At 39.8% G+C, this 72089-nt stretch overlaps 2 pseudogenes across 2 annotated transcripts; both read right to left on the reverse strand.

Moving 5' to 3' along the window:
- Positions 1–5122: 5122 nt before the first annotated feature.
- LOC311589793 (ubiquitin-like modifier-activating enzyme 1 Y) lies at positions 5123–14274 on the reverse strand (annotated as a pseudogene). Its single transcript has 2 exons — positions 14185–14274; positions 5123–8060 (listed from the first exon to the last, which is right to left on the reverse strand). The product of its transcript is annotated as a ubiquitin-like modifier-activating enzyme 1 Y (transcript).
- Positions 14275–15849: 1575 nt separating this feature from the next.
- On the reverse strand, positions 15850–51138 carry LOC311589794 (L-lactate dehydrogenase A chain-like; annotated as a pseudogene). Its single transcript has 2 exons — positions 51021–51138; positions 15850–16896 (listed from the first exon to the last, which is right to left on the reverse strand). The product of its transcript is annotated as an L-lactate dehydrogenase A chain-like (transcript).
- Between the last annotated feature and the right edge of the window lie 20951 nt (positions 51139–72089).

Raw genomic sequence — 72089 nt, forward strand, 5'->3', positions numbered from 1 at the left:
TTGCCCCATGGACAGCCAGTTCAAGACTGCAATATGAGTTCTTACCTACATGCCCACCCAGCTGGCCTTCTTGCCCTCATTATAGTAAGAGCTGGTTCCTTACAATGAGGAAGTTGATGCAGGATATCTAGAGGAGACCTGATAGGCTGTGGTCAGATGATGGGGAACTAGGACCATCCATGTCCAGAGGTCTAGGGGAGGGAAATAGGGCATAAGAGGGAGAGAGGGTGGGAACGGGAAGGTACAAGTGAGGGGATAACAATGGGGATGTAAGATGAATAAGTTATAATAAATAAATAGGGTGACAGCAAAGCAATTCAGATAAAAAGTAAAAAACAAAACAAAACAAAAGTCCCTTTCACATGGGTAAATTATCACATTTGTCCGTATTCCTATCTTAGTTTTTAATATCTTTGACTCCATCTGTGACCTGCAGCCCTCTGCTTATGAGGCCATTGTTGGAGGTGAGGCTGGCTAGTGAATGTTCTAAACTCTTTCATGCCTCAAACCTCTTATTACAGGTACACTCTATCGGCACTCTGTACTTTAGCTTGGCAAAGATTCTGCAGCTCCTTGGTGGCTCAGAGTTGGAAAGGAATGATTCTGGGGAACCTGGGTGTGGGGTCTTTTTTTTTTCTGCTAAAAAGCATAGTGGTGCCTGGGTCAGGCAGGCATAGAGTTGGATTTCTAATTCATAAAATGGCATTTTGATCCATGCCTTCAGACCAGGGCAGAGGCTGTGTGGCTCTGCAGTTAATACTGTCATAATTCTGTAAGCGTCATAGGTAGTTTCTTTCTTGGCAGCAGAATTTGACCTTGTAAATGACTCTTGATAACTCATTTCAGATGCTGTCGCTGTAGCTCTTTCATAGAACGTAAAACTAAATGTATGTCACTTCCTTAAATGAACTGAAGTGACCTTTGTTCCATTTGGTAAAATCCTGATCTATGGAAGGCAGTTTGGAATGAGGTGGGGTTTTTTGTTTTGTTTTATGTTTTTTTTTTAAGTGGCAGATGATGATCTGTATAGACTCTTCATACTTAGGGGGATATTTCTCAAAATTGAAGAGTGAAAGTGAAAAAGGAAGATTTTGTCTTTCTTTTTAAAGATTTGGCAGAAATAACATGAATCGAATGTACTGTATGTAATTACTTTTTACGCTAACACATTGACATGACATTTTGTGTCAAAAGAAGTAAAAAGAAAGCAACATGAGCAGAGCTAAATAACAACACTAGGATATATATATGTATATATATGTAACATATATGTTACATATGTAGATGCAGAGATGATGTATGAAGTTCTTAAAAAATTATTAAATGAAAAAATATAATTATCACAAGTGAAAAAATTTCACTTGTTTTAATTGATAAAATTATTTTCTTAAAATCTGAGAGCAGCAATTTTCTGTGTGCCTAAAAGATTAGGGTGAATATGTTAGTTTTGAAGCAGGTGCAGATTCTAAAGTGGGGAAGGCACTAAGATTAAGGCGTTTCACGCACACATGGACTGTGAGCCTGTATCCCAGGCTTCTGATGATGACTCTGTCCAGCACCTTCAGCATGAACACCAGAAACAGGTCATGGCTGCTTGCTTGCACCGATGATGATCTCAGGCAGCCCCAGATCACTAATGGGTATATGTGGTGGAAAATGTGTGTGCATGATTGGTGCATTTGCAATGAGCTTTGCCTGTTGCTCTCTTTCTGCTGTCTGTGCCAGCATTGTACAGTGGCCATCCAGGGGGCAGCATAGCTCAAGCACTAAGCTCTCTAGGTGCAAGGTTAGAACTCAGTAGGTATGCCATATCTGTAACACTTTACCAGTTCTCTCTGCATATGGCCACATTTACCTTTCATGTATTATTGCCATAGATTTGGCATCGGGTAGATTCCTATTTGCACCTTCTGCTTCCATCTTTGAAGAAACTTTGCTAAAGCTCTGCTTCCATGGAGTTACAATCATGGCGAGATCTTCAATCGTCCCTATTTCTCTAGTTGGTGACTAAACACTGAAGTGTGTATTTGATGTTGGCTTCCCTTTAAGCAGCAGATTATGCCTCTTTATTCAGTCAATTTTATCTTTTGTAAAATGGCTATAGGTGTGTGTTGTCTTTCGATTGCTCTGAAGAGGATCCACGATGAAGGAAACTTATTGAACAGAGTTTCCTGAGAGCTTGTGTACTGTTTCAGAGCGTGGGCTCACAGCCATTAGCATGGAGAGACTGACAGGAGGCGCACAGGTGTGGTGCTGGGCAGTAGCTGAGAGGTCCCATGTTGAAACAGTAACTCCAGGGGGGGATGAGTAGGGAGAAGAACATCAGCAAGCTAACTGGGAGTGACATGAGATTTTCAAACCTCAGAGCATATGCCCAACAACACACCTCTTTCAACAAGGCTCCACCCTACTCAAACAGTTCCACCAACTGGGGATCAAACATGCAAAGATCTGAGCCTGGGAAGGCCATGACCACTCAAACCAACACAGCTGTGATTCTTCAGAGATTGTGTGTGTATGTATATATATATATATTAAAGTTTGGAGTTTGCTCAATTAAAAATTGTCTTTAGGTCTGGCTCTTATCTCATGGTCATCAGGGCATGACTGGTGTTTAAAATGGAGAGAAGTTCTTCTTGATTTGCTCTGGGGGACTGTCTGGACCTGTCATTCTACATCTTCCCAGACAGACTGAGAACGGTTGGCAGTTGATCAGACTCATCTGATGCATTTGTTCAAGGCTGTGTTTTATAGCGTTTAATGTCAATGGTGTTCTATTGCTTCCTAAAAGAACTACATGTGCCCACTACTCTGGAGGCTGAGGCTGAAAATGCAAGTCTGGGGGTTAGAGGGCAGCCTGGGCAACATGAGGCCTGGTTTTTTAAAAAGCTTAAAACTAGAACAAAAGACTTTTTTATATCTCCCCAGTGCAACTGATATTCATTTCTATGATAGAAAAAAAATGACACGGTTTGGTTATTTTGTGGATGAATAACCATTTGTTCCTAACAGTTTGCTATACAATCCCTCCTTCCTCACCAATTTTAGTGCCACTTTTCCTATGGTCCAAGCATGGATATTCTTTGTGTGCATAGATCGCTCTTCAATTTATTAATATTTTATCTAAGATGTCGCAGAAGTTCATAAGTGGCGTATATTGTTTTTATTGTATTGTTTTTGCCTCATTCTGTTAGTTTTTCTCTGCTGGCTCAGGTCTATTCCGCATCTTAGAGCATGGAGACCAAGGCAAGTTTTGAAGATGTCAGAGTGCAGAGTTGAGGCAGCCCTACCCTCAGCAGGACAATTCTGGCTTGCTTGAGCCCTCAATGGGAGAGCTGTTCTATTCCTAGCTATAAGTCAGACCCTAAGGAGTCATGCTCATAGAGCCCTCTTCATCTGTCTTCCTCTTCCTCCTTTCTTTCTTTCTTGGGCTTCCCTTCCTTCCCCCTCCCCCTCTTCCTTTCTTTTCTCCTCTCTCCCTAACCCTGTCCCCTCAGCCTTGCAAGAGTGTGGGTTATATGGAAAATGCTCTAATTGGGGGCGGGGGCTAGCCTTTGTACTTGTGTGCGTGAGTGTGTGCGTGTGTGTGTGTGTGTGTGTGTGTGTGTGTGAGCGTGCGCGCACGCACGCACGCTTATTTATATTTTGGGTTTTTACCTATTTACAATGAAATTTCTTATAAGATTCTATTGTAACAAAAAGTCATTTATATTCATGCAATTTTGAGAACTTGATTTTGTTTTTTACTTTGGATCTTTTGTCTTAATTTTGAGAGTTTTTATTTGTGTTCATTATTTTCACTAATTCTTTGGTTTTCATGCTATTAGTTTGCATTCAGACTTAATATCCTCATCTGTTTACTGCTAGTTTGTTTTTTTCAGAATTTTAATATCTTATACTCCATTTAGCTCATTAATTTTAAACTATTTTATTAAATGATTTACTTAACCGTGTTAGTTTCTCTGCCAATACAATTTAACTAGAGTCTTTAGGGTTAGCATTGAACATCATCATTTTCTCACATATTCTACCAAGTAAAGCTTGTTCAGAACATCTTGCTAGAGGGTATTCAGGGTTTATAGCCCCCTAATTTCACCCTAAAATTCTAGACATGAGCAGTTGAGTCACTTTCAGCTCCCTACTGTTGAAATGCCTGAGATCAAGCTTTCTAATTCCAAGTGGGTATCAGTACTAACTCCACCCCAAGGCTCCAATAATATCTAGATTTTAACCACATCTTTTGGCACCTCACATCTACTTCCCCAAGGCACCCTCAATGTGATGATATTTGAGCTTATTGCTTCATTTGTAATTTCTTTTCATTTTTTTCTGTTATGCCAGATGTGTATTTCTCCACAATTTTTGCACTTTTATTTACAAAGAAGGCTGCTTCTTATTCAGTTACATTATTTTAAATAAATACTAACTATAATATATGATAAATACATTTCATCATGTTTCTCTATAAACATTTTAAATTGTCAACTAATATGAATTATAAGTAATATTTTTCAAAATTCTTCAAGATACTCATGACTTTTCCTTCTCTCTACTTACTAAGATAAACAAATAAACAGGTAGCATAACATTAACTAAATTTTTATTTGGGGGGTAAAATCCAAACTCATTAAGACAGTGGTCTGATTGGATGATTTTAGAGTTTCCAATCTTATACTTTAGTAAGCAAGATTGCCTGGGGTTTTAACATAAAGGTAAATTTGGTAACTATTGGTAACTTCTATTCTCAAGCATTTTCAGTAGCATAGAAAAAGTTTTAAATATTTTATTTAGTAATTATTACTATAGGTATTGATTTCGTATTATAAAATTTTCACATTTATAGACCCCTTGTTTCCAGTTTTGTCCATATTATTACTGTGTTCACATATTATTATTTGTGTGCTTCTCCTCACAGTATAACCTTTGTCATCTATTTCTTTTTTTTTCAGCCTAAAAATTATTATTATGAATTTAAGTTGTAGACCATGTAAAAATCATCACTAAAACAAAGGTCTTAGGAACAAGGAAGTCTGGACTCAGGTTTCATCATAACTAGAAGGGGTTTGATGTAGCCTGAGGGAACTGAAAGAACTGAGTCAGTAAGAGACCATCGGAGGGCGTGTCATACATAAGGAACTTCCACTTCCTCTCCACTCTCACTGTTGCAGCACAGCTCAAACACAAGGGTCTTTACATGATGGCTCAGTTGGTGCTTCGACACATGGCTCACAATCTCTGTCATTGACCAATCCAACTTTTCCTAGAGCTTGGTGGCTACCATCAAGGAGTAAAACATGAACATACTCTGGGACAGGTGATCTCCAGCTTGTGCTCTGTCTTATAGTCGTCTAGGAACTGCTTGAGAGTCATCTTCCCATCACTTGCTTGCAGTCCCTGTACATCAAAGCGATCCCATAATGCCCACTCTTGATCATAGTACTGGCGATAAGTTGAATCCAGGGGCGCAGAGAAGCCAAAGGAAAGCAGAGCCAAGTTGATTAAAAAAACCATTTTTGTAAGACTCCAGTTGTGAATGTCCCTGAACCACCTTGTATGGCTCCAGACACACAAGGCCAACTACAGGTGCTGTGGTCCTGGCAATGGCTGGGATGATCTTCCCTGCAATCAGCATGCTCTTAGGCCAGTCTGCAGAGGAAATGCCGTAGTTTTCACCCCGAAAGGTTGCATGCTGCCACAATGAAATCCATGTGGAAGTTGCTGTCAGCATCCTTCTCAAAGTCAATGGGGTACATCTTGAATCCTAGTAGCTTGTCTGGAGTAGGAAGTGAAGTCTTGAGTTCCTGTAGGTGGCTGTCATCAACTGTGGTACTGATGCTCTGCAGCTCCTGCTCAGAAACATGAATCCTGATGCCAGATTTGGGAGCAAACTTGGGGATGGGCAGAGACTGAGGAGTTTGGCCACAGTAGCAGAGTCCTGTGACTATCTTAGTCCATATATCTGGGAAAATAGGTTGGCAGCATTCATCGCATAATTCCTGTGGAGGGGATTGTTTGTGTCAAAGGTGAGCGGATGTGGACAGAATTTTGGTTCTAACGAAAAACAGCTCCAGAGCTCGTAAGTTGGTCTGGAGAGAAGTTGTGCAGTAACTGTTGGATATTGTAAGAATACTGGGTGTGCCAGTGCTGGTGGGCCCAAGTCACACTGTTGGCCCAAGTACATGGTCTCCTCAGGACCAGGCTGTGCTGTAACAGCCTCAAGTACTACCAAAGGCTGGGTACCACCTAGCCACAGTGTCTGCTCCATGAACTTGGGGTCTATAAGGTATGGGTTAACATTTTCTGCTGACTGCTTAAAGAGTCCTTTAAACTCATCATGAGTCCAATGCAGAGTGTGCTCAATGGCATTGGAGAAGTTCTTCAGTGTGCAGATGGGGATGGATTTCTTAGGTTCTGGCATGCCTGATTCCAGCAGAGGCTTACAGTAGTACACACAATGGATGTCCATGCACAAATGAGCATCATTTGTCCAGGGCATTGGCCACACCATCCAAGTTTTGAGAGAAGTCATCATCATAGACATGTTCTGTCTCAGGGCCTGCTCGATTCTGGTGGGCTGAACACCTTGATGTGTGGACTTATGTCACACACTGTAGCAGCAACAGTCTCAAACCTTAATTTTGTGACATCCCAGGGATGGAAGAGAAAATGGTGGTTCAGGTTTGACTTCTCAATGGTGTCCATATCTCTAATTGTGATCTCTCCATCTCCCCAAAGCTGAGGCCAGCTCCAGTTCATAGCCAATGGCACCTGTATCTACGAGGAAGTACTTTTGCTTGTCAAGCCTCTCTTGTAGGTTTGACCCAAATGCAGACACTTCCCCGTCATTACAGTTCTGGAGAGACATGCGCTTTTCTTCCATGAAGGCCACTTTGTGCTCTGGGAGACATTCAGGGGCATCAAAGTACAGCCACTGCCTAATAGGCATAAACTTTCCAGAACAAGCCTTTATGACCTCCTGGGCATCCACACCAATGAAGGCATTCATGGGTGCCAGAGCCCCATCAGCTAGATAGGCCAACTTCCTCTCCGTATGAGGTCTACATCCTAGCAATCCTGCTGAACTGCTGGCAAAGCTTGAGCATTCACAGCTTGTGCTAAGGTCACCATTTCTGCAGCATCCTCCTCATTATGGGGTTGAGGAGGCCTACTGTGTTGAGTACAAAACTGACGCAGAGCCTGAAAGCCAATGTGCAGCTGAGCAAGGAAACATCACTTCACAAAATTTGTTACTGCAAAATCTGGCTCTGCCAAGGAGGCGGGTAGGGGATTAAAACTGATCTTCTGAGTGACTTTCACTTGACTGACAGTGCCTCCAAGGATGTAGTCAGAGAAGCTGCAGGCAGCACAGATACTAAATATATAGGAATTCAGAACTTTGATATCTATGGGACCAATACCATTGAGTTCACTCATGCCCTGAACTTTTGTGAAAGAGACAAAGTTGCCACTCTGAAATTCATGCCTGGATTCCTCCAAGCAGGTAACAAGCCCTGGATTCCCCTTGGTGATCATTGAAACCATGGCACTGAGTGGCTGTTCCCCTATTTAAATCTCTGAGAATAATTTCCTCTCTGAAGCAACAGAAGAGTTGTCCAACTAGGCCCCGAGTGTCTGCTACCACTAGCTTGATTGTGGCTATGGAAGAAATGACCCATTTGCAGCTGATATTCCAAAGGAGTGTTGGTAAAAACCACCACCTGAAAACCATTAAGGAAGTCCTCAAGAAGGGGTCCAGTGTAGGTGTGCACAGGAACATAACTATTGAGTTCGGCAAGGAGTGGCTGGGATATCTCAGCTTGGTTTTTGCCAATATCTTCTTCTTGAAGGTAGAACTGGAAAGACAGATCAGCCAATTGGGCAGTGCCCTGGTCATGGAGAATGACACCCTTCACCTCATTGAGGATGATGTTCTTGGCAATTTCCACACCTAGGCCCTGTAGGCCTAATTTCAGTGCCCTGGAAGTCTGGAGATGCTTCATTGCCTCACGCCCTAGTACTTACATCTGACGAGAGTAAAGGCCTTCATCTATGTCTATTTCCTTGGGTTGTGGTTTTTTTGTTTGTTTGTTTTGTTTTTTGTTTGTTTATTTTTTGTTTTGACATTCTGTTGGTTGGCCTTTGGGATATTTTAAACATAGTAGGATAGGTAGTAGGAGACCAATTAACATCCAGCTTAGAGTCAGGTCTAGACACTCTGTGTTTCTTGGACAGAACTGAATGGACAGCAACACTGGTACCTGTTTGTGCTGCCTTCCACTCTCTCTGTCCTTCCTCTTCTTGAAGACCCAGCTGCAAACCAGTGTAGCCTGACCTTCAGTTCCCTGGCCCTGCAAGGCCTTCTCCTCAGCCAGGAAACAAGATCCCTTTCTTCTATTTCTAAACCTTATTTTTAATATGTATGTAGGATATTTAATTATTAAGTGTTTACTCATAGATGTTAATCAATATATGATTGACTTATTTTTATTCTCACTATTGTACATATTTAGGGGGACAGGATAATAGTTAATACATGTATGTGGTGCATGACAGATTATAGACATGACTCCTTTAGTTTCTAAGTATTTAAAAATAACATACAATAATGTGTACATTTATGGAGTGCTATATTCTCATTGTACTGATAAAACCTCCTTATGATTATATATTTGAATCCTTCATTTCCTTTCTTCCAGTTATTCACAGAATCTAGGTTATTGTGAATTGACACCACTCTCCCCGACTATAAAGTCTTGTTTATCTTTGGAGTTTAGATATTCTGCATCAGGTTAATACATAGTTGAATAATGTCATGTTCTACTAGGAAAACATAGGTGATAAAAGAGTAGAGCCATGAAAGCCATTGCTAGTCATCCCAACACAAAAGGGAGTGTAAAATGCCCATGAAGACACTATCAGTGATTTTCTTCCTTTGTGGCAGGATTGAATCTCATTTCCTTATCGGAAAAAATTTTGAAGTTTCTGCATTTCACATTCTGTGGTGGTACCACAGGTGAGTATAATGCAGAACACAGCAGAGTTCTTTTGCACACATCACATGGCTTCTCCAGTCCCAGTTGCTCTGCCTCTCTTTTTAGACAATGTGTGACAATTCTTACAGGGTCAGCAGTGTGTTTATCTGTGGCCACTAAATCCGTCTCTTGGCCGCATTTAATGCTTTAAACTATTACCTGTGATTCCTTGAGGCTAATCTGAGGCCATATCTTCCCAGAAAAGGATCATAATAAACACACACTAATATTGCACACTGGAACCATTAAGACTAATTTTATACAGCCCTTTAAAGACTACTAAAGACATTTTCTCAAGCTTTTTAATTATTAGAGGTGCGTAGATGCAAGTTCAGGAAAGGGCAATGTTTTATGCAGATTTTCCCAGGCATATACAATTTTATTATATCTTTAATTTTAGTAAGATATTTAAGTGGCTTTTAGGAACACTTGAATCTTATTTCTTTACCAGCTTTCCCATTATATATTTCATATGAGAAAGATGTCACATGGTTTTAAAAAGGTCTGCTGTGGATGGATTGTGATAATATCCATTTACTGATGAAGGCATTAGATGTGTTGGATACCTGAGCCCATGAGCTGTAATTAAAAAATCAGTGTGGTACAGTGGATTTCTGAGTCTGAATTTAGCTTATTTCCCTAGGTCATTCCACACAGAGCCATATTTCCTTCTTATTGCCTTGAAACAGCAAATCACCTTGCTGTTCCTAATCATATGCAAACTAGGGCTTTGGAATTTTGCTTTAATTGAAAGCATTCAATGGAGTCCTAAATGTTCAGCTTTTTCATCACTGTATCATCTGGTAATTAGTGTTATAAAGCCCTTATCTGGAGATTGGTTTGATTAATTTACAAATATCATATAACCCATGAAGATGATGTTTCTTTTGTGATATAGTTGGTGAATTTTAAAATATCTTTGCTATTAAATTTTTCTTTAAAATGTTTTGGGTTTTGTCAGCAATGTAGGAATTGTAAGATAGTTCAAAATTTAAGTGAAGGCTCTTAGGATGTGTTTCAGTGATAAAGTAGTTTGCTATCCTATATTAAACCATGAATTCAAGCCTCATCACCACTAACAGGTGCGCGCACCGATGCACACACACACACATGCACACACATACACACACACACATACACACACATACACACAGATACACACCTGCTAGTGCGTATGCATTTGCACTGCAAATTGATCCATCCATGAGGCGCACTGTTACTCTTGTTTTTACTAGAATTCTGTGATGCTGGAACAAAGACAACATTTTTCAGTTCTTTTTTTTTTTTTTTATGTTGTACTTGGTAACTATGGAAACTATGTTATATATAACTCATTCAGTGTTATATTGACATTTTAAAATCCTGTGGGGTCATTTACTTTTTGTGGTTTTTTTTTTTTTGTGGCATAGTGTAAATTAATCCTATGATACATAGTTCCTTGTGCTCCAGTTAGAAAATGGAGAGCCTCTCCTCAGCCTTCCTACTGGCTGGTTAGATGAATTTGGCTTAGCCAATGAGAATGTTGTGAGACGTTTGATTGGAAGTGGGGTTAGTGAAGTACATCTCTTGGTGTTGTGTGGCAAAGTTTGAACAGCTTCATAGCCAAGTTCAAAGCTGTCCACAGCAGTGATGGTGATTGTGGCTCTTGCTGTGCAAGCCCTAGTGCTTGCAGCTCTGACTGATGTTCCTCCCCAACCCCTGACCTCTCTTCCACACTCATTCTTTTGAGTGGGGTTTAGCATGAACTATCACCCCTACACTAAACTCTGACACTTTTACTCTAAGAGTTTTGAAACAGGATTAGCTAAGCTTAACATCACAACAGGCCTTGAACATTTGATTCTCTTGCCTCATCTTCTCAAATACCTGGAATTATAGGCCTGGACCACCTTTCTGCACCTTGCTCTTCTTCACTTTTGCATTTCTGATCAAAACTCACTTTTGTAAAGGAACAATGTGTACTATTTGAGCACCAGGAGCCTTGCTTAGCTCTTGTATTCTTACTGGATGAACTTCGGTGCTAGAGGAAGATGGTCCTCACAGTGGCACTAAGCCAGAGACTTCTGAATTTATCATCTTATTGTCTAAAGGGGGAAAAAGAAATGTATTCAAAGAGTAAGCAAAGCCAAAGTTAGATTTATTAAAGAAAAGTGAGAAAAACTCCCAAGTGGGATAGAATATCTGAGAGAGGGATACTGCTGTGCATCCTAGTTTAGTGATCTTAATGAGACTAACGATGGACACCAAGGCAATCTTTGAGATTGGACATTCACAGAGTACATTACAGGCAGGATCATGGAGTGGCCTCTGCTTACCCTTTGCTTGAATTTCTTATCTAATCAGGAAATGCTCATACATGATGGTCACATTTGTCCACTCTTTCCCTCTACTCATTTTTTTTTTTTATTTTCTAGGCTATTGATCTAGCCATTTCTCCCTCCCTCTCTCTCTGTCTCTGTCTCTCTCTGTCTCTCTGTCTCTCTCTGTCTCTGTGTCTGTCTGTCTGTCTGTCTGCCTGCCTGTCTGTCTGTCTGTCTGTCTGTCTCTCTCTCTGGATGGAATGCATGATTAACTTATAATTTGCATGAACTTCCTATAGGACATTGATTCTTAACAGACAAACTGAAATACCCCAAAAAAGAATTGTATTATACTTGGAAAGGGAGGATGTGAAGAGTTTTCCAAAGGAACACGAAAGTGAACCAGCAGAAGGACGTAGGTAAAGTGTAGTGTTTGAGGATATCACACACCCATTTGTCAGCCCATGTACCCAGCGCCTCATAGGAACATCAAGAGATTAGCGAAAAACCTAAAATCCCATCCCTACTGTACCAGTGCTCCAGAGATCAGGGAAGACAGAAGGTTCATTGAAAGGGAGAGAAGGAAAAGTAGGGACCTCTGAGGGCAGCTTTTGTACTTCCTGCAAGGAGTTTCCTCATTGCTTCCCATCACTCAGAGGCAAACACCAGTAGCCATGTTTCAGGTGAGTCCCTTGTAAACAGACACAGTTGCTTTATATATGTGCTCTAAAATTTAATCCCATGATACAGATGATGAGATCCTAATAGATTTTTTTCTTTTTTTTTTTAAACAGAAATGATCCATAACCTTCAATATTGAAGAGCAAAACACTAGTTAACTCTGACTCCTAGCACACTTGCAAATTGTGCCTCTTCAATCACTTTTCTAATTAGCGAGCAGACATCTCGAAGCACCGTGATCATTCAGATTTTAATTGTCAGGCAGCGCCGTCTACAATCACTCCATATGTTCCTACAAAAAATATGAACAGTTAACGCCAAGATAGCAACTAGAGTTTTGATGGTTGTGGCTAATTAGGTAGCTAGGCATGATCCAGTCTATTGCTTATCCACTTGGAACATAATTATGATTACGTTTTCCACTATCCTATAAGCATATATCTCTTTTCCCTAAAAATTGTATTGTGTGATATAAATACGCAAATGAGGTTTCTCTCTGGGGGAAGTGCACATTGCCATTTAATTCACTTAAAAGATATTCAGAAATTACAATATACTAAGTGAAAACATACACACAAGCAAAATAAGATTCGCTCAGTGTCATGCTAATAACGGTGGATATACGCTGAGCTTGTTGTGTATGTGTTTGGAATTTTTGTTAGAGTTTTAAATGTTTTGAAACTTTCAACTCTCACATCTCTGTTATGGATAATTTTGGGAGGAGAAGGATGCGATGAATGACTTTTTCATGTTTAATACAAGTGATTCACATAGGACTCCTGACCTCAAACTATGCCTTTTAGCCTGTAGGCAATAACACCTTTGGTAGTGAGTAGTTCAAAGTTCAAGGTTTAGTTAACTAGAAACTGACTCAAAATTCAGTGCTGGTTGTGAATATGACTTCTTGATTTTTAATTCCTCAATTTTTTGTAGTTTATTTATTTTTTGAATGAATGGGAATTATAAAACTAATTCATAGTAATACCTATTGAAAACAGTTATTGTACTATTTCAAGATATGTGACATACGTGACACATGTGAAAGCGTTTAGAAAATTGATAACAGTAGAGTCTGATCTCAGTTATCTGTTGTATTTCTCTCTTTGTATTTCAAAATTGTTTCTTATTTTTTTTCTTCCTTTTTGTAATGAGATGATTCTCTCCTCTCTCTGCCAGACCTCCAAGTGGATAAAAGTTTTGGCCTGCTACATGTATGGGTATGCTATTTTCTTCTAGTCTAAAAGCCTCAACATATTACTCCCACTGCTCACTTTGTCTTTGGCCATGTTTGTTTCCCCTTTGGAGTGGCTTTTCTACTACAGCATTTAAAAAGAAGCATCATGCTTGCTTAGAATACTAGAATAACTGCTTTTTAATCTTCTTTCCCCTTGGATGTAATTGTGTAATTATCTGTTCTTGATAAAGCAGCAATTGGGATCTTTCCCTCCTTCCATTCACCAGTTCCTTCTGTTCCTTTACTCTTCCTTTTCTCTTTATATTTTTCTTTTTCTTTCCTCTTTTATCTGTTTTTAAAAATTTCTTGTGTATTTTTTGCCATACCGATTTATGTTAATTATTATTACATTTAAATCACGATGAATTCTAAATTCTAAAACATTTCTTTCCAAATATAATAAATTTTTAAACATAGAACTATTGGCTCACCTTTGACCATGTCCCCTGGAGGGGGAGACCTGGTGGCACTCAGAGGAAGGACAGCAGGTTACCAAGAAGAGACTTGATACCCTATGAACATATACAGGGGGAGGTAATCCCCCTCAGGAACAGTCATAGGGGAGGGGAATAAGGGGAAAAGAGGAGGGAGGGAAGAATGGGAGGATACAAGGGATGGGATAACCATTGAGATATAACAAGAATAAATTAATAAAGAAAAAATGCAAAAAAAAAAGAACTATTGGCATATACTTTTACAGTCACATTTTTTCTGGTTTGTATTATTGGAACTTGTGGAAGTGAAAATAATTTGCAAAGTGAAGATTTATAACACATCTGTTAATAATCTCAAAGCATTGCATCTGATACTAATGTGGTGCTTTAAGTGATAAGTGTGCCCTCGCTTCTTAAAACTCCTCGGCACCTGGCTGGTGTACTGTTTGGAGGAGATTATGGGTTATTTAAGAGGTGCAGCCTTTCTGCAGGAAGTGTATTACCGGGGTTGAGATTGAAGGGTTCACAGGCTCACCCCACTTCCAGTTTGCTTTTCCAACTTCCTCTTTGTGGTTAAAGATGTGATTCCTCATCCTCCTTCTCAGACTACCTGCTGCAATATATTTTAGTCATTCTTAGACTCTTTCTATGGAATCTCAGGCCAAAAGAAACTCTTCCCGAGTTGCTTTTGGTCATGCTGTTTCATCACAGAAACAGAAGAATAACTAAACACCAACTGCCACATTGGTGCATTCCATGGTAATTACTAAGTACTGGGATTTTGCTAATTTCTAACACTTCAATGGGAATTGTGTAATTTCAATGTATTAACAGATGGCCATATCATTTCATGAAAAAAAAACTATTTGGGTTACTTAAATGTAAAACATTAATAAAAGCTGGGCTATAAAGGGTCTGGTTTGACGTAAAGTAGCATACCTCATACTTCCCAATCATTGATAATGAGGCATGCTGGCTGGCTTTATGTCAGCTTGACACAGGCTAGAATCATTCTAGCTGAGGGGATCGCTAATGAGAGAATATCCTCACTAGACTGGCTTGTGAGCAAGCCTGTGGTGCATTTTCTTGATTGATGATATATGAGAAAGGGCATGGTTCACTGGGAGCATTGCCATCCCTGGGCGGCTGGTTTTGGGTTCTATAAGAAAGCAGGCTGGGCAAGCCATGGGGAGCAAACCCTTAAGCAGTACCCCTCATGGCCTCTGGATCAGCTCCTGCCTCTAGGTTCCTGCCTTTGGGTTCCTGTCCTGACTTCCCTCACCAATAGAGTGTAACCTGAATATTGTAAACTGAAATAAAACCTTTCTGCCCCAGGCTGTTTATAGTCATGGTGTTTTGTCACAGCAGTAGAGACCCTAAATGAGACATGAGGTCCTCAAGGCTTGAACTGTTTTTTCTGTCTTGAACTGTCTTAAAAGGCTGGTGGACTTACGTCAGTCTCCTGTGGGAAGTGGCCTAAGTCATGGTATAGTCAAGTCTTGCCCCATCCTAGTGTTACCTTGCATTCCTGCCATGTTTGATTTTCTTAAGTGATACCCAGTAGCATATTAGTATAATAGACATATTGTCTATCTGTGAGTAGGAATAGGTTGCTAAGCCCATATTTGATATGCTGAATTGTTTTGCTGAGAACATTATCTCTTGATACCCTCATGCTTATCTCTGTGCAAATTCAAATTATTTTTCTTCAGTATTCCATAAGCACATTTTATTTTTTTTCACTGCTCAAGGTTTATTTGGTGTTTTCACTGGCATGACACTGGGTAGTGGGTTGCATCATTCATATGCAGATCTTACTTTTTACATAATATTACAATGCACACTACAGACACATATAACACACAAAATAGTATCCTCTAGACAGTTGTGCACAAGGTATGCATAATGGACTTACACACTGGAGCCAAGTTATGACTAATTGGCAACTCGATGGCCTAGACACGTTTGGTGAGGGTGCATAGCACAGTGACACAGCAGGGTCCCGGGGCAATTGAAATTCTGCACACAATTGGCAGTATGTTTCAGAGACAGTGGGACTATCGCATTAACCAGATTACCACTACACAAGTACCACTTAGCATTAGGGTAAAACTGTGGGAACTGAGGTTTACCTCAGACCACCTCAACACAACTGCACTAACCACAGCTCAGAAGAGAAGGAGGCGGTGTGTGGTCTCCATAGAAACCCTGTGGCAGCCTGGACAGTGAAATGCTAGGGCATCGGGAGACTTTAGAACTATAGCTCTTTCTGGATCCCCCCAGAGGGTATCTGTGTTCTTCTTCAGGCAGGTTTTCTCTTCAAGACTCACAGTCACCTTCACAACATCCAAGGTTCCGTTTGTCCCAAGATACAAGGGACACTGAAGAAGACATCATACATGATCTCATAGAGACCCTTAATCATGGTGGAGATGGATGCAGCTGCCTAAGAGTCTTCATGATGTTCCCAGTCAAGTCTGCCAAAGAGAGGCCAAGGGCACAAGAGGTGTAACCCTTCAGTTTGATCACCTCATAGACACTGTCAATGACCTGCTTGTGGACCACCTTTTACTGCTCCTTGTCGTCATCAGTGCCCAGTACTGAGTTCAGAGTCTTCAGGAAGAGCCCGGCAACATTCAGGCCACTCCACAGAAGCACAATGGTGTCTCCATGCTCCCGTAGGACCCACCTCAGACAGCTTAGCCGGTGAACTCTCAGCCTTTCTCCCATAAGGTAATGGAACCGAGCGGAGTACAGATTACAACCACTTCCAATAACTCGGTTTTCCAAACCACATAGATCAAGATATCCACTAGGTTGGAAACACTGAGCAGTTGCAGTTCGGACTGTATTTTCGTATCACTGGGAATGATGAATTTGAAGATGCTTTCGCTTCTCTGGACCATATTCAGTCGGCTCTCTCCCTTTTGCTGATGGGCTCCCTGTGTGATAATGACCAGCTTGGAGTTTGCAGTCACACTGTAGTCTTTGCCGGGGACGATTTTTGTGTGTGTGTATGTTTTAAGGAAGAGGCTGCCATGCTGGAGAGTCATCATCTCTCCCTTCAGTTTGTCTTCCATGACATCAACAAAGGCAAGCTCATCCGCCAAGTCCTTCATTAAGATGCCGATGGCAGCGCCGTTCTTCCTTAAGTAGATGCCCAATCAGTTGATCCTTGAGGGTTGTCGTCTTAGACTTTGAACCTTTTGGGACCTCTAGTGCAGGATGGTGGGCATTGAGCACTCAGCAGTGTGGTCTGGGCTTGGCAACAGTGGATCCAACACCCACCCACATTTCATTTTTATAAAAAGTAAAACCACTCCCTTTGTAATCTGGAAGACAAGGTTTTACATTATGGAGACAGGCTTTCTTAGAAGAACCCATGTTTCATTCTTCTGTTTATGCATTTTTCTTTCTAGTCTCACAAAAAACTTCCACCGCAGATACATTCAGTCCTTCGTGTAGTATAAGACTGACACCCAAACATCGAGGGGATATCCTTTAACTGTAGAGCTAAGAAATGAGCTCAGCGCTATACAGTGAAAGCAATTTGCTGTCAGAACCTGCACCCTTGAAACCTTCCATCTGCATCTTTCCCGTGTCCCTTCATCCACAGGCTATTGGCTGTCAAACCTACGTTCTTCATTATGTAAACCAATCCCCATTAAACTTTCATTGCTTCAGAAGTGTGGCATATTTTAATCTATAAAAATTAAAAGTATCTTTTGGGACTGGACCAGCTAGGAGAGAATGGGTAAACTTTGTTCTTTATCTTAGGCAGCTATGTTCTAACATGTTAACTCAGCACTTACTACTGTCCTTGAGCTATGACCCCCCTCTCACCCCTGAGAACTCAAATTCCATCCAAAGGGACTCCTTAAGAAATCTCAGGCACCAAACGTTGCCAGAAGTGTGAGAATGGCCCCTCTCTAGTGAAGAAAAAAGAATGTGCTCTGACAACCAGTGACCACAATCTCCGTCTCAACCCGGTTACTTTGATAACATCTCCCACCCACCCCCACTTCTTCTTGGGGGGGGGCACATTCCTAGGTTCTGGAGATTCCAACACGGCTATCTTGACAAGTCACTCTATGCTTATGACATTATGCGAAAATCATCTTGCAGTTTTGTATGCAACGGAGGTTACTGATATTAGAAATCTAACTGTTCGTAAAACGTGTATTTAACACGGAAGATAGTGCTATTTCCTGAAGTAAACTGGTTTTTAGCCCCATTTCCTCCACTGTCTGAGAGGGGAAGAGCAGCCTAGAGGCATTCTCAATTGTCACGGAACAGAAAGTATTGCACAGCATATCTAGATAAAACATCTATTTTATTTTCAGTAATTTTTAATTTTTAAATTAAATTAAATTAAAAAACTTTTTTTTTGAGATAGGGTTTCTTCGTGTAGCCTTGGCTATCCTAGAATCACTCTGTAGACCAGGTTAGCCTCAAACACAAGAGATCCACCTGACTTTGCCTCCCTGGGCCAGTGTTGTAATGGATAGCATGGATTATGGGTCAGAGAACACCTGTTATAGCTCTCTCTTACCTCCTTTCCCTTCCCTATCGCCTCCTTCCTTGTCTATCTGCTCATCCCATCTCTATTACCACCCCCCCCACACACACACAGACAGACAGATACACACACACACACACACACACACACACACACACACACACACAGGAGGTAGGGAGGAGATGCTGGCAAGCTACATCTTGTATACTTATTACTAACCGGAAATGTGCGATGATGAAAACATCTGGCAAAAATAGATTTTTTTCCCTTTGTTTTAAATAGAAAGTGCTCATACAACGAGAAAAACATTCAAATTTTCCAGATTGCTTGAGGGGTGTGAAGCGTCTTTTCCAGGAGAAATAATCTCATGTCTTAAACTGAATTTCCGACAGGCGTGTGATGGGTTGCCTTTAGGGCTCAGTGTAATGTGCTGGACCAGGCAGATGAGTCAGAAGGCAGGAGTTCACAGGGAGCTTTCTTCTAAGGGCAGAAAATTATCCCTCTTAATGGGCACTTTGGAAGAGTTCCCTGAGCTGTAACCTTGGTGGATGTTGACTTCAGGATCATTAGCCACCCAAGATAAATACAGCCCATAGGAGGTGGTGTTCCTTCCAGTGTGAGTTGCAAATGAGACTAGTCATTTACAATAAACTCAGGCAAAGGAACAGAGTTAAGCAGTGATGAGTCACCTATGTTGGCCTCTTTTTTGTAAAAGTTCCATAAGGAAAAAAAAACCCTCCACCAATGTCTAATTTTGACAATTATTCAGAAATACGTATTTTTAGAATACAGAAAACTGCCGGCTCACAGAGAGAAAGCTGGAATTAGGTTTCCTAATCTTCTACTTAGAAGCTGGGTTACCTTGCACAAGTGACATAATCTTACAATAATTAGGTTAATTTTTTACTTTTTAAAGTGATAATAAGAGCATTTACATAGGCTACATTTAAACGTCCTTTGAGGGTTATAACCACCCTGAAATAGGCTTGGGAATCACTTGGTATAGTATCAAGTAATATAGTTCTCTATTGCCATTTAACAGTGTTTATAATTATAAGTGACTTATTACTATTCCTAGCATAGAGTTTATTATTACCAGGTATTAGTATAAAGTATGAAATAAGCTCTAACAAATATTTTCAGTCTTTTTTGTCGGTATTAAAGTAATCAATATCCATTTTCAGAGAGCAGTTTGTTGACTTTTAAAATATGTGTACACTTAAAAAAAACGACCCTCAGAATCAAGATAAATAACATTTTCAGTATTTGCCTTTCAGCAATAACTGTAGAAATTAGTTCAAACATTCGATATTTTATATGATAGAATCTTAAAATATGCATTCTTTGTGCCTGGCTCCTTTCACTTGGTATATTTCTGGTTCTTTTTCTACTTAGAGTAATGCATGGATAATGAATTTGTTTTTTTCCTATAGCTGAGAAAAGTACCATCGTACCGTGTTTCACGTTGTGCTTGCTCATTTCTCTCTCATGATCATTCGTGTTGCTTTCAGTTTGGGGCTAAATAAATAAAACTGTTACGTATTTTAGTGGAAATCTTTTTCATTTGCATTTATAGTAAAGCTTATAATCGGATTTCCAAATTATAAAAATGCTTCTGGAATAGGTCACTTGTTTTGCGTTGAACTCATATATCACCTGTGGATATCTCAATGTCTTAATTATGTTGCATTATTATTCATGACTATGACCCATTTTGGAATTGGCTAAGATGTTCCTTTGTTTCTTTCAGCAAAGTTCCATGGATCTGTACATGCTTTGTAAAAGTATATGCAGTCAAAGTTTTGCATAAAACTTTAAGATACAATGGGTTCATTCCACTTAAAATTTCATTTTGCTATCATATATATATATGTGATATGTATACATATATATGATATGTATCCATCTTGTTCTCTGTGACCTGGTTAAACTCACTTATTTCTACTACTGCTTTCATAGGCATCTTACGTTTTTCCACACAACAACCATGTTGCATTTGGAGGAGTAAAATATTCTACTTCCTCCTTTCAGTCTAAGTGTCTAACAATACAATGTTGCTTGTCATGCTGCATTGCCTAGTTTTTGTAGTACAGTGATGAACAGATCCTGGAAACCATGAGCCAGGGAATCTTCTCAGCAATGATGAATAAAGCAAGCAAACTGCACTTGCATCATATGAAATCACCATATGACGAAAAGTTTATATGTGCCTTTCCCAGGACATCTAAACTGCCCTCTACTACAATCTTTTAGCCACTCTACAGCTTAGATGAATGACTTGTTATTGTATTCTTGCACTGCCATTTTAGGTAATTGTTTAGAAAATATAAACAGGCTCACCTGCTCCCTTACTAACCCACCATAGCACTTCCAGTAGCATCAAGACTGAGCACGTCCTGGTAAGGCCTTCCCCCCCCCCCCCATGCCCCCGGGAGAACTGATTGAAAAGCATGCAACAGAGATCATGTCAGAGATAGCCCCGCTCCCCAAACCTTTCTAATTATTCATTTGAATGCCTCTAAGTTCTGTTTTGGCAGAGAATATGACTTAGAGAGATGCTACTTTTGTAGACCTGGCTGCACAATGAGGCAGGAAACTGATTTTTGACTTCTAAACCACAGCAGAACTGCTCCAGATGACAGACTGTACAGAGACTGGCAAAGGAGCAGTCAGGGTTTACTGATATATACCAATGCAATCTTGGCTTTTTTTCCTTCCAGTTTCTAACATTTAGGAAAAAGACATAAAGCATTTACTGATACTTAAGCAAGATTAAGTTTAGAAAAGGAGTTCCTACTTATGGTTATATCTGAGATATCTGAGCAGTTATTAACAGACAAACCTTCCGATAGATGACTACTATAAACTCTATTGACTGAGTAGGAGAAACCAGGCATAAACAAGGAGAGATGGAGGCTTATAAGAGCACACACTGAATGAAGTAATATAATATAATAAATTATCTGAGGTAATTTTTTATTGAAAAAAATTGTGTGAAAAATTTCATACAATACATTCTTTTTCTTTCCTTATTGGGTAAAGGCTTTTATTATTTTATTTATTTATTATGATTTTTTTCCTACAGCAAATTCTGATCAATGTTTCCCCCTCAACCACTTCAAGATCCTCCCCGCCTATCCAACGCCAAATCTTCTTTCTCTCTCTTTTTATTAGCAGGCAAATAAAAGAGGAAAGAAACAAGAGTAAAACAAAAACAAACAAATAAATAGAAAAAACAAGTAAAAGACACAAGAAACACACACACACACACACACACACACACACACACACACACATACACACACACACCATACAAACCCAAGATCAGAAACTATATAAGCAAAAGATAAGTAAGGTAAACACACCCCAACAAACTAGTATGAGACAAAAATATATCTAAAAATATCAGTGAGTTCATTTTGTGTTGGCTGTCTATTTCTGGGCATAGGCCTGCCCTTACATGTGGTTTATATAACCAATGAGACTTCACTGGAAAACATGATTTTTTTTCCAATACAGGAAGTTATCAGTTGGAGACAGCATTTTAGTTAGGAAGAAGGGCTAGTGTCTACTTTTCCTTTCATCTTTGTGACCGTACCAGGCCTATATCCATGCAGGCCCTGTGCATACTGCTACAGTCTCCATGAGTTCATATGTACACAAGTCCTGTTCTGTCTTGTTGTTTTCTTGGTGTCTCTCATTCCCACTTGCTCTTATGACATTTCTGCCACCTCTTAAATGTAGCTCCCCGAGCCCTAGGGGAAGGCATTTGCTGAAAACATCCATTTAGTACTGTGTTCCTCTCTCTCTCTCTCTCTCTCTCTCTCTCTCTCTCTCTCCACTTTGTCCACTTGTGAATCTCTCTATTTATTCCCATCTACTTCAGGAAGAGGTTTCTTTGATGATGGCTGAATAAGACACTGATCTACAAGTATAAGAAAGAATATTATTAGGCATCATTTTGTTGCTAAGTTCCTTTAGCAGAGAAGTAGTGTTTGATTTTCCCCTATCTCCATAGTCTATCTAAGGTCAGGTTCCTGGCCACATGAGCAATGCCATATATGGATTTTATCTCAAGGAATACACTTGAAATTCAATAATGTATTGGTTAGTTACTACCACAATTTTTGTGCCACCATTGCACTAGCATATCTTTTTTTCTTTTTTATTCATTTACTCATATAACATCTCAGTGGTTATCCCATCCCTTGTATTCTCCCATTCCTCCCTCCTTCCCATTTTCCCCTTACTCCTCTCCCCTATGTCTGTGACTGAGGGGGACCACCTCCCCCTGTATATGCTCATAGGGTATCAAGTCTCTTCTTGATAGCCTGCTATCCATCCTCTGAGCGCCATCAGGTCTCCCCATCCAGGGGATCTGGTCAAAAATGGGGCACCAGAGTTCGTGTGAAAGTCAACAATTGAGTGGAGAGTGGGGTCTGACTTGCACTAGCATATCTTACAGGCAAGTGGCAACTGTAGACTAAGGAGTTTGTAGCTGGGTCAGTGTTTACTTTTCTCCTCCTGCAGTGTGCAAAGTACCTTCTAGTACCATGAACACTAGTTAGTAAGGGTGGAGGCTCTAGGTAGGAGCCAGCTTGACTTCTCCATGCTCAATAAGTTATGTATACATTGCTTTCAGCAGTAGGGCCTTACCATTAGTTTGTGGAGAGCAATCAATAGCCCTAGCAATTGCTTGAGTTGTTTGGAGGGTTTGCAGAGGCTCCTTTACCTAACAACTCAACTACATGTAACATTTCTGGCACTAGAGATTTCATTTGGTAGCAAGAGATGCCCTGTTGCAGCTTTGTTTACCTTGTTATTTGGTGATTCCATTGAGGTTTCTTTAATATATTTATACATTGTAAGAATCTTCTACCATAGTAGATTTTCATATGACCCCTCATATGGTCATTAGTTTTAGTGGTCTTTCCTGTATTTCCTTCCTTCCCCTCTCTTGGCCATTTTTATGTGCTTGTAAGCCATTTGTTTTTCATCTTTTGAGAACTCCATGCTTAGATCTGTACCACATTCTGAAGTTGTGTAATTTGATTGTCTGTTTTCATGCCAAGGCTTGCTTTAATTCTTTATATATCTTATATACCTGCCCTCTATCTGATGTATAGTTGGTAAGGGTCTTTACTCTGGGTTGGTTGAAGCTTTTTGTCCTGATATTCGACAACTCTGAGATTCAGGTGTGATGAGAATTCAGACACAGAATCACAACATGGTGAGCTGTAGCTAGCACATCTGGAAAATAAGGAGTAGAGAGAGCCAGGTTCTTAGAAACTGAGAACCCCAGTTTCTGTGTACAAACATCATCCATATGTGTTCTCTGAATATAAAGAACATTACATTAAGAGCACACATATAGCAGAAAGATGGATTGAGATTTCAAAGTTTGGAATTTGAGAATAGATAAGTCAAAAACTTACTAAAAATCACTATTGTTCAGAAGAACATAAAGACCTTTCCAAAATGTCTAAAATCTGTTGCTTATAACATCCTGGATAGATTTAAAGGGTGGAACTCACTAAATAAAATAAACTGACAAATATAACCAACACCACCACAAGAGATAATCAATGAAGGCTACCAGTCAAATGTCGTACTTCTCAGAAGGGAGTTGAATATTATAGCTAACTGCCTGCAAGGACTACAAGAAAGTGTGTTTGTTATAAATAAAAAGTTTTTTAAAAAAATCTAGTGAGGAAATAAAACACTTTAAAAATAACTAATTATAAATCTAGATCTTAAAGTCTATGTCATTCCACAAACACACAGAGGCTCAAATTGAAGATAAGCAAATTCTTCAGAGAAAAATGTGAATGCAGTAAAGAGACATAACAAGAGCCTCAGGGACTTGAGGTCACCGTCATGCACATGACCACATGAGCAAGTAAGATTTGAAAACGTGGAGGCTTAATTCTCTAGAGTCACTACAGTCACTGGGTTAACAAGGGCATATCCATTGCTCTTTGGGGACATGCAGGGTTTAAGAACCTACATGTCTCTGATCATTTTAATCAAGCAATCAATATGTTACCTTGGTTTGTGCTTGTTTCTGTTTTAAGTGTCTCTGTTAACATATACTTGACATGAATAATTAATGGAGTGTTTTTGAATTATTTAAAACCAGGCACTCTGGAGGTCATTTTTCTCACATAAGTTCATTGAGAAGTCATTGTTAAACAGGCAAGTTGCTTTTGTGTTGAGCTCTTGCAGTAGTCTTTAACATGATCCCCTTTACATGCAATGGGCAGCTAACACACATTGTTTCAGCCTCTTGGCTTCTAGACTGTATGTTTCTTCCAAGATTAACATTTTCTTTTCAGTATAGTTTGAAACATATGAGACAGAGTTAGGAAAAATGATTTTTTAAAAACATTTTCCAAAGTACGGTTAAGAAAGCTATAAATGTTTATGTTTGCACAATGAAGTTAGAAAAAATGAAATTTTTGATGTTTTTCTGAGTATGAGTAACAGAACTCTAAATTTCTGTGTGTACACCTTCAACTCCATGGTAACACTGTTCCATTGGATTTTTCTCACCTTAGCACATGGATACACACATCTCACTCTTCCCTTCTTTTTCTCTTCTTTTCTTGTGTGTGTATTGTTTGTTTTGTTTAGTGTTTTTGTTTGTTTTTAGACCGAGTCATTGTATGTATCCTACACAGATTTCTTATTCCTGATACCTCTTCCTCAGACTTTTAATTGTTGGGACTACAGGTGTGTGGATGTGCGCAGCTTCACCACTCTTTCAATCCTTCATGTACTCTCTAGCTACTTTCCATACTCTCGAGAGTCCTGACATCCAGGTTGACAGACTTTAAAAAAATCTTCATTTGTCTGATTGTAGTAAATTTTTAATTCATTAATACTTAGCTCATGTCCCAAAGCATCATTACAGAATAAAGCTTGTCTGCTAGGTATTTTCCTGAAGAGGTATATCACAGCCTTCCTGTACATATCACAGCCTGCTTGTACATAGCATAGCCTTTCTGTACTTGGGAACACTGGTCCTCATTCCTAGTTGCAGTGGTGTAAGATGACATATGATCATAGCCTTTTATCTAAATCAAAAATATACTTGCTTATAGTTCTCAAAACTGAAAATCAAGGTTTCTGTATTCTCAATTGTGATAAGGACTGGTCTTGTATTTCAAGTGATTAGTGTGAGTGAGAGACCAGAAGACAGGAAAAGGAGTGGAGAGAGACAGAAAGAGAGAGAGAGAGAGAGAGAGAGAGAGAGAGAGAGAGAGAGAGAGAGAGAGAGAGAGGCAGAGACAGAGACAGAGACAGAGACAGAGACAGAGACAGAGACAGAGACAGAGACAGAGAGGGAAAGTGTCAGCCCGTATTATTAGACAGATCTGAGTATTGGCCTCATGACCTCATATCCTGTCTAAGTTTGGCTACATTAATCATAAAAGCTTTCATAGTAAATTCTGTAGTCACTTTATTTGGGAGATAGTCTTTTTTTCTAGATTTAATTTTTTTTATTTACATATACATTTATATTATTACACACATATACAATAAACTACATATAGCAAGAAGAACCATGACACAATCAGGCATTATATAAATGTTACATTCTAAGTGTTTTGGCTTTTTGTATTTGACAGCCTCGAAGAAAACATCTTTCCTATCTTGGTGCATCTAAAATTCTGAATGTAAATCAATCTCCATCACATCTTGTTACTATCAACTTACAACATCTATCTAGACCTAAAAACATCTTAACCCCTAAACAAAGAGGCTTCAGTGTAAAACTAAGCTACCTGATCTTCAACTCCATCAGAGACTTGAGAAGGAATAAATCTGGTTATCTAAGTATAAAGGGAGTTCAGATTAGCAGCTTTCCAAATGAAACGATGACAGAGACAGTTTGCTACCTGGGAGATAGTTTAGTGAAATTGTTAATGAAAAGCATAAAGTGATCTGGGAGGAGTTACAGGTGTCTTTAACCTGGGCACTGAGGTGACTGTGTAGAAGTTGCAGGTTTGAAGCTAGCTAGTGAGAAAACAAAACAAGCAAAAATGAGAAATTAACATGGTGAAAATGACCATTAAGAGAAAAACTATTTTGAAGAGCTGAAACAAGAAGGCAGAATATCACCACTTCTTAGTTGAGGATATCAGCATATCTGTTTCACATTTTTTTCCCCTGCTCTGCACATCTACAAATAACTTGCTCTGTGTACCAACTGGGAGTTTCAAGCACATTTGAGTATGTAGGCAAATTTATGATTACTGAATCCAAAAAAATGATTAAGAAGTCCAACTATATTTGTATTTGCATCCAAGAAACATGTGTCCTTGTTGTCAAATCTAGATTGGAGGGTGATATAAAGTATGAATCAGTGAGGATACACAGGGTGGGTTGTTTAGATAAACTTGCGTTTTGTGCTGTGGTGAATATATTATTTCAGTTCAGTCTTTTTACCTGAGGGCTTTAGATAGAGAGGAAACTCACATCAATGATGGCAAACAGTTGCTGAACATGGGTTCCATAGGAGCCACTGTTCTGAGTACTATACTGACCTAAGAACTCTTGCAGGTATGTGTAACCTTATAGTTACTTTATATGCCTGTCAGCACACAGAATGTCCAGTACCATTACATTTTAAAAATAGCAATGGATATTTTCTCTTTCAGTTATCACAAAGGGAAAACATCATATGTGTTATTCTATTTCTTCAACATTCTCAAGTTAAAAGCAACTTACCACCTCTTCAACATGGTTGCTATTACAAAATAGGAGAAAGTGACAGTGCATGTATTATAGATGTTCATGTATATGAATGTGGATATTAAGATTCCAGTTTATTGTTTTTAAAATTCAGTTTTATGATCCTCCTTTTATTTCCCATAAGTTTTAAACCAAAAATGTTTATGTGAAGTGTACCTGGGAGAAATTGGGGAAGCAGAAAGCCCTGGGCACCTCTGAATGAGCGCAGCTGGGTCGAGAATCCAAGAGTAAGATAAAAATTTGTTAGAAGTAGTTATGGGAAAACTTGGGAAATGAAACTCAGATCTCTTGCAATGAAATGAAGTTCTAGTCCATGACTGGGCTTGCCTTTGCTAGTGACCACCCTGCCACACAGTACATATGATTTTAAAAATATTTTGAGTTGGGCTAGGCATTGCTTGGACACCCACCCCATGGGAGACAGCCAATCCCTGACATTATTAATGATACTCTGTTATGCTTGCAGGAAGGAGCCTAGCAGAGTTGTCCTCTAGAGGCTCCACCCATCAGTGGTTCAAAACAGATGTTGAAATTCTCAGCCAAACATTGGATGATGACTAGGGAGTCTTGTGGGAAAGTGGGGAGGTGGTGGGTGTAAAGGACGTGGAGGAGACAGGAGCTCCATAAGAAGACCAGCAGAAGTAACTAACCAGGACCCAGAGGGGCTTGCTGAGACTGGTCATGCATGGACTGGAACTAGGCCCTCTACACAAATGTAGCCAATAAGCAGTTCAGGCTTCATGTGTGTCCTCTGGTAAGAGGAGTGGGGGCTGTCTCTGACATGGACTCTGATACCAGCTTTTTGGTCACTTCCCCCTGGTGAGACTGCCTTGCCAGGCCACAGGGGAAGAAGACTTGTGCAGTCCTGGGGTAGCTTGATGGGCTGGAGTGAATGGGAAGGGAGGCTCCCCTTTTCTGAAGAGTAGGGGAGGGGGAGGGGAGAGAGAGGGAAGGTAGGACCGAGAGGAGAGATGGGGCTATGACCAGTATGTAAAGTGAATAAAAACATAAATTAAAAAGAAAAGACTTTCACAGTCGGCTAGTAGGTGTATGTAAACCCAAAGAGCTACAGGGACTGATAAAATTTCAGTCACAGACAGTCTTTCATTTGTTAAACACACTGTGCATGCTTAGGACCTCAAGACCTTTGCATTTTGGTCTAGAACACCACTTATTTTATTTGGGTCTATTCAAATATATTCATTCCTTAGTAAAATATTTTTTATTTACAGATAAAATTAAACTAGTTTTGAGACTAGTGACATTATATTAAGTGTGAAAAATCTTAAATATAATGATGCAAATAATTTTGGAAGTTTCATACATTAAAGTAACTTATTTTATTTAATATTAATTAATAGGGGTTGGACTCAGTGCTTAAGCGTACTTGATCCTCTTGCAGAGGATTTGTTTCTCAGTACCCACACTGGGCAGCTCATAACTGCTTGTACCTCTATCTCCATGGAGATCTGACCTCTCCATGTAGCTGCACATGTGTGGGAAACACACAGATCCATAAATAAAATAAAAATCTGTGAATCAATTGATTCCTAGGAAAGGGAGCTTTTAAGAAACATGTGCTTGATTGCAATTTGTGTAAAAATCTTTAATAAATTGCCCTTATAAATACATAATACAGAGGTCAGGCTTACAGATGGAACATTATGGAGATGTTTGATACCTTCTAGATTAAAAGTACACTCATATATGCTTTAATATGCTTATGTCGTTTTGTGTACTTAGTGGGTTACCTAGAATGAAGTTGAAGCAGGGCTCTACACCAGTACTTCTCAAATAGAATGGATATACCATGCATTTAAGAAAATTTTTAATAAATAATGTCACCAGATTCCATCTTCAAAGAGTCCAGCATGTGACCTTGTCATTAGCTAAAAGACTCTGCAAATACTGTGAACATTGCTCATAACTCAACAGTAATCTATAGCCAAGTGAGAGAATTTAGTTGTCATACTTTAGGATGATCTTCAATAATCCCTTGATCTTCATTGTGCCATGCATCTCAAAGCAGTGACAAAATTGTCACCTGTGCTGTAACTAATATATGAAACCAAGTCCTTTGTTGACATTTTAGACTCTGATTCTTTCTGTGATAGGTGTGGATAGAGCATCTATAGAAAGACACACACACACACACACACACACACACACACACACACACACACACACACACACACACACTTTACTATAGATCCAGCATGAGTCCCTTTAGTGCACAGAGCTATTCTTCGTTGGTCTCAAAGTCACAGAGGTATAATGAAGCAATGGAGCATGTTGGGAGCTCAGAGAAAGCTGTAACACACATCTGAGATCTCTGTGAATTAGGACTTAAGACTTGACTTCTCATCTTTGTTGAACTTGTGGTAAGTCCATAGCTTGCCTTTTCAATCTCAGTGCAATGCCTTAAGTATCCTATTATTAAAATCCAACAGTTCTTTGCCATAATTTCAGGGCTTAGATTGCTTCCTCCTTTTTTTACTGGCACACAGAGTTTGCAAGTAACTCCTAGAATAACTTCATAACACCGGAAACAGACAATTAAGCTACATTCAAAGTGGAACTGTGTACTTTCAGTTTGTAGGTGTGACTTGCTTCTCAGGGGAAAGTAGTACATTTTGCCTCCTTCATCCATTATTCAACCACAGCACTGTCACCAGGAGTCTAATTAGGTCCTGGTGTGGGGTTCTGATCCTGAGAGATGGACTGGTTTATCTTCTTTCCTTAAGTATTCTGAATGCATATGAAGAATGATTATCCCCTCATTCTCCAAACCTACTTTCCTTCTGTATCTTTAGAAAATACTTTTGTTTCTGCCATTAATGGCCTATTCCCTTCATTGGTAATTATGCATTCTTGGCTGTGTTTTCACCAAGGAATGTGGGTTTCTCTCAATTCTCGTTGTGTTATTAGTGCTGCTAAGAATTCCTCTTAAATAAAGAAAACAATTTTTACTACTACATAGTAAAATTTGTTTATTTGTCAAATGGAAAAAATGTTCATTAACTAGGTACTCTGGGTGTGTTCGATAAGAGCCTGGACCTTATGGCTAAGTTTCATAGGAACATAAGTTGTACTCTCAGAGGCTTCCATGTGTATGTAACAATGCTGAGTTTACTCCTGTCCAAACTATGCACAGATGAATAACAGAAGAACCACTGACATAGTGTCGTGCAATTATATGACGTCTAAAGATACCCAAGGTCCCCAGTTACAACGAAAAGTTCAGTTTCCATCCTTAATGCATGCTGTGTCATTGAGAAGGAAGTTTTGAAATGTATAGTATGTAAACAGAATAATTCATTAGCAGTGTTTTCTCTAAGGTAATAAATGACATGGTTTATTATTAAAAGGCCAGGTTCATAATCCACTTATAATCTCTCACCAGCACAATGAAACCGGGAACAAAGGGAGTCATTAGGTCCCCAATATTTGAAGGCACTTTCCACACAATGGGGGTCAGAATACATGTTAAGATTGGAAATTCTCACTCAGAAGGGCAAATAGAATAGACACCGGAAGCAACTGAAGTGAAGGAACAGGACAAGGGGAGCTTGCCATAGAGGTTCTCTGAAAGACTCCCCCCAGGAGGTGATCTAAGCAGATGCTGAGACTCACAGCAAAACTCTGGGGTGGAATTCAGGGAGTCTTATGGAAGAGTTGGGGGACAGAAAAACCTGAAAGAAACAGGAGCTCCACAAAGAGACCAATGGAGCCAACAAATCCGGGTGGAGGAGGGGGTTGCCGCAGAGACTGATGCGCCAACCAAGAAACATGCATGGTGAGGATGTAGTAGGTAGGCAGCACTGTCTTCTTGTGAGTCCCATAATATGGGGAATATGGACTACTACTGACGTGTTTCTGAGGTCATTATTTTATGTTTGATTTAGAATATATTTCTGTATATGAATTCCCTGTTTATTAATTTATATATATATATATATATATATATATATATATATATATATATATATATATATATATCAGTATCATATTAGCTCTGCATTGCTACAGTAGCTTTATGGAGAAACAAAGGTTATTTTACTTAAAAATTTGGAGGTTCAGGAACACAATAGAGCACCCTCTTTGCTCTAGTCTTTCCTGGGGCTAATAAGTTGCAGTGAAAGTAGTGCTTGCGAGACCATGCAGATGCTTGCTTCTCAAACCACAGCTGAGAGAGATTTTTTGTAGGGAACCACAGTGCACTTCAACAACAAGCCCAGTGGTCTACTTTCACACATCCCCAGAGTTCTACCTCCCCAATATTGACACCTTAGGGATCATGCCTTCAGTTACAGACCTTTGCATGTAACCAAAATGACTTCTAAACCATAGTAGGTAGTTATCATCAAAGTGATCTGGGATGCATCCTGATGTAGAGACCAGAGGAGTGGACACTTTAGTACTTGCTGCTACCTTTTTGCTTTCAGAACAGCTAATTATGAATCATTTGTAACAATTAATACAAAACAGTTTGTTTCAAAGGTAAGACAAAAGAAAAACATGGTCACTTCTTAATCTTTATTTTTTTTATTACTTCCCATTCCTTGCTTTGGAGAGTTCCTTTGCAAACTATTTTTATAATCTTCCATCTTTGAAAACATGTGATCTGTCTGCTGTCAAAATGTCTAACTCCTGGGGTTATAATTTCTGCAATATTCAGGAATTAATGAAAATTTCCTGACAAATATGTCCCAAGATGAATCCTGAAAATGGCTGATCTTAAAACAAGAACTTTTAGAGAATTTGAACATAATACTGAGCAATGTCTCTCAGCTTCTCGCTCCTCAACAAGGTTATAGTGTCAGAAATACCTAAAGAGTGGAGCTTTTAAAATCGGAAGGTCTAGGAACTTGGTGGAGCTTATATGTTGGATCCTAATATATTTCATAAGCAAGACTTCGAATGTGTTAATAACTGTTTAACTAGATTACATGATACTATCCAAAATGAGCTGGTAGGATGCTATTTTACTTTAAGGATCTCGAACTGACACACAGGTAATGGTTCTAATTTATCCAGCTGCTCAGCATTTGAGTCACAGTAGGGAGGTTTTTTTTCTTCTTCCTGGGTTTACTGTTGGTTTGCTCCCATATGTTTTAAGAATCCCACAACTAGGTATCAAGTAGATCAAAGAAGCAGGGACAAGGGGGTATTGACTGCTCCTTCAGCAATGAGAAATGGCCTTGACCTCTTAGGTATTCTTTTGAAATTTGAAACTAAAATAGCACTGCCTTGCAAGAAAATGATGACAACTTTAAAAATCTAGTAGAGGTGAATGGATAAGAATAGGCTTGAATGCAAATATCTCACTGATTCACTTAATGTAGCCTCCTAAAACAACAAAACGTGTGGATCTAGACACCTCCCATCTGCTGGCAATACCACTCCAAAGTTAAGCCATTGCTTCATCAGCTAAAAATATTTGCATTATGTTTTCCTCCCACAGATGTGGTATTATATCACTGCAATTATCAAGCTAGTGGGATATTCCTTACTATCAGAAATGGACAGAGTCCCAATTAGCAGTAACATTGCAGCTCCTGTAGCTAAAAGGTAAATGATGAAGTACATCAAACGGATGGGTTTTACAAGCAGGAGTTGCCTGTACCTTCAGCAAGTTCTTAGGTTCCACACATTCAGATGGAGTATTTCCTAAGAGTGGCCATACACTGACAGTAATTAAAAAAGCAGCTATGGTGCAAGTGAAACAGAGGACCATAAGATTTACAAATCTAATATTACTTTGGGGACATAATAGGCTTGAACAACTGTTATGTTCTTAGGGACACAGGTAAAGATCTGGGAACAGTTTATGCAGGGCATGAAGATCGTCACAGTGAATTGTGTGACACACTCAAACAAGCGACAAAACATTTTTTAAAAGAATAAATGTTTTGTGAAACTGGGGTGTTGAATTTGTTTTTCATGGTTCTAACACCATATAATAGGAATTGCCAAATTATGTATGAAAGGCTACCGCTCTATTAAATTATTTAAATAGATTGTTACACTTAAGCCTCTGAACAATTCTGACCCATCTTAGTGCCTAGAGCATAGCCTGTCACCAAGAATTCAGTGGTGAACAGGCAGGCCTTTGGAGGAGGCATTAGACTGCCCACCTTACAGGTCATCACATGGAGGCTGACGAGACAGGTACTGATGGCAACAAACAGAAGTAGGATCTACCTAATCAAGTCCAAAACTTGTGTTTCCATCCTTCACAATGCGACCCTCTAAGGTCTTTTCAAAACAAAACCTCTGCGCAATCTCTGGAGCCACATCAAATTCAGACTTAAAGAGTTGGTGTGAGAGCCAAGAGGAGGTAGTCATTTTCATCTTGGGAAAGCTGGCAATTGGCTGCAGATAGTGCTCAGTGTGAACGGTGAGCCATGGCCCTTTCTTGTCATAGATGCATGTAATCTCTCAGCTGTTTTTGAAATCCTAACAGCCCACCTTTTAGATTCACACGGATACAAAAATCTTCTCTGACTTAAACTGATTGAAGTGCAGAACTCATCCTGAACAGACCAAAACCATCTCCAGTCTGCGTTTATCACACTTGTATGACTGTGTTTTGTTGCTGAAATTGTAACTTGCCAGGCCACAAACGATTACATCTACAGCTTGGTGAAACAAAAGGGATAGATTGTTAGTGGATAATAAACTTAATGCCCTATTTACTTTTCCCTAGCTCTAAATACCTGTAAGGTATAAAATAGGTCTGTTCAAAGACTGCAGAGAAAGCACAGTAAGCTTGCTTTTGTTCCAGTTACTGAAGCTGCAGTTACCAGAGGGAAACAGAGCTGAACACACACACACACACACACACACACACACACACACACACACACACACACACACACAGAGAGAGAGAGAGAGAGAGAGAGAGAGAGAGAGAGAGAGAGAGAGAGAGAGTTTTAAGGGTACAGATTTCAGATACCAAGGCATCTGCTGTAGAATCAGATTTTCTTGTTTTTAAACAAGTGGGAATGGGACCACTAGAGGTCATGGAGAATTGCCCCCTGCTGGGATACTGTGTGTGTCCTTCACAGTGCAGCCCAGCATCCTGGCAGAAGAGACACAAGGCAGGCCATGAGAGCGACAAGTTCACTCCAGCTAGCTCTAGAACACACGAGAAAGATAGCCATCCCGAACTATTCAGCACACTTCCATCTCTTCTTGACCCACTTGCATCCCGTTGTTTTTACCTGCACTTGCCCGTTTCTTCATGGGGCTTGGAAATCGTGGTACCCTGAGGTAATGTAAAGTAAGAAGGAAGAGAGAGAACAACTTGCAATTCCATCACACGTCCTATCGTGTTTTAGTGCATCTAATTGAAATTATTCAGTCAAGTATTCATGTAAGATAAGTAGAAAAAACAAACGGATTGTCATGGTCCCACTGAACAGCTGGGAACAGACGAATGATGTTTGGGTTAGATGACCAGCCCTCATCGTACAACCGTGGAGCAACAGCTGAGATACTAGAATCTGGAGCCTAGATTGTTAGCTGGGTAAATTTCTCATTATATAGGATGAATTTGTAACTTAACTTTCAACGTTTGACATGTGCTGCATTTAGGATATTCCATTTTTTAAAATAGATGTTATGTAAAACCCATGCCCAGTCTTCCATAAATATTGCAGAGACAAATAATAGAAAAATTATATAAAATGAGAGAGGGAGGGCTGAGTCAGACTTCCTGCCTGCTTCCCAAATGATTTTCCTTGTCTATTCAAGACACAGGACAGAGTCCTAAACTGTTATTGTCCAAACCCTTGTTCCCTTCCCCTGAGAACCTGGAGGCAGGCCAACACTCATTTTGACACTGCTGGGACTACAGTCGTGCTTTATAAAGTGGGTCACAGCACGTTCCTGAGATGTCTTAAGGATGCTGTAGGCTTTGGCCAGGGAGACTGGAGTTAAATGTTGCACACTACCTGATTTCAGTGCCCTTGCTAGACTTCACATGGGCATTCACACAGCAGGCAGACTCCTAGTTAGTTCCACAAATACAAGGAAGCATCCTTCATAATTAACCCTTTTCTTTCTTTCCCCTCATGTATAAATTGTTATCTTTCTTCTCTGTTGGTTTTGCTGATAATACAGAAGAACAATAATTTTGGCTTTTGTTTTGCTTTGTTTTGATTATGGGAATTCTATATACTTAATTGACTCCCTTTCAAATGTGTGTACTGAATCCCTAACGCAGCCATTCCCAAGTGATAGTGTTTAGAGATGGGCCCTTCGGTAAGATCAGGTTTAGATGAGGTTATAAAGGTTGTGATGTCACAGTAGGCTTCTGCTTCTTAAAGGAAAAGATGTGAGGTAGACTTTTCATCCTTTTCTCTCCTTGTGAGAATCCAGTGAGCAGAGATCGCCCATGAGCCAGAACAGCAGCACGATGTAGCTCACAGTCTTCATCGCTTCAGGCTCCTTTGCAACTGTAAAAATATAAGTTCATGTTACTGAATCCATATCCAGTACATATGGATTTTGCTATAGATGACTAAGCTATAAAGATAAGGTGTTATGTCAGCATCTCCCTGGAGACATCGGTGTTAATTAATGAATGTGCACCTCTTGAAACTGCAAATGGATTAAATTAGTTCTTTGCTCAGAATTCACTTCTAGTATACTGGTATATATTTCCAACCTAGAATAAGAAAATAAGAAGAGTCATGGCTGAAACTAAACAGACTACTAATTGGATGTAAGGAATTTTGCAGAGAGCTCTCCATTGTTTATTTAAAGCTATATAGTAGAGGAAGGATGGCTGCTTTACTGCATCCCCACTGTCCAAATCCAGGAGGGAGTCCACGGGTCTGTGCCGGAGGAGACGAATGTGCCGTGTCACTGGGTGCCATGTACACTTCTACTGCTAATATTCATGGGGGTAGATTTATGCCTTTGCTGTTAATGTGGTCTTGGTTGGTTGGTGACTTCTTGTTCTCTTATTCCTACATCCATTTTTCCTGAGTTTTTTTTTTTTTTACTGTAGTTCACACAGTCTTCTGTAGTAACATTATAGACAGCTGGGTCTCAGTTTCACAATGGGGCCTCCTGGGAAGCATCAGCACACAAAGGTAGGCGAAGTATGGAGATCACCTGATATAGTGGTGTTTTATATATATATATACACACATATGTATTCATAACAATATCTATAAACACATGAATGTGTGTGTGTGTGTGTGTGTGTGTGTGTGTGTGTGTGTGTGTGTGTATTCATGGCAGTGTTCTCAGAATTGAAATATTACATCTTGGAGAGAGGCTCCTAAGACTAAAAAAATAATAAATCTCAGGATTCTCAGAGATTTCCTGAAATTTAGAAGACTCACAAGATGCTTTCCAAAGGCTGTACAAGCAGAGAACAATTGTTCGGGGAGAAGGCTGAAATCAGCAGAGCTTCCTGCAGGTAGTGAAGGAAGTATCCACGGATGAAGCTGGCTGGAGTCATCATCACTCTGGGTGAGGTGATGTAGCTATGTTTAAGTTCTCATCTTCCTTTAAGTGATCTAAGCAAACAAACTGACTGATTTATGAGGCTAGACATGAGTGGAATTACTTCTTCAGTCTGTGGTTGATGCTGTCTTAGATGAATGGATGTTTGGCTATGTAGCTTTTGTGATATTAAAATACTCAGTGGAAATGCTAATGCAGTGCAATATTTGATAAATGTGTAAAATTCAGGACTTCCGCGAACTCGTTTTATTAGATGTCATAAGCATGTTTCATTTTTCTATCTAGCAGTTACATCACTGAAAAGATAAAACATTACACTGTGTCTGTCTTTGTAATGTCTTACAACTGTGTTTAGTAATCCCCAAGCAATTCTGAAGAACCTAAATTTTCCATTACCTGTAGGAAATATATTTTCTTTAAAATTTTTTTCATCTCTCTCTCTCTCTCTCTCTCTCTCTCTCTCTCTCTCTCTCTCTCTCTGTGTGTGTGTGTGTGTGTGTGTGTGTTTTAGGATGCACATACCATGTTGATCATTTGGAGGTCAAAGGGCAACTTTGTGGAGTTGGTTCTCTCCTACCACCCTTTTGTGGGTTCTGGAGTTGGGCTACGTTGACTGACTTGCACAGCAAGAACTTTTACCTGCTGAGGCATTTCAGTGGTCATGGAAGGCTTTTATTTCTTAACCAACTTGTTCTAGTAGGTCAGTGTACTCCTGGTCTTAAAATAAGAGTTGGCTTATGTGATTTTTTCCTTGAGTAACTTTACACTCATAATTGAAATGTTTCCTTGGCCTCACTGTAAGGTCAATGTCTATAACTCTTTCTTCATTTCATTTTTTACGAATATACATCAGGATGTTACATATCATATAATATAGAAGGTGGGTGTTGTTGTTATTACTAATTGTCAAGTTGACAATATAGAATCACCTGGAAGACAGGCCTCTGGGCACATCTGAGGAGATTGTCTTAATTGTGGCTGGGCTCTGGTCTCAGTGGAGTCAAGAAGCCCAGTACCAGCAAACATTCCAGCTTCGCTCTCCGCGTCTTTACTGAGGATGCAACATGACCACTGCCTCAAGATCCTGCTGCCTTGTCTTTTCTGCCTTGAACTGCACCCTGAACTGTGAGCAAAAGTAAATCCGCTCTCTCTTATATTGCTTTTGCCAGAGCATTTTATCACAGAGAAGGGAAAGAAACGAAGAGAATGAACTTCAAGTTTCCTGTTTCAAACACTTTGAGCCGTCTGCATTTTTCTTAGTTTTTAGTCTAATTCTGACCCACATTACATCTGTGGATAGAATTGAACAGGGTTACAGACCATTAAGTTAAAGGGAATAAAGCAGGCACAGACAGAATCAAACCACATGATCTCATTCATATATGGAATCTAAACATGTTGGGTAGTATAGATAGGTGAGAGACGATGGTGGTTTCCAGAGCCCGTGTAGCGTGTTGGCAGTGGGATGTGATGAAAGGCTAATTAGTAAGTTCTCACAGACAGACAACAAGTTGTGCCTTTTGTTCGACAGAAGGACCACAGATAGTTATATTGAATAACAAGATACTCTAACTTTTAAAAAGCTGGGGGAAAAGAGAATTCTGGAAGTTTCATCATAAAGAAATGAAAATTATTTGAGAGAGCATATCTAACTTGATATAAACATAAAATACATGGATGAATAAATATGTCACATGGTATTTTCTTCCTATATGCAAGACTTGTAAAATAAACTTAGAGAGCACAAATAATGATAATTTCAGAAAACGCTAGAATCAGTCTGCTTATCGGTCTTGATCTCTGCGTTCAGCTGCTAAGAACAGCCCAGCTCTGGCCTTGTTGCCTATTTTGTAACCCACATTACCCTGGTAAGAGGGAATTCCCAAAGCCTAACTTTCAGGTAAAAACATTAATTTTCTAGTTGGATCTGACCCCTGAGAATTACTCTGAAATTGTGACTATCAAGCTGTTTGTGGCACAGTATTTTCCCAAATGCTCCTGGGCCAGGACTGCTAATGGTTTCAACATGTGTGACTTTACTCTTTGTATGCAAGACCAGTGTCCTATTGTATAGTCTAAACATGCAGTCAGTGTGTCAGAACAGCACCAAGGTGAAAAGTCAGCTGCATTCTCTCACTGATTAGAACTAGGTGCTGTGTTTGGAAGCCTGTGTTGTTAGTAAATCCCGATTCGGTTATTAATAATAGTAAGTGAGCTAAGCTGAACTATGAGAGTCAGTGCTTAAATGGACTCTGTCATGACTTCGCTGCCTCCCTGGGATTTGCAGATGGAAATGCTCACATATTTTACATACCTCGACCTTTTAGTATTCCAAAGTGGAATATTAAACAACAAAAAGCCTGCTGCACAACACAGAATGACTGTGTTTGAATCCTGTCTACGCTGGGAGTTACTGAATTCTCTGCTAAATGTGGAGCGAGCAGACAGCTGCTTTGTTGTTTCTCTTTCCACAGCACAGTGATGAATTTTAAAATGGTGGTGGCATTTGAATACTGCAACACATCCATTCCTCTTCTGGTGAAAATTAAAACACAAGCAAACAGCTAGTGTTTGGATGACTTAGTCAATTTAAAGTGAGTTAACATACCGCTATTCAAACTACAATCACGTGTTTGTGAAGATAGTCTCAAACTATCTCATAAATAATTTTTAAATAAACTTTGGGCTAAAATAGTGTTTTCATACACAAAAGTCCTCGAATTGTAGGGTTTAGATGTGATTTGGGTTTAAATAGCTTAATAACTAACACTAACAAAAACATTAGTGTCTAATAAATTCTGCTGCAGTTCTGAATCCATCCCTAAGTTTTAAAGATACATCCATTGTTCAAACAAATCTCTTAATGGGGAATTAAGTGGAAAAAAATTTTCATTAAGAATTTCTTATTCATCTTGGTGAGGATTTTTTTTTCATTTTGAAATCTAGATAGCTGGAAAAATGTATATCATAACATCCCATTTTCCTCTAGGTCTGATAAATTATTAAAAATTCAGTTCAGTTTAAGGTAATTTCTAAGTAGCATGTAAACATGCTACCAGAGATTTCCTTTTAGGCATGGCTGCTAACCCAATGAGCTCCAGCTATTCTCTTCCCCCCAAGGAGCTGTGTTTGGTCCCAGAGCTGGGGCACCCTGACCTCCTGCTTCTCTGTGTTAGAGCCTTACATTCTTCTCCATGTTGTGTCCTCTTCCCTAAAGCACGAGATTAACAACAAGATTTAATTAACCTGACCTAAAGACCAAGATGGCTTGTAGAGACAGACAGCTGCCTGCTGGGATAACATAGGGAAGTGTTTGGGGAGCCAAGAGATGGAGTTTGAGGGATTCCCAACCCTTAGCCAGTTAAACTCAGACAGCTCCCTGCTCAAGATGGTTCTGGCTGTAGCATCCTTCTGGAGAATTTCTGGGAGGAACTGATTAGTTTTTCCACACTTAGGCTACTGTGCAAGTCAGGTTATTTTCTAAGTGACCTGTGAACCTATGGAAGCTCTGGAACTTTTCAGTAGATGGGGTTGCAAGCATCCCGACTAGGCATGCGTGCTGGGGGCCTTTCTCCTTCAACCCTGCAGATGAGAAGAGCAAGCACCTCCCGGCCTATGTAGGCAGGTGGCAGGTAGCTTTTCTCTCTCAGTCTTAACAAGTTCCATTGTCTCTCTTGCTGGTTTGCAGTGTTCTTCCAAGGTCACAGTTCTTCAGATGTGGTTGTTAATTTAAGTTTGCTCTTCCTTTGTGGTAAGAGGTGAGTGCTAGGCACATCTATTCAGCCACACAGAATCTCCATTAAAACATGATCTTGAGAGAAATAAAGTAAACACAAATGAGTATATACTTTATGGTTTCAATCTGAGAAATTCTATATTGTAGAAGCTAACCCAAAGGGCAGAAAGCCCAATCCTTCTTTCCACCCCAGACTGCAAATTTGGAATTTTTACCATAGAAGGACAGAGGCAAGTGCTCTGTGTCTTGGTTGTGGTGCACCAAGTGTCGAAACTCATTAATCTGCACTTCAAATGTATGCATTATACATTTGATATACATATGGATATTAACCCACCTTGGCAATTTAATTTGGCAATTTACTTTTTTAAATGATAGGATTAAAAAGAAAGAGTCCATCTGGTGCTTTCTCAGAAAAATGGGAATAGGACTTCCCCAGCTATTCCACTCCTTAGAATATACCCAGAAAATGCTTTCCCACACAACAGGGTCATATGCTCAACCATGCTCATAGCTGCCTTATTCATAATAGCCAGAACATGGAAACAGCTTAAGTGTCCCTCAGTAGAAGAATGGATAAAGAAACTGTGGTACATTTACACTATGGAATACTATTCAGCTATTAAAAACAAAGAATTCCTGAAATTCATAGACAAATGGATTGAACTAGAAATTATCATAATGAGTGAGTTCACCCAGAAGCAAACAGAAACAAATGGCATATACTCACTTATATCGAGACACTAGCCCAAGGGGCATGTCCCATGAAAGACTTTACTTACCAGGAAAGTAGGATGGAAGGGAGGACATCCTATTGGGACTTTAGGTGAGAGAAGCATGGGAGAATGGGGAAATAGAAGGATCCTGAGGGTCCTGGAAACCTACAAGAAGAACATTATGACAGGCTGATTTGGGTCCTGGGGTCCTGCTCAAACTATGGCACCAGCCAAGAAAAATATAGGCAGTAAACTTCGAACTCCTACCCAGACCTAGCCGATGGACAGAACATTCTCCACCAGTGAGTGGAGAGTGAGGTCTGACTTTCATACAACTCTGGTGCCCCATTTTTGACCACGTCCCCTTGATGGAGAGACCTGGTGGCACTCAGAGGAAGGATAACAGGTCACCAAAAAGAGACTTGATACCCTATGAGCATATACAGGGGGAAGAGGACCCCTCAGTCACCGACATAGGGGAGGGGAGTAGAGGGGAAGTTGGAGGGAGGGAGGAATGGAAGGATATAAAGGATGGGCTAACAATTGAGTAGTAATATGAATAAATTAATAAATATTTTAAAAAAGCAAAGAAAGACTCCATCTCTTCACTTTATTTACCTAGATCCTGCAGTCTTTTCCTGTGACAACATGGCAGTGTCTCTGAGGAATCTGAAAGGGATACACATGAGTTTCTGCAGCCCCAGAAAGAAGAGAGGATGTGCCTTTCAGGGCATAGGCTTTCTTTAGCAGAGTTCTCACTCAAACAGGAGCCTGCAAGGCAGGAGTGCAGGGTAAGGAATCTGAGTGCATTCATGTCCAAAGTTGTGGCTGAAACAACTGCACAATTTGAGAGGTCAACAGAGGGAGTCTACTGCACCCTCGGCCTTGGAAAGGACTACTCTGAAGGGGAGTCAGTCCCTTGAGGAAAAGGACTGGGGTGTGCACAGCTTACTCACCAGGAAGTGAGTCGAATGAGCTTAGTGTCTGGAATTGGGAACATTTCTCAAAGTATAAGGTGAGTCCAAAAAATGTATTTAAAGCATTTCAGGTAATTATTAATTTTTTCTCCTTTATTAATTTATTCTTGTTACATCTCAATGGTTATCCCATCCCTTGTATCCTCCCATTCTTCCCTCCCTCCCACTTTCCCCTTATTCCCCTCCCCTATGACTGTTCCTGAGGGGGATTACCTCCCCCTGTATATGTTCATAGGGTATCAAGTCTCTTCTTGGTAACCTGCTGTCCTTCCTCTGAGTGCCACCAGGTCTCCCCCTCCAGGGGGCATGGTCAAAGGTGAGGTACCAGAGTATGTGAGAAAGTAATATCCCACTCTCCACTCTACTGTGGAGAGTGTTCTGTCCATTGTCTAGATCTGGGTAGGGGTTTAAGGTTTACCGCCTGTATTGTCCTTGGCTGGTGCCTTAGTTTGAGCGGGACCCCTGTGCCCAAATCTGCCTATCATAATGTTCTACTTGTAGGCTTCTAGGACCCTCTGGATCCTTCTACTTTGCCATTCTCCCATGATTCTCTCATCTAGAGTCCCACTAGAATGTCCTCCCCTCTGTCTCAGTTTCCTGGTAAGTGAAGGCTTTCGTGAGACATGCCCCTTGGGCTAATATGCAGATATAAGTGAGTATATACCATTTGAGTTTTTCTGCTTCTGGGTTAACTCACTCATTATGATCATTTCTAGCTCAATCCATTTATCCACAAATTTCGGGAATTCCTTGTTTTTAATAGTGGAATAGTATTCCATAGTGTATATGTACCACAGTTTCTTTATCCATTCTTCTATTGAGGGAAACTTAGGCTGTTTCCATGTTCTGGCTATTTTGAATAAGGCTGCTATGAACATGGTTGAGCAAATTTTCTTGTTGTGTGCTGGAGCATCTTCTGGGAATATTCCAAGGAGTGGAATAGCTGGGTCTTGAGGAAGCCCTATTCCCATTTTTCTGAGATAGCACCAGATAGATTTCCAAAGTGGTTGTACTAGTTTGCATTCCCACCAGCAATGAAGGAGTGTTCCTCTCTCCCCACATCCTTGCCAGCATGTGGTGTCGCTTGAATTTTTGATCTTAGCCATTCTGATGGGTGTAAAATGGAGTTGTTTTGATTTGCATTTCCCTGATGATTAAGGAGGTTGAGCATTTCTTTAAGTGTTTCTCAGCCATTTGATATTCCTCTGTTGAGAATTCTCTGTTTAGTTCCAAGCCCCATTTCTCAATTGGTTTATTTGGTTTGTTGGTGTTTAATTTCTTGAGTTCTTTATATATTTTGGATATCAGACCTTTGTCAGATGTAGGGTTGGTGAAGATCTTTTCCCAGTCTGTAGGCTGTCGCTTTGTTCTCTTGACAGTGTCTCCTGCCTTACAGAAGCTTCTCAGCCTCATTAGGTCCCATTTATTAATTGTTGGCATTAATGTCTAGGCTGTTGGTGTTCTGTTCAGGAAGTTGTCTCCTGTGCCAATATGTTCCAGGCTCTTCCCCACTTTTTCTTCAAAGTGACTTAGTGTCTCTGGTTTTATGTTGAGGTCTTTGATCCACTTGGATTTGAGTTTTGTACAAGATGACAAATATGGGTCCAGTTGCATTTTTTTTACCCATAGGCATCCAGTTAGACCAGCACCATTTGTTGAAGATGCTATCCCTTTTCCATCGAATGGATTTGGCTTCTTTGTCGAAAATCAAGTGACCATATGTGTGTGGATTCATATCTGGGTCTTCGATTCGATTCCACTGATCAACCAGCCTGTTGCTGTGCCAGTACCATGCTGTTTTAATTACTATTGCTTTATAGTACAGTTTGAGATCAGGTATGGAGACTCCTCCGGAGCACCTTTTATTGTACAAAATTGTTTTAGCTATTCTGGGTTTTTTGTTTTTCCATATGAAGTTCAGAATTGAACTTTCAATGTCTTTAAAAAATTGTGTAGGTGTTTTGATAGGGATTGCATTGAATCTGTAGATTGCTTTTGGTAGGATGGCCATTTTTATTATGTTAATTCTCCCTATCCATGAGCAAGGAAGATCCTTCCATCTTCTCATGTCATCTTCAATCTCTTTCTTTAGGGTTTTGAAATTTTTTTCAAACAAGTCCTTCACTTGCTTAGTTAGAGTAACTCCTAACTACTTTATATTGCTTGTGGCTAATGTGAAGGGTGTAGTTTTCCTAATTTCTTCCTCTGCAAGCTTGTCATTTGTGTATAGGAAGGCTACAGACTTTTTTGAGTTAATTTTGCATCCAGCCAATTTGCTGAAGGTGTTTATCAGCTGTAGGAGTTCTCTGGTGGAATTTTGAGGGTCACTTATGTAGACTATCATATCATCTGCAAATAGGGATAATTTGACTTCCTCCTTTCCCATTTGAATACCCTTGATCTCCTTTTGTTGTCTTATTGCTCTGGTTAGAACTTCGAGTAATATTTTGAAGAGATATGGAGAGCCTTGAGTATCTCACCATTTACTTTGATTTTGGCTATTGGCTTCCTATATATAGCCTTTATTATGTTGAGGAAAATGCCTTGTATTCCTGATCTCTCTAAAACTTTAAACATGAATGGGTTTTGGGTTTTATCAAATGCTTTCTCTGCGTCTAAAGAGATGATCATGTGGTTTTTTATTTTCAGTTTGTTTATATGGTGGATTCCATTGATAGATTTCCGTATATTAAACCATCCCTGCATGCCTGGAATGAAGCCTACTTGGTCATGATGAATGATATCTTTGATGTGCTCTTGTATTCGTTTTGCAAGTATTTTATTTAGTATTTTTGCATCGATGTTCATAAGAGAAATTGGTCTGAAATTCTCTTTCTTTGTTGAGTCTTTGTGAGGTTTAGGTATCAATGAGACTATGGCCTCATAGAATGAATTTGGTAATGTTCCATCCCTTTCTATCTTTTGGAGTAGCTTGAAGAGTATCGGTATCAGCTCGCCCTTGAAGGTCTGGTAGAATTCTGCACTGAAACCATCTGGTCCTGGGCTTTTTTTGGTTGGGAGACTATCAATGATTGCTTCAATTTCTGTAGGGGAAATGGGACTATTTAGCTTGTTTATCTGTTCTTCACTCAACTTTGGCAAGTGAAATTGATCAAGAAAATCGTCCATTTCCCTTAGATTTTCAAATTTTGTGGCATATATGCCTTCAAAGTAGGATCTTATGATTCTTTGTATTTCTTCAGTGTCTGTTGTTACGTCTCCCTTTTCATTTCTGATTTTGTTGATTTCAATACTGTCTCTCAGCCTTTTAGTTAGTTTGGCTAATGGTCTGTCTATCTTGTTGATTTTCTCAAAGAACCAGCTCTTGGTTTTGTTGATTCTTTGGACTGTTTTCTTAGTTTCTAATTTGTTAATTTCACCCCTGAGTTTGATTATTTCCAGATGTCTACTCCTTTTGGGTGTTTCTGCTTCTTTTTTTCCTAGAGCTTCCAGTTGTGTCGTTAAGGTGCTTATGTGCGATGCTTCCAATTTCTTTTTAAAGGCACTTAGTGCTATGAATTTTCCTCTTAGCACTGCTTTCAATGTAACCTACAAATTTGGGTATGTTGTTCCTTCATTTTCATTGAATTTCAGAAACTCTGTGATTTCTTTCTTTATTTCTTCCCTGACCCAGGTGTCATTTAGCAGAGAGTTGTTTAGTTTCCACATATGTGTAGGCTTTTTGTTATTTCTGTTGTTGTTGAATTGCAGCCTAAGCCCATGATGATCTGATAGGATACAAGGTATTATTTCAATCCTCTTGTATCTGTTGAGGCTTTCTTTGTGAACTACGATGTGATCAATTTTGGAGAAGGTTCCATGGGGTGCAGAGAAGAAGGTATATTCTTTCTTGTTTGGGTGAAAGGTTCTATAGATATCTGTTAGATCCATTTGACCCATGGCATTGGTTAATGATGTTATTTCTCGGCTTAGTTTCTGTTTCAATGACTTGTCCTTCAGTGAGAGTGGGGTGTTGAAGTCTCCCACTATTATTGTGTGGGGATCGATGTGTGGTTTAAGCCTTTTTAGCAGATCTTTTACAAATGTGGGTGTCCTTGTATTGGGAGCATAGATGTTCAGAATTGTGATGTCATCTTGGTTGACTTTACCTTTGATGAGTATGAGTGTCCGTCCTCATCCCTTTTGATTAATCTTGGTTGAAGGTCTATTTTGTTCGATATTAAAATGGCTACGCCTGCTTGCTTCTTGTGTCCATTTGCTTGGAATATTTTTTTCCAACCTTTTATCCTAAGGTAATGTCTACCATTATGGGTGAGATGTGTTTCTTGAATGCAAAAGAATGTTGGATCCTGTTTATACACCCATTCAGTTAGTCTGTGTCTTTTTATTGGAGAATTGAGACCATTGATGTTGAGAGATATTAATGACCAGTTACTGTTAAGAGTCTTAATTTTGATGTTGGTTCCAGTCGACCGTTTGTGTAGTAGTGTTTTTGCCATGGTATAGTTATCTATTTCCTGAGTAGTTTTGGTTGTAGCTTGACCCTTTGGGATGGAGTTTTCCTTCTAGTACCTTCTGTAAGGAGGATAGGTAATTATTAATTATAATCTAAACAAATATGCACAAAATGCAACTTGCAACCTGCAGTGCTTTGGCTTGCAATCAGTAGTCAATGGCATCCTGGCTTTTAAATTTTCTAGGCAGAAATAATTTAGTGTATTCAAAAAAAATCACATTCCTTCATTCAATAGCTGTTTATATAAATGCATATAGCAGCCTTCAGAAGTGGTTTCCTTCATTGTCTACATTTGCATAATGTTTATTGCCAAGAAGCTTATTTCAAAGCAATGAAGGCTTGAAATTCTGGCGTGCTCTTTAATCAAGGCCATGGTTATGCATCTGGAAACGCTTGGCTATTCAGAAAAGTAGGAGCAAATATTTTGTGAAATCTCTGTTATTTTGATTTTCTGCAATTTTAAACCATTAAATTATTTAAAAAAAAACCTCAAGGAACATGGGTTTTAGGAAATTGCTGCTTTTTACTTTTCAGTGTATTCAGGCTCTTAAGCCACTGTTTATTTGAGTCAATGATAGTGGCATCGTTATAATAATGCCTTCATTGTGTCAAGCAAAGCAAGAAGGAGGCCTGGAACCACAAACACAGGACATTTTATTCTTGGTTCTTAGAATATTCTAGATCTCTGTTTCCCATCTCTAATCCAAAATGCAAACAAGGCAATGCTGCGGTTCTTTAGATATGAAACACAATCTTCAGGCATTTTTAATTCTTTGGCAATGAACGCGACCTAGAGCTTTGAATTAGTCCCTGAAGACTCACGTCTTTGTACTTTAGAGAAACTGACTTTGTTTCCTTTTGGCCTTTTAAAAATTTTACTTTTGTTTTTATTTGCAAAGATTCAAAATCACTTGTACTTTAGTGCAGGAATAATAAAGGTCTAAAATTAAGATTATATACTTGTCCTTAAAATATATGTCATCAAGTTTGTTTCCTAAATCTGGAGGATGGGGTAATTTACCACACAGTTCTCAAAATTGTTCATCAAATCCCCTTCTCTGGTGCAGGGAGAAGAGCCTGAATTTGTTATGCAGCCCTGGAGCTGGTGCCAAGGCTTACAGAGGCTGACAGAAAGGAGCTGATTGACTGGAGGTAGGCTTTTATTTTTACTTCCAGAATCCTCAGGTCTACATCTGATAAGTTTCCTTCAATTTTCCCTCTGAATATGTGCTTCACGAAGTCTCAGTAGATACCGGTCTTGCTCTGTGAGGCTTTTGTTCTACGTGTGTTTGCCGTGTTCAAAATGCACCTACAGTTGTCTTTATTTACAGAGAAGATATTCCAAAAACTCCCCAGTGGATGCTTGAAACTGCTGAGTGCTGAAATATAAATGTCAGGTGTTTTTCCTATACACGTGTAAGGTACAGCTTAACCTATAAATAAGTGAGGCACAGTAAAAGACTGCTAATACTTAAAGATGACTTTAGAATGATAGCTGTTAGAGTTCTGCTTCAGTCTGCGTACCTGTGATGTCATTGCATATCTGCCATGGGGGTGTGGCCATGCCCAGGGTCATATGAAGGGACAAATCCTCCATGTGGTCTCCCTCTCTCTTCTTCTTACTCTTCCTCTGTCTCTCTCTGATGTACACTTTTCCCTTCTCTCATTTAATAAACTCCTTTACAACATAATATCTGTTGCCTAGTATCTCTTATTATCTTATCTTATATCTTATGTTTTATTGTTAAACATAAAAATAACAATATATCGGGTATGGTTTGGTTCTTGAATTTCTTGAATGTCCCCCAAAGCTTATGTGTTGCATATGGTTCCATGGTAGAGATTCATGGTACCTTTAAGAAAGAGTACTTTAGATGATTTGGGCCAGGGTATGTATGTCCTCAAAAGGGATTTTAGTACCCTAGCTCTTTCCCCTACTTTCTCTCCTAAAGTGAATAGTTTTGGTTTTGTGTTGCCATCATGATGTGTTGTCTCATCACAAACATAAAACAACATTTCCAAAAACCATGAGCTGGAATAAACTCCCCCCTCCCCACCTGCTTATAATGTAATTATCTATATGCTCACTAGAACATGGCCAAACTCTCAGTGGCCTACCCCTTAAATAGAACTGTAACAGGATGCCAGATCTTTTTTTAAAATTTAACTTTATTAATTTATTCATATTACATCTCAATTGTTATCCCATCCCTTGTATCCTCCCATTCCTCCCTCCCTCCCATTTTCCCCTTACTCCCCTCCCCTATGACTGTGACTGAGGGGGACCTCCTCCCCCTGTATATGCTCATAGGGTATCAAGTCTCTTCTTGGTAGCCTGCTATCCTTCCTCTGAGTGCCACCAGGTCTCCCCATCCAGGGGATGTGCAAAGGGAGGATGCCAGATCTTGGTAGGCTCCCCGATCTTAGCACAACGAGCTCTACAATGGAAGTACTATTCAAGCTGTAAAACTCAGCATGTAGACAGCACCACCTGCCAAAACTAAAACAAACCCTAATCCATCAAAGATCCATATAGTTCTGGAAAGGTCTCAAAATGTATTAACCTTGCTTTTTATAGCTTCTGTAGTTCTGCTTCTCGCTAACTGTTCTTATTAAGTGAAGTATGTCAACCCAGAACATGGTTTTTGTGCTTAAAAGCTCGCCCTAAGAAAAGGTTCAGGGCTATACAGAATCCTGAGCACCCAGTGTAGTCATTGTTTGGCTAATAAAAACTTTCTATTGGCTTAAAGCCATGTTGGAGCAATCTTCTCTGATGAGTACCCCACAACAGAACTGAGACCTTCCCTTCCCGCACCACACCAGAAGCGATCAATGGTGGAGACCTACATTTCAGCATCTCTATCATACTTTTAAAAAATTAATTTATTCTTTTCACTTTACATCCCAATTGCAGCCCCCTCCCTCCTTTCCTTTTGGTCCTACCCTCCTACCTTCTTCTCACTTTCCCTCTCCTCCTCAGGAAAAGAGAGGCCTCCCCTCGTACCAATTTGCCCCACTATATCCAGACTCATCGGGACTGAACACGTCCTCTTCTACTGAGGTGAAACTAGGCAGCCTAGCTATGGAGAAAGTGATGCAAAAGTAGGTGACAGAGTCCATGTCACAGATTTGTCCCAGTCCAGTTGCTTGAGGACCCATATGCAGGCCACACTGTGCATAAGGCACATATGCAAAGGGGGAAGAGGTCTAGTCCATGCATGCTTTTTTGTTGGTGGTTCAGTCTCTGTGAGGCCCTGTGGGCTTGGGTTAGTTGACTCTGTAGGTTTTCTTGTGGAGTTCGTGTCCCCTCTATGTCCCTCTACCCTTCCACAGCTCTTCCCTGAGCTCCAACCAAGGTTTGGCTGTGGGTCTCAGCCTCTGTTTGGGTCCACTGCTGGGTGGAGCCTCTCAGAAGACAGCTGTGTTAGGCTCCTGTCTGAAAGCATAGCACAGGATCATTAGTATTGTCAGGGGTTGGCTCTCTCCCATGGGGTGGGTCTCAAGTTGGGCCAGTCATTGCTTAGCCATTCCTTCAGTCTCTGCTCCATCTTTATTCCTGAATATCTTAGTCAGGGAAAATGTGGGGTTGAAGGTTTTGTGGGTGGGTTGGTGTCTACTATCTCCCCTAGAAGACCTGCCTGGCTACAGGAGATGACCTCTTCTCTATACCCCTCACTGTTAGGTGTCTCAGCTAAGAGTCACCCTAATGTAATCTAATAAGCCAACCTTGTCCAAGGTCTCCAGCTTGCCACAGAGATGCCCCCCCCCCCGCCCATAGGTTTGTTTCCCTTCTCTTACCAGGTCCTCTCACCTCCCATCCCCCACTCTCCTCATATTTGATCTCCACCTTTTCCTCTGCATTCCCTCTCAGAGCCATTTCCTTCTCCATCCACATGCAATGTCTATTTTATTTCCCCTTCTGAGTGAGATTAAAGCATCCTCCTTTGGGCCTTCCTTGTTACTTAGCGTCTTTGAGTCTGTGGATTGTAGTGTGATTATCTTGTCATATGTGGCTAATATCCACTTATAAGAGAGAAGATACCATGTGTTTTTCTAGGTCTGTTACCTCACTCAGGATGATATTTTCTAGCCAGGAAACTTCATGATTTCTTTGTTTTTAATATCTGAGTTGTATTCCAGTGTGTAAATGTACCACAGTTCTTTAATTGAGTCTTCAGCTGAGGGGCATCTAGGTTGTTTCTAGAATCTGGCTGTTATAAATAAAGCTGCTATGAACATAGTTGACCAAGTGGCCTTGTTGTAAGGTGGAGCCACTTTTGAGTATATGCCAAGGAGTGGTATATCTGGATCTTGAGGTAGAACTATTCACAATTTTCTGAGAAACCACCAGATTATTTTCCAAAGTGGTTGTACAAGTCTGTACTCCCACAAGAAATGAAGGAATGTTCCCTTTTCTCCACATCCTCAACAGCATATGCTGTCACTTGAGTTTCTGCTTTTAGCCATTCTGACACGTGTAAGATGGAGTCCATCACACCTGTTAAGAGTTCTCTTTAATAGCTTCCTGTCTAGACTGTTAGATTTTTTTTGGGGGGGGGATAGAGGTTCTCATAGAAACCTTCCGTGCGCCTTCTTTTCAATCATGAGTCTACAGCCATCAATATCACAACAAAAGTAGCCTCCTTGCTCTTCATAGTCAGTGGGAGCACGTACCATAGCAGAAGCATAGGTCATAGGCCTCCACACAGTTTCTGGGGACAGCATAGACATGGCTCCTGGCTGCAGTAGGACCATGGACACAGAAAAGGCCCTCAGAGACAACCCGGGTCATGGACATCAAGATGGCCTCAGGCTGCAGCACGGATCACAGACCTCCTTCCTGCTGCTTTTCTGCTCTAGAACATAGCATAAAATGATCCCTAATGACATGTTGCTATACCCATAGGTCAGTGCATCACCCAACCTTCCTCAGAGAAAGGATTCCTCGCAGCTAGTGGTAATTCACACAGGGACCCACAACTGGACAGTGTGAAAAAAAAAAAGTGAGAGACTTTGAAGCACTCAGTCCTAAATGGAATATCTTCAGCAAACCCCACCCCTCAGGGCTCAGTGATAAATGAAAATTTAGAGAAAACGTTTTAAAATTATTTGAGAATTTTCTTTTCTTTTCTTTTCTTTTTTTTAACTGGGGGGAAAGTAGCCTCTGGCTGCTGAGGGCTAGGACAAACAGATAAGGAAGAAAGTCTCAATGACAGCTGCCAGTGCACACTCGAGAACCACTGCTGATGTTGCTCTGCCAGTACCTGAATTTCTGCTAGTCCTCACGGCATGCAGGACTCCATGCTTGTCCGTCCTAACATACAGACAGCTTAGCAGTTCCCAGTGAACTGAGAAGGGAAGGGCTTTGTCAATCAGGGGAGAGTGTTCTTGGTAGGCACTGTGTGGGCTGTGTGGGGAAAGTTCCTGAGAGGGTGATCTGTGTTAAAATGTGTACAAACACACACCCTTTCTTCCCTTCAGCCAAAGCTTTGTTCTGACATCCAGATTTTCTGGGACCAAATTATGTGCTTCCTTCCCAGCAGTAACTGTCCTCATGACTTTAGGGACAAAGGCAAAGGAGAAAGAATAAATGAGTATCCTTGAACTTCCTGTGAAAACAACTATGTCTGTTCTTTCCTATACTTGATCCAACCTCATTTTATTTTCTTATATGTTCCTTTGGTGAAAATTCTAGGAGCAAGCGACATTATCTCAGATGGTTTGTAGCATTCTAAGCAATGTTTATCGTTCTCCATTTTAATAAGACTCTCAAAGAGCTTTGAATGGAATAATGAGAGACCTGAGCTATTTTGTTGTCCACAAAACAATCTGGGGTCTAGCAAGAATGGAAGCCAGCAGGAATTAGGTGCAGCAAGGTACCGTATTAACAGTCTTTCTAAACAAAGCAAGGGACCACCGTTTTAATAGTGAACAGAATAGAACACTTTATTCAGATTCTCTGCAAAAAGCCATCAGCGTCACTGTTCTGTGAGTCCAGGAATAGAAGCAATACATGGCCAGATCTGACTGTAGAATGTTCCAGCTACTCACTACATGTGCATGTGTAAGTTAGTTAAAGTTAAATATAATTAAGCAGCAGCCTCACGGTAGCACTAGGCAGATTTCACAAGCTCATTAGGCACATATGGCTAGTGGCTATGTACTGCGCTGTGCAGAGTCTAGAACACTGTCAGTGTTTCAGTCAGTTCTGTTGGATGGTGTGCCTCCTTACAGATTTTAGTTAAGGCAGCAAGTGAAATGAGTAACAGAGTGATGGGAGGGGTCACACTGGAGTTCTAGTAATCCATTTCACACCGTATCACAGGAACAAAGAGGTATGCTAAGTCTTGACCTCTTTGTTTAATATAATATTTTTTTACTAACCATAGAATTTTATATATGCAGGCAATTTTGTCGTCAGATTTCCTCCCAGATTCTCCCAGACCCACCTCCACCCCTGCATTCCTCAAGGCAGTGTGCTCTTTTTAGTTTTTGTTTTTTGTTTTTGTTTTTTGTTTTTGTTTTTTGTTTTATGTTTTTCTGGTCTCCAAATGCTTTGCCCATCTACTCATGGGTGCAGAGCCGTTTCCCAGAGCCAATGGAATTTGTGTAACAGAATTTCTTAGACATATTTTTATTGTCCTACATCACACAGTAGCCACTAAGAAATACAAAGAAGCACATGGTTTAAGTTGTCCTATTCACCGAGACTATACTTGTTAGCGTCAATTCCATTATTTATTTATCTATTTATGTTTGCCAAAAACTTAGTGCAGAACCACAAGTCACAGCTCAGTGGTGACAAATAATCTTTTCTGTGTTTGGACCATAAGACACTACTATAATATTCAAAGTCCACTTATATTGTGTCTGTAGTTTCCATTTAGCCTGCATACCAGCATTTGCTTTGTGGCTTCGGTGACAACAAAAGCAGTGTCCTTGTTTGAGGTCTGGGTCCTTGCCTGACTTCCTGCCAGCACATGGACAGTGGTGAGAACTGGTGCATGTCTGGTAAAGGGGTGAGTCATGGCTGCCCAATCAGAACATCAATAAGTTACTTCCACTCACTTAAATACGTGTGAACGACACATTCATAGACCTTTATCTTATTTGTTCAGCAGAATTTAATAAGGCAAAGTGATGTATGTGGAGAGAGCCAGAATAGACTAAATTTCAGATATAACAAATGTACAGTGACCTCTGCAAAGTGATCTTGCTGGCTAAACTATAGTCGCCCACAGGCGTGTAGGCAGTTGGCTATTAGCACAGGGGCTGATCTAACCTTTCTTAGTCAACTGCCTTCTTGGGAAGCCGCTCACTTTTAGTATAGAAATGTAAGTGCAAGTGATCATTTTTATTCTTAATTCCTGAGATTGTTTTGTCCCATTGAAAAGGCCAAGAGATTAAAAACTAGATGAATCACTCTGTAATAAAAGCATCCGGGCATCCGTGGGCTTAAGTACCATTTATAAGGAAGGAGTAGGAGTGGGAGATGTAATTCCACAGGGGAAGGAGTAGTCCTCGGAACTGCACCTGTCAACAGAATCTGTTGTAAAATGTGCTTGCAGACGGAGTTTAAATGTTTTAGCTGGTACCAAGAGGCATGCTATTAACAGTGGGTAATGGAAAATAATCTCTGAGAAATATTTGCTTTTCTACTTGAATATGCACTTTGTGCAGCAACCCATCAGAATGGGCACATTGTAATTCTCATGCCTTGCTAATTTAATTATGCTCGCTCTTTACAGAGCTTGCTGAAGAATTTTTATAGTGGAGTCTGAATGCTTTCTGGGGAAGGAAATTTTGATCTGGTCTAGTTTATTTGCGGGGGAAAAAAAAGAGTAGCTTACATCACAAATAAATTTCCTTCTGTGCAAAAGGATTAAGCAGATTGAAGCAGGTACAGAGCAGGGCTTGGGTCAGGGGAGACATGCTCCGCCTTGCAGAACAAAATGTGACCCCCAACTCATCTGGCGGATAATGTTGTGCATCAAGTTCCGATGTTTGCAACCCTGTCAGGAGTCCTGGGTGGTGTCTATTACCCAAGCATGTCATCTAAATGATGGGCGCAGCCTCACTGAGTGCCCCGCCAGGCACAAGGGAAAGAGGCCATAAGAAGGCAGGAACACACCTGACAGTGTTTGGCCTGCACATACACTCGTGACAGGGTCCTCTCTCTAAAACTCATCTGGTTACCAAATGTGACCAAAGTCAGGGATGTGGGAAGGGCCCTGTAAGTGGAACAACCAATATTCCGAATAAAGAATAGCACCTTCTACACTCTGGTCCCAAGGGAATGGACTGACTCAGACAAACTTGAATTTGAGCCTCAGGTTAGCAACATCATGATCTTTAAAAAAGATAATGCGCAAAGAAAAATGTTTACTGTGTTGTCTGACACTTACAAACATGGTGTTCAACATCATTTTAGCTAAGGTCTGTTTAAAGTCAGTGGGTTTTTTGTTGGTCTTGGTGCTGTGGCTTTTCTGGGTGTGTGGTAAATGCATTTTGTTTCTTTTATGTGATAATAACATTTCTAGATTGGAGATCCAAATGCTCCCAGAGGCCTGATGGAAACTAACAGAGATAATAGCTTTGCATATTCAGTCACAATCCACACTTTAAAGTCTGTGTGGAAAGAAATAACATGCATTTTCTTTTTTTTTTTTTTTTTTACATAATTGAACCCCCAAATTCTTGTTAACTAATTACAATTAATCTAATTAAAGTAACTTTCAACTGCAAAGTTTTGCTTTAAACTTGAATAAGAATTTGCAAAGTTCTTTCTATGTTGCTATGTCTTTCAGTTTTAGAGAATTTTAGAATCTAAATTTGCATTTTCAGTACAAATCATTCCTCAAAATACCTGGTTAATAATTTTCTTATTAAAATAGTATTAAAATGCCCTTTTCACATTTCACATGAGAACATGTGACAAGGAGCCCAGAGAGCACATCTCTTAAATGCTATAGAATTAATTTAGAAAATAACATTGGTAAAATGATAACATTTCAGTAATCAATACTCATAAGGTTTCTTTGAATTTGCCTAACAAATCACTAGAATGTCTTTTGAATATCAAAGGTTATAGTAAGTAAAGGAGAGAGAGAGAGAGCGCATTTTAAAAGACCAGAGAATATGATCCTCACATGTAAAATTCATAAGCAAAATTTTCAGGAAATACCTGGCATTTCTCTATGCTGACATTTGGGGTTGAATCTGGCCTCATTTCTGGGTCACTGGTTAAATGTCTGAGGTGAAAAAGTTTCACACATCAAAGTCAAGCACCTCTGGTTTCAATGAAAACAATGCTGTTGCTTAAGCACTCTGCTCCTGCCTGCTTCCGGAACAGAGCAGAACTCCAACATACAAAATTAAGTTTGAAGGCTTTTTAAAAATCGGAGTAGAACTCCAACATGCAAAATTAAATTTGAGGACTTTAAAAAAAATGAAATTAGAAAAATTCCAGTCTTAGTATTTCAAAAATGACCTTGTTAACAGGTACCCTTCCCCCACGAAATGACAGGACTCACATCTATGTCACTGTTGTGCTTGAAGCATCACCACTCAGTTCTGCCACCTTCAAGAATCACCACAGTACAGGCTTCTATATTGCTTAACCTTGCTTCTTCTTTGTAGCCTCCTCTAGCAGCCGTTTGCCTATTTCCTGGCACCTCAGCTTGAGGATGCTTCACACTCGAATATCACAGCCGACCCCTACTTCCCAGCAGCACCATGGTCGCATGGTGTCTGTCTTCTCTCTCTTCCTTTCTCTGGTCTCCTTCTTTCCTCTTCACCTGGGCTCTGCTTTTCTATCACATTTCTATCTGCATTGCTCTCTATTTTATCCTTTCTATTTATCTTTGGGTATGAGGAACAAAGCAAAGTTGGCACGATCATCAGTGGGGAAACGGTGAGGAGGAGAATTGCCTATCACAGTCAGACCACGTGTAGGGAGGCAGCAGAAACAATCTCCTCCTCGGCAGGCAGAGTGTGTCGTCAGTCATCACTAAAACCTTGACTTCGCTTAGCTTTCCAGCTCTGTGCAGTTGGTGGGTGTGCTGATAGGTTCCCTTTCAATCCCTGCTTTCTCTCTCAAGTGGTCTAATTCCAATATATATTCCTTATCAATACCAAGTTGTGTGCTAAGATGTGGCCAGAGGAACATGAACATTGTGTGGTCTCACTCAGACACATTAAAACAGGAAAGACATATAATTATATATATATGATATATATCACTCTATTAATGCATTGAGGCTTATAGGCAAGAAGAGGATCACAAGACTTTATAAACAGAATGATTCATACGTTTTTCATAATATTTTGTAGCATTTTATACTAATATAGACAAGTACCTATATTTAAAGCGCCCTCTCTTGGAAGGCCCATGCTTTCGGTAAATGTTAGAATGGTGTCAAGGTGCCCTGTAGAATCTGCATTCAAATGGCAATAAAGCAGACACATACTGGATACATTTTGTGCTGCACAGTACACAAGAGAGCTAGACACTGCGTTACAGACAGCAGTTTCTTATAGATTTATAAGAAAAACGAGGGTATAGAGCAAACATTTGCTCCCAAGCACAAAGAGTGAGGCGGAGACAGGTGTATGCAGGGAACCTCAGCCTACTGCAGCAGAACTGACCACCTTATAGAGGCTCAGTGTAGAGAAATGGAAAGTGAGAAACTCTAGCCGCTGAAGACATCGTGTGTGTGTGTGTGTGTGTGTGTGTGTGTGTGTGTGTGTGTGTTTGTGCGCGCGCACGAGTGTGTGTGTGTGTGTGCTATCACAGGAGTCTGATCCTGTTTTCTAAGTGAGTGTTGGATACAATTTTCCTCCCACTTGCAAGGAAACAAGTAACCACTCTGCCCTTGGCCAGCTTTCTCTCAGTGAAACTACTTAAGCAGAGCCCGACCTTCTAGTGATTCGGAGGCTCACTGATCTGGAGTAAGGGAAGTGTCCAGGTCTCGCCTACAACAGCTGCCCTATCCCATGGAAAGAGTGGAAACACTCAGATCCTTGGAATGTTCACACTCCAGAACTATAGACTCTCAGAACAGCTAAACACTACCTATGGAACCTGAAGGTGTCCTAAAAGTCAAATTGCTAAACGCTTAGTCAGCAGAATGGTGTTAGTGGTGATAGAGTGTCCTAGGAGGGTCAGGTCTTTCAAGTGTGCCTTTGAAGGGGATTTGGAAATGCAAGCCCTTCGCAATTTCTCTCCTTGTTCTATGGCTATCACGAGGTGAGGAGCTTTGCCCTGTCGCGTGCTTCCTGCCTTACCACAGACTCAAAACAATAGGCCCAGCCAACTTGTACTGAAAGCTGTGCACGCACACTAGCCATCATATCTAATTTTAAGTTATCTCGGATATTTTGTCACAGTCTTGGGAAGCCAATGAGAACACTTACCTCCTTGTCTACCTGTTTTTATTTTATTTTATTAATTTATTCATATTACATCTCAATGGTTATCCCATCCCTTGTATCCTCCCATTCCTCCCTCCCTCCCATTTCCCCCTTACTCCCCTCCCCTATGACTGTGACTGAGGGGGACTTCCTCCCCCTTTATATGCTCATAGGGTATCAAGTCTCTTCTTGTTACTAGAGACATTTATAAAAGCTGCTCTCACACAATACTTACCCACCGATCAAAAGAATGAAGTCAGTGTAATAAAGGAGAATTTGGACAAAGAAATTACATTTGATTTGGAATCCTGTCCTTGGATCCATTGGGAGGGGAGGTGACTGAGACTTTCTGTCTAACAGTCTTCTGCCAAGCAGAGGAAGCCAGATTTTGCTAGTGTGTGTTTGTTCCTGAGGGAGAATGAAGAAAGAAGGCCCAAAGCTCGGTTATAACAACCAAGAACACTATGATTGCAAAGGAACTGGTACAGAATTGAAGTAATGATTTGGATGGTCATGAAAATTGCAAAATGTGAAAAGGTGTCGATGTGAAATTCAGGACCTTAGGACTAAAACAGGGAGCCTAGAGAAAGAGCCTGACACTGGAAAACACCGAAGCCTTGAGTCTGGGCTTTGGAAAGCCCCCATAGTAGGGAGCAGCCTCACTTAAGTTTCCTCTTTAAGATTTTTTAAGTTAATTCCTCATTTTAAAGTTTGATTCTTGTTTATAATTTCAGGAAGTTCTTGACTTAAAAGCATGTCCTAAGACATTTAAAATGAATGCTAACTGGAGAAGACAGAAATCAAACTTCAACATAAGGACACATGCTCACCTGCTCAGCACTTCTGTGGCTTGGTGCTCAATGGAATCAAATTGAAGACCCAGATATGAATCCACACACATATAGTCACCTGATTTTTGACAAACAAGCCAAATCTTTTCAATGGAAAAAGGACAGCACAAATGGTGCTGGTCTAACTGGATTTCTACATGTAGAGAAATGCAATGAGACCCATATTTGTCACCATGCACAAAACTCAAGTCCAAGTGGATTAAAGACCTCAACATAAAACCAGAGACACTAAATTAGTTAGAAGAAAAAGTGGGCAAGACCCTGGAACACATTGGCACAGGAGACAACTTCCTGAACAGAACACCAACAGCCCAGGCCTTAGGGTCAACAATTAATAAATGGGACCTCATGAGGCTGAGAAACTTCTGTAAGGCAGGAGATATTGTGAGCGGAACAAAGCAACAGTATACAGACTGGAAAAAGATCTTCATCAACCCTGCATCTGACAAAGGTCTAATATCCAAACTATATAAAGAACTCAAGAAAGTAAACACCACCAAACCAAATAACCCAACTGAGAAATGGGGCTCAGAACTAAACAGAGACTTCACAACAGAGGAATATCAAATGGCTGAGAAACATTTAAAGAAATGTTCAATGTTGTTAGTCATCAGGGAATTGCAAATCAAAACGACTCTGAGATTCCATCTTACACCCATCAGAATGGCTAAAATCAAAAACTCAAGTGACACCACATGCTGGCGAGGATGTGGGGAGAGAGGAACACTCCTTCATTGCTGGTGGGAATGCAAACTAGTACAACAACTTTGGAAATCTATCTGGTGCTATCTCAGAAAAATGGGAATAGGGCTTCCTCAAGACCCAGCTATTCCACTCCTTGGAATATACCCAGAAGATGCTCCAGCACACAGCAAGAAAATTTGCTCAACCATGTTCATAGCAGCCTTATTCATAATAGCCAGAACATGGAAACAGCCTAAGTATCCCTCAATAGAAGAATGGATAAAGAAACTGTGGTACATATACACTATGGAATACTATTCAGCTATTAAAAACAAGGAATTCCCGAAATTTGTGGATAAATGGATTGAGCTAGAAATGATCATAATGAGTGAGTTAACCCAGAAGCAGAAAGACTCAAATGGTATATACTCACTTATATCTGCATATTAGCCCAAGGGGCATGTCCCACGAAAGCCTTCACTTACCAGGAAACTGCGACAGAGGAGAGGACATTCTAATGGGACTCTAGATGAGAGAATCATGGGAGAAAGGCAAAGTAGAAGGACCCAGAGGGTCCTAGAAGCCTACAAGTAGAACATTATGATAGGCAGATTTGGGCACAGGGGTTCCGCTCAAACTAAGGCACCAGCCAAGGACAATACAGGCGGTAAACCTTAAGCCCCTACCCAGATCTAGCCAATGGACAGAACACTTTCCACAGTAGAGTGGAGAGTGGGATATTACTTTCTCACATACTCTGGTGCCTCACCTTTAACCATGTGCCCTGTATGGGGAGACCTGGTGGCAATCAGAGGAAGGACAGCAGGTTACCAAGAAGAGACCTGATACCCTATGATCATATAGAGGGGGAGGTAATCCCCCTCAGGAACAGTCATAGGGGAGGGGAATAAGGGGAAATTGGGAGGGAGGGAAGAATGGGAGGATACAAGGGATGGGATAACCATTGAGATGTAACAAGAATAAATTAATAAAGGAGGAAAAAAAACCTAAGTTGTTTAGGGGTTAGGATGTTTTTACATCTAGATAGAGGTTTTGAGTTGGCAGAGATGAGAGAGGATTGATATTGCTTCTCATTCAGAATTTTAGACTCACCAAGATAGGAAAGATGTTTTCTACAAGGTTGCCAAATGCAATTAACCAAAATACCTTGAATGTAACATTCGTATGATCCCTGATAGTTTCGTGGTTCTTCTTGCTGTATGTAATTTTTCTACTTACATGTAATAATATAAATGTATATGCAAAATAAATAAAATAATAATTTAAAAAGAATCAATAAAAAGTTAAATAAATACATAAATAAATAAATGAAAAAATAATTTCAGAAAAGTGAAAAGTGTGTGTGTGTGTGTATCTGTCACGCTAGCAAAACCTTTAGATTAAGTCTCATGAAAGATACAATCCTTGCTGGGCCTCATTTATCACAGTGTTTATTAATATTATGCCACTACAGCCAGAGTTAATTCTTTGCAGTTTCATGTCCTGGGAACAGGACTGCTCATGGCCCATCTGGATGTGTCTGGTATGTCTAGTCTAATTAGTTTTGGGTAGAGAAGAGGATCGCATAGCAGAAGCTAGTAATTTAATAAAGGACATGGAGAGCATGTCCCTCAGTCAACCAAATAATGCTCCTTATGTGCAGCTAAGACTGTGTGGATGCATGGTGCATGGGAGGGGAAGGAACGGCAATGTCATCCAGGAGAAAGAAGTATTCATGTGGCTGAGGCATGGAAAATGATTAACACTGATTACGGCTGGATTTAGCAATGTTAAAGATCACATATGTAAAGTCAGACATGTTACTGTGTGAGAAAACACCAATAACAGATGTAACATGATAACATCAGTCTTATCAGAAAAAAGCAGAAGGGATATTTGAAGAGCATTGAGCCAAAGGGCTGTTTCCAAAATGGGGGCAGGAATAGGGAAAACCACTTCAGTGGCATGAGATTAGATCCAGATGAGCAGAAGGGGCAACGTGCGTGCCGTCACATGAAGGTAGCTAGATGCTTTGGGGCTGCTCTTCTGAAGTGCTAGAGAAACACAGCTGCCAGAAGCTACAAGCAGTCAAGGATGGTGAGGGCCAGGGGTGCTGTTAAGCTGAGGTCCTCTCACTGTTTAATCCCCTGATGGTCACCCATGGAGAGAGCTCAGACAGAGGCTTGAGAACATCATCACTGATGATGCGTTCAGTCTGGAGAAGTTACCTTGGTGAACACAGGGAAGGAAGAAGAAGGGAGCAAACTGAGTGGCAAAAGGGCAGGCTGGGTAACCCAGCTGAGTGATACAGGAATGCTGTGCAGAGAAATGAAGTCAGAGGCTAAGTGGGTATTTATACGTCTTGGGTAAGAACAAATGAGCTTGCATTAGGTGATGGGAATGGAAAGAGGGAAGAATTTGACAGACACATGGAACTTGCAAGACACAGTTTTGGAAATGGTTTAGTAGCTGACTGAATAGAGCCCAGACAGAGAGCTACCCAGAGATAGAAATGAAGTAGGAAGTTGTAAAATCTGTGTGTAAGTGATTCAGTTCTATGGGTCTCAAAAGCCTGAATAAGTAGGTCAAACTCTTCTGTGATTTTAAAGTTCAGCAAATAATGGAAATGGTACTTGATGATGTTGCTCTGAATTATAGAGAATGTGCAAACCATATACCGAGCAGGAAAGACCCTGGCTTTGATCTGCATGGCCAGGTGCTTTGTGACAACCCTAGCCTGACTCCACGAACTGAAATGTATTATGCTGTTGTCCACAAATGAGAATTATTTTCTTAAAGAATAATATTGTTATTCCTAAGAGACCAAATAATATAAAACCGATGTCTTTACTAATTCTATGGATTTAAGCTACTTTTTTCTTTCTTTCATGACTATTTTAACTACATGATTGGTTTTATGGTGTTTATTTTCTTTATAGGTAATGTTTTATTGGAATATTTAATTATCAATAGTATCAAATTTGATGGTGACATCTTCACACACACAAACACAGCCAGAGAACAGATAGACAGACAGACAGACACACACACACAGACACATTTCCTCTTATTTTCTTATATTGTTACCCTCTATTTTATAAGGCTCTTCTTGGTCTTATATTAAATAACTCTAAAAGATGACACTGTTCGTTGGCAAAAATCATGTCTGTGAGGTGTAGTTTGAAGAAGATCTGGCCAAAATCTAATTCCTTTCTTCTACTGCTGTAAGAAGTTTTAAGGCAGTGCTGCTAGTCGTAAATGTATTCTTTTTCTTACTACAATGATAAGAGAATTGATTTTACTGTATAACTTTTTGTACAGTTAAGTGCACAAGGTGAAGTTATCTTTTAAACCCAGTTAGATCGAAAGTGGGAAGGGAAGGGGTCTGACATACAGCATTGTTGGTGTCACCAGGGCTCTATGGGAAGGAGAATTCTTTTAGTTTTTTTCTCGAACTTGTGAAATGTTACTTACATTTCATTGTATTGTCTTTTGCCATTGTACCAAAATTAAAGGCTCCGTATGTTCTGATAATAGCTAGTTCAAAATAACATAGCTGCTCCTGAAAAGTCTCTAAGTAGCTGTGGCTCTGCTGGAGATCTTGTTCGTCAAGCCCAATAGGTTTATGCTTTAGAGCACATAGACAGTGGCAGCTGCCTGACACGTCCTATTGTGCTCAAGGACTAGAACGTGATGAGGTTAATAAGACTTTGTATTGATGCTGGGCCATTCAGGTCTGTGAACTCTGCCTTGCAGGAGCTGAAGTAATTTCAAAGTGTTAATAAGCTTACCAGAGTGCTTGAGAGGAAAAGGTATAATTTTGATAGAAATAGATCTCAAGAAAAAACCGATAATGTATTTAGACACTTAATATTATCAATTATTAACGTATTTATATAAGATGACTGTGTTGTCTTGTTGGCCAACATGAAGAATTGAAAGAAAATCTACTGAGTGGAGAACTTTCTTTCCTTCTTTCTTCCTTCCTTCTTTCCTTCCTTCCATTTTACTTTTCTTTCTATAGGTTAAGGTGCCACTGTTTGTAAGATGTGCTTACTTCCTGTTAACACAGAGAAGTGATCCTTCCTATGATGCTGCAATCCTGGGACAATGACAGTCATCATCCTGCAGTGCTCTTTTATACATGGAAGGACAGTATGCACTGGACTTGGAGAATAGGTTGTCATACATCCTTTCCCAGCAGTTGGTTCACTATTTCATTCAGAATGGCAATAAGCCTTTAAATTTCATGACTACCTGCTTGTGTTATCAATGTATACACATCAGAATTATTTCTTAGCTTCTTAAATAATTCTATGTACCTGGGTCTCATTCTTTGAGATGTAGCAGGCCCAGGCATAGATATAAACATTCATGATATCAGCATAATATTTTAAATTATGTAGATAAGAGAAGTATTTGCCTATGAGTGTCTTTAAGTACATTAAATATTGTTGCTAAAAGAAAATGTATAATTCAATCCATGCCTGGATTATAGAAAGTTCATGTACTTCCAAACTCTCAGATAGTGCTTCTCCCTTCAACTCCTTATGAACTTGAACATCCTCAAGCCAATTCCTGTTGACTGAGCATCTGGGCTTCAACAACTAAAAGGCATAATAATTTTATTTTTTATTTATTTATTTTTTATTTTTTAACTTCTATTTGTTTTTTTTATTAGTTTATTCTTGTTACATCTCAATGGTTATCCCATCCCTTGGATCCTCTCATTCTTCCCTCCCTCCCATTTTCCCCTTATTCCCCTCCCCTATGACTGTTCCTGAGGGGAATTACCTCCCCCTGTATATGCTCATAGGGTATCAAGTCTCTTCTTGGTAACCTGCTGTCCTTCCTCTGAGTGCCACCAGGTTTCCCCCTCCAGGGGACATGGTCAAATGTGAGGCACCAGAGTACATGAGAAAGTCATATCCAACTCTCCACTCAACTGTGGAGAATGTTCTGACCATTGGCTAGATCTGGGTAGAGGTTTAAAGTTTACCGCCTGTATTGTCCTTGGTTAGTGCCTTATTTTTAAATTGGGATTGAAAATATATATGCTAGTTATTTGTACATGTCAAAATTGAGATAATAAGTGCTCTTCCAGGAAAGTTCCAGAGATGCTGTGAGTGAGCCTAGTATTAAATCGATGTTAGTAAGGACCTGGATGTCTCCTGAGTGCCCAGCACTCTGGGTTTTGGCATTCACTCTAACATGTAGTAATGAAAATTGTCTCTGTAGCATAACTGAAGATAGTACAGTCCAAAGCGTAAGTAAATTGTGCATTGGTGGCTACTGGGAGAAGAGCTGGCATCAAAACTGAAGCCATCTTATTTAGAACCCAAGGGTAGAGCTGCTATTCTGTGGTAGTTTTTATAAAGGGCCACCTCTGCCAGGAATAACTTAACTCTACTCTGGCTATGTAAATCAGCCAAAGGTGATATGTAAATGAGTAAGCATGATGCTGTTGCAGCAGTGAGTTGAATAAAATAATCAAGGGCACTGACATTTGATTGTTATGGAATTTTTCATATTGTAAGATAGCATTTGAATTTTTAATTTTTCAACCATATAGTAACATCATAGCCATCTTCACTCTGTTAATTGCTTAAATTCAGCAATCAGATAGTATTTTATGTATGGACCATAGCTCACCATTTCCTGTCCTACAATCTGCTGCCATTTATCATTAGAAAAGCTGAGAATCTGCTGGATTGTATGCAAGAGAAACTCTTTGCTTAACATTCAGTTACAAAACTTAGGAACCAATAAGCAAACATCCTACGTATTTATCACTAACATTTAAATGGGTACTAATACATATTTATAAACTCAAATCCTTGAATGTCACTAAGAATAAGAATTCTATGTAAGGGGTGATTTAAATATACTGACACCTTGAAATAAATCCAACACACCGGTTATCACAATGATAATGAATTTTATTATTACATGAACATGAAAGCTGTACAAAGATATTGCATTCTGGATTTGTAATTTTTACAAAATTAGCATTTATATTAGTGCAAAGAATAATCAAAACAGAATTTTTCAAATACTTCTGACTCTCAAACCAGGATGTCAGATAAGGTTCATTGACTGATTCTTGCTCTAAAGATAAAATCTGGTATTCCTCCGGTAACATTCAAGTCCAAGGCTACACACTCTGGCTCCCTCCTTGGTCCACAGGGCCCGGTGTTAGGCTATTTCATGGTTCTTGAAACCATTGCATTTTTTCCAGCCTCATCTTTTTGTTACTTTATCTGTCATGTGTTGATGCTCACTTTGTAATGTCATTACTATAGATACAGTAAATTACACTCCTCTGAAGGCTGGGTCTGTAACACTTTAATTTGGTTAAATTGCTTTTTCAGCCTCTATGAAAACCCTTACCCGGGTTGTTCTGTGTCACAATTTCTTCTGCACATTCTCTTGGTGATGAAAAGGTTCTTTTTTATATGGCTCAGCTTGGCTCACTCACATCTTTCTTCCTGTCTGTATTTTTTATCAGAGTTAATAACAGTAAATGCCTATTATCATGCATATCTTTAAGATCAAATAAAAAGGAAAATAGCACAGCTCTCAATTAGATCTGCAAATTCATACACACTAAATCTGGTTTAAATATATGCACCTGAGCTTACTTATTTTATGCAGTGACCATCTTTTACTTTTATATACATTTATATAGACAATAGAGTAAATTTTTTTCAGTTTGCCAGGGGTTTCTCAACCATGCCACTACTGACAATTTGAACTGAAACCTGATGCTTGGAGTGTAGTCTTGTTTACTGTAGGACCTTTTGCCAGGTCACTGGCCTCTGTTTATTAGATGCCAAGTAGCACTCTTGCCAGCTAAAACCATAGATGATTTCGCACATTGTTAATTTTCCTGAAAGTAAAAATTGTCCCTCGCTGAGATCTATTGTCATGAATCCCTTTTTTAAACATTTTGATGGCTATTAGATAGGTGATCTTTATTGGATTCTATTATTCTTATAGCACAACCTTGGCATTTTAAAAATCGCATATGCTTTTTTTTTGAAGGCAAAGAAATATTTACCCCCTGATCCCTGTTAGTCCAAAGACTGACTGTTGAAAATCATATGAGCAACGAATAGAGTGAGGTCACTATGCTAAGGCAATTTGCGAGACCAGGCAGGAAAACCCTCTCTTCTAGTCGCAAGTTTGCAATGGTACAAAACCATAAACTAGACAGGTGGAAATCTTTTAGACAAGTTTATTTGTGCTTTAGTTGTTTGTTTTTATTTTTCTAAATGGTTGGCTATATTTTGGCCCTTCCCTAGCCATAAGTGTGCCTTTGGTTAGATGAAGATGACAAGGCTTCTCACACCTGCCTCTGTGTGTTAGGATAGCAACTAGACCACGCATTTCTGTACTTTAGGGCACTTGTTTGTAACTGTTCACCACAGAAACTTGCCTGGCTCATCAATATTCTCCATAATCATGCTATCTTTAACTTCATTATAAGTTAAAACAGACATGAAAAATAACTTTTTTTTTTAACAGCTTGGCGTGTTCAGTATGCCTGGAACTGTAAATATGTTGCTTCTGAGTCAGAAAAAAAAAATCTATCATGTTACCATATTCTGTGCATAAGCCATGACAAACCTTTAGGAGGAGTACAATTAGATAGCGTAGATTTAAAATGATTTGCATAAGTGTCTCACTCCAGAGCTCTAGTTGAGTTCGTTAGTGACCTGCAAAATCATTTTGGTAAACATTGCAGGCTTATTTCCTTCGTAGAAAGTGAGAAGCCCTGACAGGGGGCTCTCTAACCTGTCTCCAGCCCACATTTTTTTGCCGTGTTTGAGGTAAATGGCAGGCTGACTGGACTAAGTGGGCCAGGAAGTAGGTCTTGTATTTAAAAAAAAAAAAAAAGAATATTAAATGCCTGAGTCACACCCACAAGTCATAACCTAGTCTATGGTTTCAACCAGGCACACGTAGCGTAATTAGCTGTTTTTTCCTTTGCAGTTACAAAAAAATCCAGCAAGTACCAAGAAAATCACAGGAAAGACAACTGCACAGGGGAGAGAATTATCATTGGAGAAACAGTGAAGTGACTTCTATCCAGGCCATGAAGTAAAGTTTAGGATTCATCTTAATCCCAGGCACCTCTGTCAATGACCACTGCCTCCTGCCTTCAAGTGCAGCCAGGTCTCTGACTTTTCGGAGCTTCCGTTCTTTATAGCCTTTCGTAGCAATCACACATTCATAAATTCCTATTGACGTTACAAAGTACTGTGTGGGCTAGAAAATGGATGTTTATTTTCCCCTGGATCTTGAGTCTGAAAGTCCCAGATGAAGGTGTATGCAGGGCCAGTTTCTGGTGTGCGGTGTGCGGTCTTTCCCTGGGTTACAGCTACCTGGCTTTATCTTATATTGTCACATGGCCTGTCCTATGCACATAGGGAGGAGAACAGATGCGGAACAGGGAGGGAGAAGCAGGGAAATGGGAAGAAGGGAAAAGGGGAGGGGGAGGGTCAGGAGGAGTGGGAGAGAGAGAAGGAATGAGGGAGGGAGGAAGGGAGGGAGGGAGGGAAGGAGAGAGGAAAGAGGAAGAGACACAGACAGAGAGAAAGGGGGAGAGAGGCTGCTCTGGGGTCCCTCCATACTAAGGCATTATTCTCATCACTAGGACTGCAAGCAGTTTACCTTATCTAACTCTGTCTATCAACAGTGTCCCTATCTTAAAATATCATTGCTTGTAGGGTTAGAACTATAACACGGATTTGGAGAAGTCAGTGCTCATTTCAAAGATACATAGTTTCTCTTCTCTTGTTTTGAGGTTCACAGAAATTAATATACACACTGACATCTCCAAATTATATTTTATTGTCTAAATTATTTTACTTCCTTGGTTACATTTATTCCAATGTACTTTCCCCCTTCTTCTTCCTCTTCTTCTTCTTCCTCCTCCTCCTCCTCCTCCTCTTCTTCTTCTTCTTCTTTGTCGGCTTTTGTGAATGGGGCATTTTCCTCAGATAGTATGTTATTGGTATATGGAAAGCTACTGATATTTGTATGTTGATTTTGTATCTTGCATTTTACAGCAAATTTTATCATATCAAGGAGATTCCTGGTAGAATTTTTAGGGCATTTAAACATATTAGTATAATTTTGATATCTACAAATATAGATAAAGTGGCTCAAATTTTACCATTTAAGTATGGTTTATATTCAGGATATTTAAAATGTGATTTGCTTAAGTTTATCTTTCTGTTTTTTGTTCAGTTATATTGTAGCTCTTTTGTTGTTAAGAATTTGTGCAATGGACAGCAGCAAACTGCACCCCACACCCTTGTGTCGATTTTCTAACCCACAACTCTGCCTGCTTTCCTGGAGGCCTGCTGTCACAAGGAGCAGTAGATAAGATCCTGACCCAAGACGTTGCCTGCCTACTCCCCTGAAAACACACTTAAGAGTGGTAAACTGTACCTCATTTTCTGCCCTACAACCTTGCCTGCATTCCTATAGTCCACACAGGTACCAGGACCCCCAGGTCATGCTAGTCCTAGGGACCCCAGAGGCTACTTTAGCATCCAAAAGCATACAGGTCATAAAAATCGCAGCATGGACATCTTCAGAACCCTAGGCTACTCAGAGCAGATAATGAGAGAAAACAGAAGCCAAAGGACAAACCATCCAAATAACACTCATATAACAAATATAAACTAGATATCAGCACCTAAACCTACAATAGCCCCAAAATTTAGATGACTAGAGGCCAGCATAAGAACACAACGAGCAGCTGACCAGGCAGGACGGCACCACCATAGCCCAGCCATCCTACTATAAGGCCTGGATATGCTAGCACAACTGAAGTACAAGAAAATGACCTTACATCCAACCTTATGAAGATGGTAGAGGCATTTAAAGAGGAAAAGAATAAATCACTTAAAGGAATACAAGAAAGTACAATCAAACTGGTGAAGAAAATGAACAAAGCAATGGAAATAGAAGCAATAAAGAAAACATACACCGAGGGAGTCCTAGAGACGGGAAATCTAGCTAAGAGAACAAGAGCTATAGACATAAGGATCACCAACAGAATACAAGTGATAGAGGAAATAATCTCACGCACAGAAGATATGATACAAAAAAATCAATACACTGGCTAAAAAAAAGTTAAATCAAAATGTTCCTGACACAAAACATCCTGGAAATCTGGGACGCTATGAAAAGACCAAACATAAGAATAATAGGAATAAAACAAGGAGAAGCTTCCCAGAGCAAATGTCCAGAAAATATTTTCAACACAATATTAGAAGAAAATTGCCCCAACCTGAAGAAAAAGATACCTATAATCATACAAGAAGTTTACAGACCACCAAATAGATTGGACCAGAAAACAAAATCCTCCCACCACATAATCAAAACACTAACTATATAAAACAAATGAGGAAAGGAAGATTAGGGTAGAATTATCTTTGTGATCCATTGGCAATGGGGTCAGAGGGGAATGGGAGACATGAGCAGGTTTTCAGCTACAGAACTTGGGGTAAGACTTGGGTCAGAAGGAGCTGGAGAGGTGTGGATCTGCTGCCAGCTTACTTGTTACCATGGCAGGGGCTGCCCTTTGGTTTGCAGGGCGTGCCTGCTGAGATCGGGGGCTGGGACCAAGTTCATCTTTCTTCCATTTCTTTTCTTTTTTTTTTTCATATGTTGCTTGATTATCAAATGTTTGTGAGTTATAAATAACTTGTCTAGTCTTTGGTTTGTCTTTTGTCCCCCTTAGTGATTTTTATAAAACACACATGGCAGGGCATGGTGGCTTATGTCTGTAATCCTAACGCTTTAGAGGCTGAGGCAGAAGAATCTTAAGTTGTAAAATAAAAGACAGCATGGGATATATCGTGATATAATGTTAGTGTGGCTACATAGTGAGATACTGTCTCAAACAGCAAAACAGAACAAGAACAAGCAAAACTTCCAGCCCAAGTAAAGCAACAACTACACACACACACACACACACACACACACACACACACACACACACAAACTCACAATGATCTTCCTTGCTCATGGATCGGGGGTATTAACATAGTAAAAATGGTCATCTTACCAAAAGCAATCTACAGATTCAGTGCAATCCCTATCAAAATACCTACACAATTTTTTAAAGACATTGAAAATTCAATTCTGAACTTCACATGGAAAAACAAAAAACCCAGAATAGCTAAAACAATCTAGTACAATAAAAGATCATCCGGAGGAATCTCCATACCTGATCTCAAGCTGTACTATAAAGCAACAGTAATTAAAACAGCATGGTACTAGCACAGCAACAGGCTGGTTGATCAGTGGAATCGAATCAAAGACCCAAATATGAATCCACACACATATGGTCACTTGATGTTTGACAAAGAAGCCAAATCCATTCAATGGAAAAAGGATAGCATCTTCAACAAATGGTGCTGGTCTAACTGGATGTCTATGTGTAAAAAAATGCAACTAGACCCATATTCGTCACCTTGCACAAAATTTAAATCCAAGTAGATCAAAGACCTCAACATAAAACCAGAGACACTAAGTCAGATAGAAGAAAAAGTGGGGAAGAGCCTGGAACACATTTGCACAGGAGACAACTTCCTTAAACAGAACACCAACAGCCCAGGTTTAAGGTCAACAATTAATAAATTTGTTAATTTCTGTGCAATCTAGTTTATCATCGTTTTCCCCACTATGGATAATTAGATTTGGCTTACTTAAAAGTAACCTCTTATACAATGTCATGGTGATACTCTCCTGTGATATTTTGCAGAAGTGTTGCCTTTTACACTTGCACCAATAAGATGATTACAATTGACTTTGTATATAATAATTCTCAAATTCCAATGTTTTTCCTTTTTGTATTTGTTTGTCCTGGCTTTGTTCTATATTCTTTTCATATTTAAATTAAACTATATTAATTGTGCCTGAATATATCCTTTTTAAATGGACTACTTAATCCATTATTCTCTTTTCTCTTTTTCACACCTTATACTTTTTTATAGTAATATTTTGGTTAAGTTCGATTTTCATTAGAGTAGTGCATTTTCCTTTACTTCAATAAACATTTTGGCTATTAAAATTTTTAAAAAGAATTAAAATAATAGATTTTATCCAATTCCATGCATCAGGCATTGATAGTGTTTTTACTATGGCCCCTTAAAGCTTAAGTTGCAGTGATTGTTAATGAACAAATAACCATTCCAATCTTAGGTTGCTTGACATCCCGGACTGGATAACTGAATAAAGTGGTAGAGGTGATCCAGGGTCTGTTCTCAGGATCATTTCAGCTGGCAACAATCAAGCTCCCTCATGAGGTGGTTGGTCTTCTAGTGGATTAACCTCACCTGTTCTCTCAGAAGACCGTTCCTATCCCACACTTGGGATCATGCTGAAAACAGGCTTATCTCTCCTTCAGCTCACCTTGAATATCAGTCAGTGAAAGAACACAGCAGGAATACATGCCATCTGTGGTAAAGACTACAGTTCATGAGACAGGAAAGGAGGGAAAAGGGGGGAATATATGAAGAAAAAAAAGAATGGGATAGTTATAAGCAGAGAAACAAAATAAAGACCTCACGTGAGAGGAAAACATAACAGAGTCAGAAGGCACTTAAAAGAGAATAAGGGTAGAGCACAGGCTGTGTCTCCTCAGCCCACAACAGTGAAAGTAAAGACTAACCCATGAAAACGAAAAGGCTAGGAAATAAAAGGGGAATCAAAAGAGCCGCGTGATGTCATTACAATACATCACAAAGCAGAGAAAATCCTGTCCAAACTGTAT

Source organism: Acomys minous (genome assembly GCF_964271855.1).
Source record: "Acomys minous genome assembly, chromosome: 19".
Lineage (NCBI taxonomy): Eukaryota > Metazoa > Chordata > Mammalia > Rodentia > Muridae > Acomys > Acomys minous.